This window comes from Falco rusticolus, chromosome 3, assembly GCF_015220075.1.
Source record: "Falco rusticolus isolate bFalRus1 chromosome 3, bFalRus1.pri, whole genome shotgun sequence".
Classification (NCBI taxonomy): domain Eukaryota; kingdom Metazoa; phylum Chordata; class Aves; order Falconiformes; family Falconidae; genus Falco; species Falco rusticolus.
The window spans coordinates 30,043,789-30,104,736 of record NC_051189.1 but is presented as its reverse complement, the minus strand read 5'-3'; the positions used below and the strand labels follow the sequence as shown (position 1 = coordinate 30,104,736).

The following is a 60,948-nucleotide window of genomic DNA, read 5'->3' as shown; positions in this document are numbered from 1 at the left end:
GCTGGCAGAACAGATGGACCCCAGTATCTTCTTGGCCTGACTTGTTTTAGGAATTCAAACCCAGAATATTCACTTTGCAATTCCCCAGGACAGATATATTTTATTGCTCTTCAGGACATGGGTAGACTCTTTTATACCACTCTCCTTTTTCATAGTTTAATTGTTTCCAGCCTTCCTCACTGGAATTGAACTAATATATATATATAGCATGGAAAAAAACACCCATGAAAAGAGGTGTTTCAGACATATGTGGGAAGATGCAACTAGAAGACTGCTTTAAAGTGTTTCCAGGTCTCAGTCCTAGCTTGAATCAAATTTTGAGAAAATCTGAAATAATTTTGCAGTGTACTTTGGGGAAGACGGCAGAAATATGAGTCATCGTTTACAGAAAAATCAATGCAGAGGATGCTACAATTTTGTGTTAACTCTTCACTTCAGCGACCGAGGATCACGTATTGATTGAATGGTGCCTTGCTGTAGGATCAGGGCAGATAGATTTCCCAAGATATCCACAGAAATCAAAAGGAAACTTGGCGTCACATGTTAATGAGCAACTGATTACACTGCAAAGAATGTTTTGAAGCCACTTACCTTCCACTTGTAAACAAGATGCCTCACTGATTCAAAGCACATCATAAAACAATGTCACAGCAGTTTTTATCTCTGAAGTGTTGGAGTCAGAGCTGTGCCAGCTCTGATATAAAACCTATCATCTAAAAATTAAACCAGATATTGCTGCGTGTTAAGTAAGGAAAGGCTTATGTTACTTTAGGGCTAATAAGACTAATAATAACTCACTATGGCAAGGTTTTTATTTTTAAAAGACACATCCTCCTACTTCAGCATGCGGATCAATCTCTTCCTGCAAGTGATGGTAGCCGTGGCTGAAGGAGACCATAATACCCCATGCTAAGCATTATTTTGGATAACTGGCCCCAGGATATAATCTCTTCGTAAACCCACCTGCATGTGCAAGATTGTAGCCTGATAACATAGATGTGAATGGTCTTCCCAGGAAGGGACAGTTAATTATCACAGTCTGCTGTAGCAATTCATGCACTTTTTCTTACCAGCATCCTGAGCAGCCCGCTCTGCCTAGATAAGGAATTTGATGCTAAATTCAACCTTCCTGTCTCTGGTAGCTGCTTCCCCCTTCCTGTGAATGCTGTTTACATCGGGGGAGTCAGGAAGGCTTCCCAGCACAGTCAGATTGCTGGCTATCCCAAAGCTTCTTTGCATTAGCTGGAAGATGCACACTTACTGTATGCAGTTACTACCACGTATATTGCATTGCTTAGAGTAAGGCCATATTGCTTGCCTTTAAATACAGAGTGAGAAATTCTGCTTTATGAATATCCTACCACCATTCAAGAGCTAGTTAATACTTTTTTCCCCTCAGTAGACAACCACATTTTTAAATAGATGTATTTAAGGTACTTGGAGCTAGAATATTATGCGTTTGTTTGACCAGTATGAAAATGTCTTCCTCCTCTCTGCCTCCCAGTTCTTTACTATAAGCTCTGAGGTTGTAAGGGTTTCAGTTTCAATACATTCTCATGAAAAACTTCGATCATTTGCTTGTATTTGAATAACAGTTCTAAACCACTGGCTAAGAGGATGTTAGCAGCCCTGAATATCTTAGCTCTTGTACCCAAATATAATATCTGACTCTAATATATAAATATAATATCTATCTTAGTTCTTGTATCTTAAACCTATCACCAGGAAACAGGCTTCAAAATACTGCAGGAAACCCTGAAGGCCGTGGATGGCGGGGTGGATTCACCCCCATCTTCTGGGTCAGCTCCTGGAATTGCAATCCTAAAAGACTCTGAGCAAGGACACCTCCCACATGAAGTTTTGTCCTTCCTTTTGGCAAACCGTGGGCACTTGAATGTCTCCCTGCAGCATGCTGGTTTTGTTTCCTTTACTTAGGTATTTCTTCATTAGTTTAGAAGCAAACCCCCCCCCCCCCCCCCCGATAGCTTATTTCTTGCCTGAAAAAGTGTTTTCACAAATCTTTTCTATATGCAGCCTTTCACAGTGTGCTACTCAGCCTTGCTTGTTCCTGTCTTCTCTACTAAACTTTTTGTTCAACTATTTCTCCTGTTAGAAGGAAGGATGTAAGAAAAAATGAAGCGTGACAGAAATTGCTCACCTATGGTATAACTAGGCTAAATTTAGATGATATTCCCTGTTTTACCAGTGAAATAAGCAAACTCTAGTTTCATGATGTAGATAGTTTGTGCTTCTAGGTAAAAGTACCTCATCTCTTCTACAGCAACAGACACAATTTCACCGGTTACCTGAGATCACGGTTACTTCCATCCACTAGAAATCAGCTTTGCATATTCACATTTACTAGATTCCAAAAGAACCAGGAGAGTTCAGTGAGACTTCACCAAAACCTTAGCCATGGCTCATGGCTGATGAACTGCAGGATGCAGGTCTTTGGACGTTTCTCATTGCCACTTCTCAGACTGCTCTGCAGCATCTCTGGTCTATGTTGCTTTCCTACATAGACAGAAACAATTTTTTGGTATTTCTAAATCTTGGCCTTTTACTATTTCCTTTTTAAGATCTGCCATCTTTTCCCACATTGGATGATGTGCTATATAAATTTTGTATCGAACATTAGAAGATCCTAATGTATACAACCTCTACTTGCCAGAATTACTTAACAACATTTTCAGGACAATTAATTTGGGCAGGGTGAAAGGTAAATCCTGAGGCAACGTAGTTTTCCCACTGATGTGTATATATACATACATACATATACCTACATACAAACGCACATTAGCTGACATCCAAAAAAGTTGATCTGCTTCAGTATTGGTCAAGGACCACTTGAGGATCATTTGGATGAAGTCGCACAAAAATCAGCTGGAGTTGCCACAGATCTGGTAGCCACTAATAATCACATTCAGAGGAGAAAAATGCGAGCAGCCTCGGTTGGTTGAATGTCAACCTTCATTATTCCAGAAAAATAAGTAAGTATGAGCGTCTATCAGTGAAGCAGAAACCTGAACTGTAACGTTCAGTGGTGTTGCTCTGCCCTCTGCAGACTAGATTGTATAATCACATTTTACTGCAAATTTCATACTTTTAAAACACAACACAATAAAAGTTGTCAATATGAAATAAACATACACGGGTGCTACCTTCTATCAGTGCAAGTCGTAAATAAGGTAAGTCAGGAACAGTCTCGAGGCAGTGGGTGGTTCCTGTGTGTTCTCACCAAGTCCACATCACCCACTAAGTCTGGGAAGTAATTATTGCCTGAATAGTGCCAGTGCCTAGAGTCCAAATTTAAAATGGAGTATAGGAAATATTTATGTCTGTTACTGTGATGTATGCCATGCTGCATTTCTTCATTATGGAAAACAAAGATTTGTTCCAACTCCCATACACGGAGCAATTTCTTCCTGGTACGAAGAAGTTTTCTACAGCAAGATCCAGGGGACAGCAAATGCTTTGATTCCTTGACTATCTCCCTCTTTTAAGTGACCGGTATGATGCTAGTGGTAACCTGCCTTCACTGATACACAAAGATACCAGCATCCGACTCTGCAAGAAGTTGAGCTATATGCCACCTTCCACAGCAGCTGGTTCCACCTTTTATCCTAGGTAAACATCCAAGAACTGTGGTAAATGCATTCACCTTTATGAGCTCTCTGTAATTTAACGGGCTCTCCTCATGTTATCTGGTAAAGAATGTTAAAGCTCATTTAATTCTCAGATATTTGCTGCATCCCCATTGATGTGAGAAAACACACGCAACAGTAATTATTGCTTCTTACGAGCAGGATGTTTCTGTACTAAGGGCATTTCATAATCCTTCTGATGGAGAAACCATGGCCCTACACCATTTTCATAAAGCTTCCCTTGGTAGGAACAACACAATAGAATTTACACAACACACAATTCAGATTTGTTCCAACTTTTTATTTTACTGAAGTGTTGACATTTCAAAAATAGTTTCCTCGAAGCACACATGCCAAGTCTCAGGCATCATATGTGGCCTTCACAAATAAGCAGCATCTGACACTCCTTGACTCCATCCCTCACAGGCTGGGCTGTCTGTGATTACTGGGTATCACACAACAGACAAAACTGGTCAGGTCTTGTGTAAAAAGAGCATGGCAGGAAGAAAAATTTGCCTATGCAGCTCCCAACACAGGCCCTCTCCTATTGTGTGACTACCACATGTGCTGGTTACATGACCCGAAGACTCACATGTCAGGAAACAAGAGAAGTGAGCAGTCTTTCAACAAGTGACAGCTTCCAGTTCCTAGCACTTGCAGAATACCTTTGGTACAAAACTGAAATGGGTGCTCAGAAAAAAATATCTTTATGCCATTTTATACAGTGCATAGCTTGCAATATGTAATGCTATCACACTTCTGTAAGTTCAATTTTATGGCAGGGCAAGATCCTTAATATTTACTCTTCTGAGCTATATTCAGCATCTGGGTTGGACACACTCCATAGCTTGCAGGTAAAAAAAGTGAGATATAGCCAGAACAGCACATTAAGATTTGTTAAAGAAAAGCTATAAAAATGTACGATGTAGATCTGGACTGGATTCCTATCCAGAAGTATTGCAGGAACACAGATTTAGAAAAGTTTGACATTAAACCACTGACTACATTTCCAAGTGAATGCTTTTGTGTGGATTCTTGTTTTGTCATCCTTCATTGCTTTGTCTTTGTTGAGGGATCTGCTGCAGGCTAGAAAATTTGCAAGCGTATCAGCTAAGCAAAATCAAAGTCTCAGGTTTTTCACCTTGCCCATTTCACAAACAGAAATGGTATTATTACTTCCAAGGCAAAAAACTGGAGGAAAACAATGGTCACATTTATACTTAGCAAAACTGTTCTCCAGTACTTCCGTTTGACAACAGCTGAATGGCATTCTTAAACAAAATTCTTTACATAATCCCTGCTGTCTAACTGACACGGAAATATCACTTAGGGTCTGGGCTACATCTTAAAAACCTTGTGCAATCTTAAAATAACTTCATCAAATGAACACTCAAGCTCTAATTTTACCTTACATTCTTTTCATTTGAGAACTCTGGAGGGGTTTTTAACATGTAACTGAAGAAAGCAAAGGAAGAGAAATCAAATACTTAATACCACTCCTTTTTCTAACAAAATAATTGTATTTCAAGACATAGTAATTATTCTCAGATCTAGAAATATGCTAAACGCTGTACTGAAAACCAATACAATAAACACTATTTCTGCACCTGTTTAAAATTTCACTTGGACAAAGAGCCACCACATCCCACCATTCTGACCAAGGCCAGAAACAAGTAATGACACTTGAATTAACATAATGATTTCAGGGGAAGGCTCAGGTTTCCACATAGGTTTACCAATAAAGATTATCTTCTAACACTTTTAGAGCTTAGGGTGCAGTCTTAATGGTGTTAGTGATACAATCACCTCACAACAATCTCTGCCCAGAAAGGGAACTCTCTTTCTACAACTCTTCAGGCTAACAGAAGACTGAGGGACAAGCTGACCTAGGAGAAATGCTGACTAATGTTGTCAATAGATACTGGTGTTAAACCTTTTTACTCCTCCTATACTCTAAGTCCTTGTGTCTCCATTCCTTCCTAGCCTCTACTTTTCAAGTGCTGCAGGCTGTCTTCTTGTCATAAGAATCACTAGAATGGATGTCTTGAACTTTTGTTTCTGCACCATTTGCTCCACACACTTGGTAGCGCAAACTGTTCAGAGAGCGTGACTATTTCTGTTGGTTTGTTTAAAACAGGGTACAGGAGACATGCTCCTTTTCCGAGTCATGTAAGACTTGGTCTCGTGAACTGAGATGGGTGTTAGGATTCTCTTCATCTGCTGCTCACAAGTTGCAAACCCAACTCATTCTTGCAAGCTCACTGTGGGACAAGGTCCAGCGCAAATCCAGGCCAAAAGAGGGTCCTGTGGGGCTACTTGGTCACCAGTTTCAAATGGCCTTGGAATAGGCAGGCCAAGGCAACTCAGCACTTTTTGAAACCCATTCTTCTTCAGGAAGAGGAATGGAAAGTAGGTTTCTTCTTCTCTAGAGCTTGTTAATAAATTATACTACTGCTGGGTTCTTCTCTTACCATTAGCATGGATCTCTGGGAATGGAAATTGCTCAGGCCCACCTGAAGAAAACCCAAGAACACTTACTGCTTACAGTCCACACAGGGGCCTTCTCTTCACAAAGGACAGAAAGGCAAGCAGACCTCTTCAAGGAGCTAATGGAGCATTAATCAACTGGTCTCTGGGTCTCTCTATCTTCTGAATCTGCAGTTTTAGACTCTAGCAGTTGCAACTTCAGCCTGATACACCAATTGCATTGAAACCAATACGTGACCCTAAATACGTCTACAACCTTATGCCAAGCAGTACCTCTCCGAAGCCAGCTCACCTCTGAACCTACTAGCAAGGCTCCATGTGGCACTGGAACATGCACTCTAGAGCACCGAAGAAGCACTGTACAACGTAGACACTGCCAGGCCTTCAGGAACACTGCTGGTCCTCTACAGGTTCAAAAAAACTCCCCCAAACCAACTCACGTAGGGAGAAGGTGAGCAAGATGCAGAGTACATTATGCCTCCGGTCACTACTGGTATCTTTCAGAGTACAGACAAAGCAACAGATTTGAGGGATGACCTCTATGGGAAAGACCATGCAATTGTTTTGGAAAAGCTCAGATAAAGGGCAAATGTACAGATTAGGGCCATGAGCAAAACTTTTTTAAAAAAAGATAAAAATTAAATAGCTCTGTATAGCTAGAATTGCACTAAGTAATTAATTTTGAATTTATCTGGACAGTATCACATACTGCATAGCAAAGATACTGACAGACTTCCCATCTTGAGACACTTTTCAATCTAGTAATTGCCAGGACTGGTAATCCTTTCCTTCCTCTCTGCTCACCCCAAACCCAAATCAATCTCCTGTGTTATTTATACATAATGAAAAGAATGAGCTCATAAACTATAGTGACATTAACTGTAATCAAGACAATTCACCAAGTAACATGATACGGGAAGTAGTTTCGCGACGTTACTGGGGGAAGGGAGTATGCTGAAACAGGCAGTTATACTTTCTGAATATGTAGCACTTTGAAAGTGAAGCTGAAGTGAAAACTAAGTGAAACTGAAAAAAATCCAAACTTGAATGTCAATGGGGATAGATATTTTCTCACTCTTAAAAGCCTGAGCCTTTTTTCCCTTGAACATATTGATAGAAGGGTCATATACTCTTCAGAATCTCTTTAAAATTGCACAGTATTTAACAATTGCAGAACTTGTTCACCTCTTGCAGCGAAGGCTGAAAAGAAGTCCAAGAAATTCACTGTGGTATAGAAGTCCTTAGTCAGCAGAAGGTGCTTTGAAGAAAGCAGTAGGAACTGGAAGGAAATTTCCAGCACCAGTTTTCCAGTTTTTGGCTACTGGTGGGTAAAAGAAAGTAAAGTTTTGGGGTGTGCTGAAACCTTCAAGGTGAGAGCTGATCTTGCAGTAATTTTTTAAGACATCTACAACCACTTGCTCATTAACAACTATGAGAAAAGCAGAACAGCAGTATTAATTTCTGTGCAGAAATTCATACGCTTTTGTGTCATGGCTGCATCCCAATTCACCATTTTGAATCCAAGATTCTGCAGACAAGGGAAATAAAGCTCTCTGCTAGATATGAGAACAGTCTCAGCGGGCTTTGCCCCATGCCTATTCCTCTTCCTTTCTTTAACACTGTTGAGTATGAGCTTTAGCCTCATTTAACCTCATTTAGCTTCCACAAAGCCTCCAAACTTCTAATAATTCAACTCCCACATTGCTTGCAAGACAGTTAAATTGAAAAAAAAATTTCAGGTTGAAATCTGGGTGTTATAATCTATTTCTAGATGTAAGTATTCAGGTTCTCAGAAAACTGTGTGGGAAACAAATTGAATTTGTGACCTGTTCCTACACAAGCAGGTACCATACACAAAGTGACTTCATTCTGCATGTTTACCACAAACCCACCGAAGCTGCTGGTCTGTTCGGAGGTCAGTTAATTCATCAATGGACCTCCAACTGCACTGACAAGCATATGCTCGTGCTCCTTTCTTCTTTATCATCTTCGCTCTTAGTTTTCTGAGCTCAGGCATGTTATTCCTGCCAACCAAGTGAATTCAGTTTAGGATCATGCTTTTTTTTTAAGAAAAAATATTCATGGGGCCATTTCAATTCAGAAATGCTCTTAAGAACACTTCCAGTACCACTGTCATGAATGAATTTAGGGATATGTTTAAATTCTGTTTTGGACACAATCCTTTCCTGAGAGCAGCCTCTGTGCAGAGTTTCCTGTATTCTCAGATCAACTGGAGATTAATTGATGTTTTTGTAAGCAATGTTCTCTGTCACGTTCAGTAACCCTGTGTCAGCCTCCAGAGAAAGAGTTGGGAACAAAATCAGGTAGTGTTAATTCTTGTGTTAAGAAACTAGTACAAAATGTATTTATTCTATCAAACTTACTGTACAACTCCCTATGCAGAATGGGTACAACTACAAAGTTAAACTTTTCATCAGGAACTGTTACTCAGGATGGTTGTTAAAGTGACTGAAATGAAATGGCCATAAGAGGTAACAATGTACACCAAACCACAAATAATTCCTGTGCAGGCATCACCACAACAAATTAAAAACCAGCAAGGCTATTACAAAACCAAGTTGTTTCCAAAACCAAGTGAAAATTTATCATTTTAACTATCCCTGCTCTCATGACCTCCTGCTGGCCATTAATTTCTGGCCACTGGATTGCTCAAAAACAACATTAGCAAGTCCAGCTAAATAAAGAAAACCCAAAACAAACACTAAAGGAAGAATTTTTAGAAAAAGAGATCATACACCTATTAATGGAAGGCAAATGTTTAATCTTCAAGTTTGCTTTTTAAAATTCAGGTTAGACAAAATAAATAGCTAAATATCTTGCTAAAGATTAAAGATTTTAATCAATGTTACAAGTATCTCATACTAACGCTTTTCATGTCTTTTAAATGATTTCAAGACCTTAGAAGCAGAATAGTTTACACTTCAAGTAAATAAAATAATCTTATTTCTATTTAACCTTTCAGCTACCAAACTCATCTCAGGAGGCCAGGGCAGCATGGTGTTTTTAATGCTGCTTTAAATAATGGGAAAATAAGATTTGCATTCAAAGAGAGATACAAATTTCAAAACTGGAAGGAAAATACAGGAAAAACCTAACATGTAATACAAGAAAAAGAATGGAAAAGGAGATCATGTATTCATTATATGCTCCAGTTGTCACATCCCTGGTGGCCAAGCACATACTCTGAACACATCCACTACCTCCATCAGTTAATGGGCACATACAGAGACTTCACTAAAATAAGAGGAATCCAAATTTGATGTCTGTATTAGCAGCATGCCTACTACACTATCCTTCACTAAGTCTTGGCATTAGATACAGTTTTAGAGAAACTGGAAATAAGAATTCCTTAATTTTAAGTCTTCAAAAAACTCTGAAATAATTAAAGTCAAAGATACCACAACATAAGAAGAAAACAAAAATCCCACCCCTCCATTTAATCAAACTTTGCTTCAAAAAGAAGTCTGTTAAGAAATCAAACTATTTGATCTTCTCTGAACATGACAGCATAATACTTGATACTAGAAAAAAGAAAATCTGAAACAATCACAGTCTATATGACTGAAGGTATGGTGAGAAGCACATGCTGAACAGTCTGCATTCATTTTGCAGGCATCCTGCTATGGCACACCAGAGGCCAACCCACCACACGGATTTTCTGCTTATTTCAGCAGTAAAGTTGCCTTTTGATCCATGAAACTTGAATTCTTTTTAAAAGCAGAGAGAGAGAGTGATGGGGGAAGAAATGGAAAGGCATGAAAACAGATTAAGGGAGATGTTGCATCCCTTACCCTGCAGACTTTCCCACCTATCCCCGAACAGGTTGCACACATGCTCCTTTTTAGCACTGGAGTGCTCAGGACTTTTCATCTTTCCCATTCCTATCAAGCCCCAAAGCACTGCGACACAATACTAATACCAAACCCACCTCAGACATACCTGAAAAAAAGATAATCACAGGACTGATCCCAGATGTAGTCATTGAAAAGTGACACACGGAAGTCACAAGCAGTACAACGTAGCTGATCACATGTCCTGGTCAAAAAAGAACAGAAAGCTCCATGAGCTTATTACAATCAGAGAAGCTACACAGATCATAACTCTTTTGAAGTACAGTGCTCACTCAGAAATACTAGAAGCAAGGTTACCCTGTAATTTTAACTTTTTTCACATCTCTGGCACATTCACTATGGTATGTGTTTTAACTATATGACCATGGATTATTTTCGCAGGTCCCTAGCCTCACCGAACCCCTAAAATAAAGTGATATTGCCTTGATATATTCTCTCTGGTCCTACTCACTGCTATGGCACCTGACCAGCATCCATCAAAGTACATACATCAAGTACTTACTACAAAAAATGGCACATGGAAATGCAATAACGTTCTATAGGATGTTGGCGATAAATCTTTAAAGTACCTCTCCTACAAAGTTCAGCTGCAGTTGCAAAGCACTCTGGCTATTTTCAGTTCATGCTCTGGGATGATTTAAAGCAGCCCACTGATTTAAGTCACATACTCAGCATCACATAGGAAGGCTGAAGAGAGGCAGGGAAAAGTGACAATACAGCAGTAACTTCCTTAACTACTTGTTAGTGATTTTTGGAGTCTCATGGCTCACTTGCACACATTTTTCAACTCCTCAAGCAAACAAAAATTCTAGTGGTCAACAACACAGGACTGCAAGGGACCAGCTGACTCCAACTGCAGTTACAGGTAGCCACGTGTTTAGGTGAATATAAGGCTGCCCTATCCAGTCCAAACGCAGAACTCTGTACCACCACAAAACATGGCTGTGAATAAAAATAATGACAAAACAATTAGAACATTTTTTTTTCATGTTTCCTACCTTTTTGAAATATTTGTTCCTATGCCATATGGTGAAGAGCTTCCACCCAGGTACACTGGACAGCATCTATATGGATTTTGTTTAAAATATTAAATTACAGCAATGCTCCTCCTAGTTTAACAGCATGGTATTTCTGAAATAGTGTTTATTAAATACAGGCAAAGCATCCAAATGCTTACAAACTACAGAATTTTAGAACTTCCATTACCAAGGTGTTCCAAGAAAAATTATATGACAGCCACTCTCTATACCAAATATACATGGGAATATATATTGCAGCATTTGATAAATGTGTATGTCCATAAGGCAAAGGAAGCTGCTGTTCAGTAACTTAAATAATTAATAAATATATAATACACAATTTTGACCACATGAAAGCACATTAGTAATTCTTCAAAATTGTCTGTCTTTGGGGTTTTTTTTAAAGAATGCTTCTCTAAATATTCAGTTTCTTTCCTATTTAATGTCAACACAGATTAAACAATAGCAATATTATTAGGCTGACAACAAGCTATAATCAAGCTATGTTCAGCTAGCCAAAACATTTTTCACTTACCTTTTCCTATGAGACTGTACAACAGCACTGTTTGTTTCAGGTGTAAGACTTGCAGAGTTAGACTTCAATTTCTATTTAAAAAGCAGCCAAAGAATAAAGCAGCATTACAGCAAGGTAACATTATTCTGTTTTACTTAATAAGCAGGAGCCAGAAAATCTTGGTCACAGAAAAAGGGGACTAAGAATTTGGGATTATTCAAATAGATAAAGTTTTGAGAAGTTTCTGTCATTTCTTTGAATTCTAGAATACTGGAATTCTAGATCCTAAATGGGAAGTCCTAGGCATACAAGATGATAAAATTGTACAAATTTACTGACAATTCTCTCTCACTCAGACATATATATTGTGACATACAAGTGGGTTTTTGTTGGTTCAGGTTTAGTCACTCTGTAAGAGATCAAAGCCAAACAAAGCAAAACCAACGCTACTCATGAAAATAAGAGAATCTGTACAAGGGGTTACAAAGTATAAATATCATCATTTTCTACTGATGATACCTAAATGAATATCTATTTCCAATGTCTTCTATCACTCTGTCTTGACAATGTACATTTGTGGCTTCATCTCCATCTCCTGCTGTCAAACAAGAGAAGTCATTTGCACATGATACAAAACAGGAAGCAGTGGTTTGTATGCCAGGTGACTGTGCTGCCATTCAGAGAGACCTCAACAGACTGCAGAAATGGGCTGAGAGGAATCTCCGGAAGTTCAGTCCAGGGGCAATGCAAACTCCTGCCCCTGGGGAGGAATAACACTTATGCACCAGAACACACCGAGGGTTGACCAGTTGGAAAGCAGCTTTGCAGAGAAGGCCGTGGGAAATCTGGTCAACGGTAAGTTGACAATCAGCAAGTAGTGGCACAGAAGGCTAACAGCATCCTGGACTACATCAGGAGGGACATTGCCAGCAGGTTGAGGGAGGTGATCCTTCCTCTCTACTCACCACTGGTGAGACAGAATCACAGCATCATTTTGGTTGGAAGGGCCTCTTGAGATTGTCAAGGCCACCTCCCGGCAGGGTCACCTTCAGAAGCTTGGCCAGGACTGTGTCCAGTTGGGTTTTGAAAATCTCCACAGACAGAATCCCCAGCCTCTCTGGGCAGGCTGTCCCAGTGTTTGACCACCCTCACAGTAAAAAAGTGTTTTCTTGCGTACAGATGGAATTTAATGTATTTCCCTTTGTGTCCATTGCCTCTTGTCCTGTCACTGGGCACTACAGAAGAGAATCTGGACCCTTCTTTATGCCACCCATCAGGTATTTACACACATTGATAAGATCCCCCCGGAGCCTTCTCTTCTCCAGGCTGAATAGTCCTAGGTCTATCAGCCTCTCCTCATATGAAAGATAGTCCAGTTTCTTAATCATCGCCATGGCCCTTTGCTCGAGGCTTTCCAGTAGCTCCATCTCTCTCTTATGCTGGGGAACCCAGAACTGGACACAATATTCCAGACATGGCCTCATAGACACGTCTGGAGTGCTGTGCTCAGTACAAAAAGAGACATGAACATAATGGAGTGGGTCCAGGAAAGGACCATGAAGGTGATTAAGGACTTAGACCATCTGACGTACAGGTACAAGCTAAGACAGCTGGAATTGTTTAGCCTGGAAATGACAAGGGTCAGGAGAATCTTGGCAATGTACGAAAATAGATGATGGCTAAGAATAAAGACGTAGCCAGACTCTTCTCAGTGGGGAGAGACAATGGGCACAAACTGAAATACAAGAAATTCCAGTTAAACATATGAAAAATTTTTACTTCTTGTGAGCATGGTTGAACACTGGAACAGGTTACTTAGGCTGTAGAGTATCCATCCTTGGAGATACCCAAAAGCCTTATGGACATGGTCCTGGGCAATTGGCTCCAGGTGGCCCTGCTTGAGCAGGTGGTTGGACCAGATGACCTCCAAGAGGTCCCTCTTCCAACCTCAGCCATTCTGTGACATTTGACACTATGCTGTATCTTGAACTAGCACTTCTTTCAATTGCCTGTTACTGCCTGAGTAAGACCATCTCTTTGCACCCCTCCTATTCCTCACTACAGGACTGTCACATTTTCCCTTTCTGCTTTATTTTCCTAGTTCATCCTACAGCTTCTTTTAGTTAATTTTTTGTTTTAAAACAGTTTTAGTTTACGATGCTTTTCTTTCCATTGCTGAACCTCATCTGTTGTGCATTTCTCCAAACTCCCACTCACCAGAGGTGTTTTGGTAAAGCTGCTGTCATTACAGATTTCATCAATAATGTCGTCTATATCTTCTTCACTGCTGCCAGCACTCATTAACAGTTTAGCTGATCTGAAAAACAAAGAAATCAGCCTTCATTTAGTAGCATGACCAGAGCAGTTCTAAGAATTGTAAGGTAAAACATAAAATTTAGTTAAAATTTAGGAAAAATTAGCCTTTTTCCTCTAATATTTCTGTAGTATTTAAGGTAGGCCACCCAAATCATGTCTGGGCAGATGTAAACTGCAGCATGACGCCTTTCAGTCCCTGTTGAACTCTCCCATCACAGGTGTTACTTTTACTTGCTTCTTTAATTTCGAGCCACTTCCAACCCTGAATAAAACTAAGACAATATAACCCATGCTGTACTCACTGAGCAACAAATTGGACAGCCCTGTTTTTTCACATTAATCTTCAGCAGCAGGAATATGAAAAGGCCAGAGGGAGTTCTCTCCTCGTGCTATACAACTGCAGGGGTTCTGAAGGAATTGCTGCCAAACTGTATGCATTTAGAGAGATCACCAGCACTTCTCTTTCACTCAAGTGAGGAGTCTTGTCACTCAAATCTGCTCTTTGCTAGCTCTTTGTCAAAGAAAGGGAGGCCTACAGTACTGCTGCGTCAACCAGTCAAGAGCAAATCTACTCCCGAGAAAGAAGAAAACTCTGATTTTTTGAAATATTGTAATTAGATTGACTAAATTCAAGTGCTCATCTAACCATTATGCAAACAACAGGGCAGTCCAGTCCAGTCGGCTTGTTGGTCTTGCATTAAGTCATTTGGCTCTTCAGGATCCTTGCCTGGGACTCTGAAATGTCTGTCGGGTAAGCTCTCAGCAGCCCACCTGTGGAGACATCTGGCCAAGCCCCCACGGTCCACAGACCTTCCAGCCGGAGCCTGAGGTGCTGGTGCGGGCCGGGATGAAAATACGAGGATGAGCAGGGGCAGGTGTGAGGGCCGGGGTGGAAGCCTCATCCACGAGGATGAGCCGGTGGCAGCAGAGGGGTGGCGGGACACCCGGCAGTGCTGTCAGCAGTGGCCCTGTCATGACCAGGCCACGGTTTTGTGAAAACTGTGATGTGAGGTGGATACATGAAAGCGTAGCGTGTAAGCACTTACTATAGAAGAGATGGTTAACGGAAAGAGTATGAACAGAATACATAAATGACTGAAGTATCAACAGAAGGAAACGTTTGATAATACCACTGCTAAAGTACTGCCTTCTAAATCACAAGATTTATAGATGTTTTATATGTATACATATTTATATCACCAGGTCGGCTATAGAGCCAAGTAGTCCCTCACGCTAACTCGCAAGCACATTAGTGCAGCTTTTACCGCCATATTTAAGCCGAGGTTGGGATACCCCCAAGAGACAAAGACTCCCTGAAGTATCTCGGCTGGCAGGCTCACGGCTTGGGTGTTACCGGTAAGTTACCACGGGGGTGCTCGCTGCCCGCCGGCCTGCGCTGCGGCCCCCCAGCCCCGGTGTTCCCGGTGCCTGAGGAGCCCGGCCGGGCGCCGCTCCCCCCCGGCGCACAGGGCGGCGGAGGGCCGGGCCCCTCGCCCCGACAGCGGCCGCCCGCTCGGCGGGGAGACCGTGAGGGCCCGCCCGCCGGGACGCCGCGGCACCGCTAACCTGCCCTGCTCCGCCGCTGCCGCCTCCTCCTCGCCGTCGCCGTGCCGGTGGCTGCCCGCCGCCCCCCGCCCGCCCGGCAGGCGACACAGCCGCCTCTCCACCTCATCCAGTAACCGATCCAAGTCGTCCGCCATCTTGCCGCCGCCAGCGGTTGCCAAGGCGGCCCCGCGGCTGCCGGGGCGGAGTCTCCGCGCCTGCCGCCGTATCGGGGGCGGACTGTGAAGCGCGTCCGCGGCCGGGCCACCGGGCCGCTCCGCCTGCAGCACCGCCACCCCTCGGAGACGGGAGCAAACGAAAGAAAGAAAAAAAAATTCGAAGCAATCACGCTTTGCTTCGGCCGTAGTCGGCAGGATTCGAACCTGCGCGGGGAGACCCCAATGGATTTCTAGTCCATCGCCTTAACCACTCGGCCACGACTACGCATGGGGAAAAACGCTTCCCCGCCATCCTAGGACTAAAAACCCGCGCTGCCGCCGGGCCGGGCCGCTCTGCCTCACCCGGCTACCGCGGGACGGACAGCAGGGCAGGGCCCGGACGCCGTCAGGAACGTTCAGGGAAACGTTACCTGATACAACTGTGAGGGTTATGGTTGGTATTTAGAGCATGTCTCCTCACAGGGTGGCGCGAAAGGCATAAAATAGGGTTATGCTTCTGTATTTGAAATACAGTTCATTATGCTGTGTATGGGTCTGTTTAGTGCAAAACCTAATGCTTTCTTACATCCCCCGGGAGAAGCCTGGTCTTTTGGCATCGATTAGAAACACCTGCTTGAGAGAATGGGCCTGGTCTGCTTAAAGCCGGGCAGGCTCCCAAGCTCATGTCCCTGCGGCGCCAGGGGCAGGGCCAGAGAGACTGGCAGCACCGGAGAGGCTGGCAGCACCGGGCCGGGGGCTGGTGGTCCCGGGGAGGCTGGCGGTCCCGGGGAGGCTGGCAGCACCGGAGAGACCGACAGCACTGTGCCGGCGGCGGCCTGGCTCCTGGCCGCCGCCTGCCGGGCCTGGCCGCTGTCAGCCGGGGCACCGAGGGCAGCGGCCAGGCCCGGTGCCGCCGCCTGCCTGGCCCTGAGGTGCCTGGCGCTTCGTCCGTGACAGAGAGACAGCTTAAGCAACTGCAATTTGGTTTTTTTCGCCATTTCATTTAGCGTTTTGGAGGAAGGCCCCACAAAACAGAGTCTCGCCTATCACTGTGTTAATAAATTCAGGCAAACGTAGGAGGTGTCAGTCACTGGCTTCCAAGGCATGCTCTGGCCTCCTCCGTCAAATGGAAGGTCGAGTGTCTCTAGGTGGGCACACCGCCAGCGTTGTCTATGCCGACGCTTCAATACAAACGATACAGCATTCGTCTGTGTATTATTATATTTGATTAGAAACCTGAGGAAGCAATTTAGAGGGAGAGAGAGAGGTCCTCTTAAGCAAAACAAAGCATCGCCGTCTCCTCAGGCCAGCTGAGACGAAGCTCAGTGCTTGCACCCCCACCATCGCCAAGACTTCAAAATTTGTCAGCCTGGGATGAAGTGGGGGCTGCAGTCCTTAACAGCTCCAAGCAAAGCCTCTCGGTTACAAGGTGTTTTACAATTCTCTTGGTATTCCAAGTAATGAGTTGCAAGCCCTGTTTGAATTCCCTCGTACTTAAGCTTTTATTTCATCATTCCATTTTCCTCCCCACACATCTCAGTGCTCTGCTAATACCCCAGCCCATATCATGGCAGTGCTGCAGGGGGAGACGTGTTGGGTAAAAGAATTTTGAGCCTTCCCTGGGTTGATGTGATGGAAGAAACTAAATAGTGTTGATGCTGCTCCAACTCTTTTAAGTGGTCCCTTGGTCAGGACTTGGTATCGTGTAGGTAAATTCAATCCAGAAGAAGTGGATTTTTGGGTGGAATTTTTACATTCATCTCTTGCAGCTGTGGAGAGTTTAAACTAATCATAATTCTCCCTGGTATGCTATCATCTCTGTAATTTGAAAAAGGATCAGAAGCCCACAGGCTTGGAAAATCTTGAAGAAACTCTTGTCCTGAAATACATCATCACATGTGGAAAAGACCACTTGCTGCATCATCTTAAAGGAGCTTAAGAATGCCGAAATCCAGTATCATTCTGGCATTCTCTCAAATGGCCTCAGAAATCTGAGTACATTCTCTTCTGACTGCAGAACAACTTCTTTCCTTTTACATCAATCCTGTGGCTGTCAGTGTGTCTGTTGCAAGGTGCCAAAAATGTATGGAGTGTCTATGGCATAATGGTGCCAAAGTCAGGGGTGCCTCAAGGCCTTCTCCCATGAACCTGCTGCAGCTTTGCTCAGTTGGAAAGCACTTGAAATAAATTAAAAAAACCCAAACCAAAAAAAAAAAAAAAAAAAAAAAAAAGAAAAGAAAAAAAGAAAGGCACAGACCTTTAAAAATCCTTAAACTGCAAAGATTGTTTTTGTGCAGATTGCTGCCTGCTGTTTAGATCCTTGTTGTTCAAAACTTCTGCAAGGCCTGATGCAATCAAAGAGACTTACTAGGTCAAATTGATTCCAGACCAGTCCCTGGAATCACGATGAGGTGAATCTGACATACTGGGCTTTCAGCTAAGCTGTGGCCAGGAGAAAGGAGTTGAGGTCATGCCCCAAATTTTGTCCTCTCTTAGGAAATGAGTGAATTTGCTTCTGCAAATCATGTCTCCTACTGACTGCTTGTGGGCTTATATTGGTGCAAACAGAAAGGTTACTGACCGCTGAGGGCTGGAAAAGTTCAGAATGGTCATTTTGTTTGATGATGATGCTTTTTTTTCCCCTTTTTTGATACTTTCTTAGTGTATCCTTAGGAAGAGAGGACAAAAGCTGAAAGTCTGTCCTGGGTGGAAGCTGTCATGTTCTCTAATTCTCAAGCTACTGCAAGCTTTCTCAGTAGTGCTGCTAAAACTGGATTTTGCCACCACAGTGATGAGGACAAAAAAAAAACAACTTCCTAGGGCAGGATGTTAATTTGCCTCTTCTGTTTTCTCTGGAAACCAGAGAGACTTAATTGAGGTTGAGCAGAACTTTCCTCAGCCCTCTTCTCTGAATGATGAACTCTCCAGGGCTTGGGTGATGATAGAGGTCAGCAGAGCCAGGGAATGCCAAAGCTGTCATTTCCTAGTGCTACCTGCTGCCAGCCGGAAGGAAATGATTGCAGGGAGGCACTCTTTTTTTTGATGTGGTGATGGCATGCTGCAGCCCTTTCTGCCTTCCCATGTCTTTTCCCAGAAACTGGATGGAAGTAGCACAGTGACTGCCTCTTACCAGGTGTTCTGCTGCCTCCAGCAAACATAGAACCAGTTCAACTCCATGCTCCTATTCACAGGATATTGCTCTAATCCTGTTGTTGGTCACACTCCAGTATAATATCATTCTGAGTGGCACCACACGTTTTCCAACAGCAGTACAGTGCACCAACATGAACAAATTCAGGCTGAATGTAGATTCTTGGCCATAATTTAACCACTAGCAAGAATTTCTGTGGATGAAATTATTCTGTATAAAGATACCAGATTGGGAGACAACTTCTTGAAAGACTGCTTGGCAGCAAAAATAGCAGTGTGCGCAAGACTCCTTATATAACGTTATTCATTTGTGATGCTGAGAGACAGCCTTGGATCAGAGGACAGTTTAAACTGGAAGCCAGTTCAGTCTTGGACTTCACTGCCAATCCTTCCATCAAAGGTGCCAACTCAGAGGGTGGATTTTCAGTTTGGTTTTCTGGCACAGTTGCCTCACCTATGAGGGACCAGACTGGCATCAGGACTGGAACATCTCTCAGTTACTTCCAGCCTTCCCTCGAATTAATCATTTCAGGATTAGGGTATGTGAGCACCCAACACCTGGTCCCTGGGCTACACAGTTCTCTTGAAAAAGAATATATTCCTGAGAAGAGCGAGTAAGTGTCCAGAGTGACTATCTGAGCCCTTGCTATCAGGAATAAACATACTTTTTGATATTTGTAGCCACACGTGCTCATTTTCAAACAGGTGTGATTTTGCGGTGCTTACCAAAGGAAGCGGAAGGTTTTCAGGACAGTATACAAAGCAAAAAAATACTTGTCTGGGGCCTTTAATGAACCTGGTGTAGTCCTGAAAACTGCTTATAACCATGACATTTTGAACTCCATGACGGCATAACAAACGTTGTACAGTCGTTTCTGGAAAAAAAAATATTAACTTCTAAGGCTGTGTATCAAGGAGGTCACACTTCCAAATCAATGATAATTATAGTACCTTCAAATAAAAATGGTGTTGCCAGGCACTGTATGGCTTTACTGCACCTGCATTCCCTGGCACCAAGGGTGTCTGTCCCTGTAAAGCAGGGCAGAGGGAGGCACACGGTGATAAAGCAGGTTAATGCAGAGGAAACATCTCATCGCAAGGAAAAAATGTTTCTATTTAAGATATAAAAATAATAATTAGTAGTAACCATAAAATAATTGTCTCGCCAGGTGGGATCTGAGCTGTGGAATGTGAGTAGTAAGAAGCAAGCGTCCAGCAGAGAGGACCAGGGACTATTGTGGAAAAATCCTTCCTACTTGCTGCCCATTGCACAGCTGTGGTGAGAGACAAACAACAGACAAGATCATCCCAGCTGAGGGATACAGGAACTGAAACCAAAGCAGCGATAGTGTTACATCACCCTTGCCAAGGCTGGAAAATATTTTTTAAGGATGATTCTCTTGTTGAGTTGTGAGCTGGGAATAACTAGCCCGTAAGCCACGGGGTTGTGACATCAATATGCTTGTGAGGGGGAAGACTGCTGTTTGTGTGATTTCCACACTAGTATCCCGCTCCTTGGCAGGGCCAAGTCAGCTTTTTCTTCCTCAGGCCCCAGGATGCTGCATCCCAGAGGGAGCTGGAGGTGACAGCTGACAGGCTTGATGCTCTCTACACATCAGGTTCCAGAAACACTGCTTTGTTCTGCTGCATAGCATTTGCCTGGCTTCCTTTTCTCAGTACAAGAAACCTGTTCAGTGAAAATATGTTATGCAGAATCACACCTGTGCAACATGAATGCTATTTGCATGTGTGATTTCGTACAGGCTTTTACAGTTAAAATGACTTGGAAGAATGTCAAGAGGAGCAATATCTTTTTCAGCTGAAAGCTTCCTTATAAAACCTCTCTGTAGGAGCTCAATAAATGCTAAAAGGAGATCTTCGTGTCTGTAAGTCAGTAATGAGGTTTTCATTTGAACTTGAAATAAACAGTTTTTTTCCAGTATAGTTAACAACGGTGCAGTTTTCAAAAGGGGAAATGATTAAGGCCAAAGTTAAAATTAAAGCTAGAACCCCACTGATTTCAGTGGGGTCAGGATTTCACATAGAAGGCGAAAATTCAGTCCATCTCATTGCGCGTATGTTCCTTGCTTGAGGACATGAACTGGTAGCTCTGTTTCCAGCTCCAAGTTGCGTCCCCCAGCAGAGGGCATTGCAGGGTGACATTACTGTTTTCTAGGACAATTTGGCAGAAGGTAAACTGAACTTCAAGGGTTGTTTGGCCGGTCTAAAATTTATTTTAATGACCTCCACTGGGAGAGTAGATTATCAGTCATTTAAAACCAAAAGATGCTGCTAGAAAACTCTGTAGTTGGAAGATAAAAGGAATTTTTCCTTGCAGTCTTAAAAATCCCTAATGCCTGAAGAGAAAACGAATGCCAGAAAGCATTTGTTCTTCAGTGTCTCTATCACACAATTTATTTTCCTGTTTTAAATGACACTGTAGGCTGAATTGCAAAGGGTTCTTTCAGGCTGGGATCCTCTTGACATTCTGTAAAAAATAAAACGTTCCCTATAAAAATGAAATGCAGAATTAAAGTAAAAATGACGTGAGCAACAAGGAGAAGAGAGAAAACGCATCATTTTCAGCAGATGTGAATGACAAGCAAATTCAAAAAGTAGACATAAGAAAGGAGATTTTTAAAAAGGCAGGAGTGTGCTGTGTATCAAACCAAGAAGCTACACGCTGCCAGGTTTCTGTCTTTCCCACCATCTCTGCCCTGAGCCCGGCAGCCCCCCACATTACACATCAGGAGCACATCCAGGGGACAGACAGACAGGGATGTAGCTATCATGCAGGGCAGGTGAAGTGTCCTCTAACCCTGTCCCCTCATCCTGAACAGTCCTGTCCCATAACAGTAGTGCCAATCCACTTTCTGGAGGCAGTGGATTTACTGTATGTGTAAGTGATCAGATTGACTCCATTACACAGGCATCCCGTTAGGTCTCTGACTGCAGGCAGTGTTTAGTCCAGCTTATTGTGTGGCCACGCAGCAAACTGAGTGAGCACATGCCTTGGAAAAGTGAGGGACTGAGGGAAGAAAGGGGAACTGAGGTGTGTGGAGCAGCAGTACTTTCTCTTGTTTAACATCTGTTCTTTTGCAGGTCACACAAAGATTCAGCACGTTTGGAATTCAGTACTATCATTATAGTTTTACAGATGGGGAAACTGAGGCACACAGGAGGTTGTATTCTGCCTGGGCTCCTCAGGTAAAATCAGGACATAATTAGTAAGAGCACTCTCATCTCTCCTGTTGATGAAGTCTCAGCTTAGTACATTGTATGCTCACTGGGCCACACCATACTTATGTGCTGCAGTGAGAAACGCTTGCAAAGTTAAAAAAAGATGCAGGTGGGCAAGAGTTAAAAAGCAAATTTTCCCACCTTGGTTTTTGATAGCGTTCTCACTCAGGTTAGTTTACAGTGTTAAAACCAAAGGGACTTGAACAGAGCAAAGGTCCTGAATTTGAATTTCAGTGAACGATATTGAAGGAGTGGTTGGGGTATTTTATAAATACCTTAAAAACGCCTAATAGGCATTCTGCTCTGGAGGACTTGAAAGGACCGTAACCTTTCCTACAGTTTAACAACACATTTCTCCATAAAACTAACTTAAGAGAAATTCCCTGCATTCCCACACTGAACACTTAGCAGTCTTTTCAAACTTATGATATAGCAGTAAATATAGCTTATAACCATAAAATTAAGGTTATGTGGACTTGTAACTTTTTATTTTATGCTAGCTCTGTGGGCCACTAGCAAATTCTACAGAGGTTACTGTCCTGAAGTCTGCAACGAATTACAGAAGTAAGAGGAACAAAACGCAAAACAGAAAACAACCCTCACTCTTTAAACAGACACATTGGGTGTTTAAGGGGAGAAGAAGGGCAAACAAAGGGAAGGGGAATCCGCCGTGAAATTCACAACTTCTCGTGCTCTGCAATTTCAGTTTCTTTTAACATAGGTCTTTTGCTGTACAGGGAACTTGCTAGCTTACATGGCTGTCATTGCACTCATGGGGTGTTTAATGGCTACAGAACAACCCAAAAAAGGGTAATAGATGTCCTATATAATGAATAGCGTTTTCTTGGAATGCTACCAATGAGATTCTGGAAATCTGTGCCAGGTGAAGCTCAACCATTGTGCAAAATTTAGATGATTTTTACTGTAGAGTACTAAAAAAATCAGTTTCCATGTAGCTGCATCCTTGCAAATCGTATTATGGATTGTGAAGTTACAGAGCCCCTGGCTTTTACAGAAAATGTGCACTGCTTTTATTACGTGGTTTTACAGTGCCTAGAAAACCTTTGGCTTTCCAGTAATGTAACTGTGAACTAGAACATAATAGATAGTCTGCTCCTTTTTCAGTAGTGACTGTAGAGTCAAGGTGCCTCAGTTTTTGGGTTCCTGAACAGAAACTCTACACAGTCCTCTCTTTCAAGAAAACAGAATAGTAGAATTTTGTGGAAATCAGCCCTTTCTAGGGTACGTTTGTGATCTTCTCCCAGTAGTTCTGTTGTCTTGAAAACTTCGAAGGCCAAGAGCCACCTAATGAAGAGTCTTGTCTGTCACAAAAGCTCAGTTTACTGAAATCTCTCTCCATCTGACTTCTGCAGTGATTTCAAGCATTTGGACAGCATGGAAATTGGATGCATCTTTACTGACTCAGGCCCTTAACTAAAAGAAATACAGTCACAGCAGGAGGGGGCTAAGGAAGGGAGCAATTAATTTAGTTTTCCAATAGTATTGCAACAACATGGCCATCGTAATTTAAAAGCCTTTGGAACAGTCTTCTTCATTTCCTCCTATCCCACTCCCTCAACTTTTTGTCTTGGTCTGGCTTTTGTTCGCTTCACGCAGCCTGCCAGACCAGCCCGAGCCTGCCTGAACCCAACCGGTTGGTCCCTGACGTAATCCCGAATGGTGACCTGTGAGGCCGACCTCACGATTTGCTGGGCGGAAAAGGACCCACTTGGTTTTAAAGTGCTGGCTCTGTTTTGTGAGGAGCTGGCAAAGTATGTTTTTCTTTTTACTTTTATAGCTTGTTCCAAAGCCCATGGAGGATACACAGCTGGCTGGCAATACCACAGCTAATTCCACGGCTGCAGAGTCTTAAAAAGCCTCTGGTGATGATGCTCGAAAGCAATGCACAGGAGTAGTGCACACTATGTAATATGTATGCTGTCTACAGACCCGTGTGCTCTCCACAAATGCACAACATTTGCGAGGTGTTTCATTAATCTGTGATGGAAATAAAGCACACATTTCTATAGATAGCAAGTTCTAAGTGCTCCTGATCTATGTCAATTTTGATTTTACCCCACTGCTCTTTGCTGTTTGTGTCTAATGCCACCAAAAGTGAACGACACCTTCCAAACCTGTTTTCCATTTTGTAAATTGCTTGTGTCCAGGACAGACCAGGCTGGTTTTTTGAAACTATTTACATTAATATTGTGATTCCAAATGGATTCATATTTTCCTCTATTTGGTTGTTTATTGATGATAGTTCTGTTTTCTCTAGAACATACATATTTTTATGGGTCTTCCTTTTTCTTCTTGACTACTGTGGGTTTACCAGTAGTCTGAAAAAGTCTACAGAACAAAAATAACACAAATTTACTGAAATTTCATCTAAATCATGACCCAGAAAAGCTGCATGAAAAGAAATAAATAGTAATAACCCTTATGGAACTAATCTGATTTTCTCTCTTCTGATTAAGGGGAATTGCAAACATAATACAGGTCTCTTTAGTAGTAATCCCAATGATAATTCCATGAAACATGGAAACTAGACAGGTCTCCCAAACACTTGCTGGTAGCTAGGATGAGGTAGTATGTATTTTCCTGTTGTTGGGTAAAGTCACCCACCCAGTCTTTACATAATAGCTGCCTGTGAGCACTGACATTAATTATCTCACTGTGAGCATGACAGAGCTCATCACCTTCACTCAAATAAATGTCAGCATTTCTTAATAACATAAACAAATCAGGATGTCTGCAGTTGAAGGTCACACTCCAGCAAGATTTAGGTACCTAAAATTTAGATGGGTTTTAAGCACCTCAGGCAGGGAGCAGCATCAGAGCTGGAGTTTTGGGAGATTTTGCAAATGGTGCTTAGTTCTTCTAATTTCATATTTCCTCAGTTGCCTGCAGTTCTGCTGCCAGGCAGGCTCACAGCCATCTGAGTCCTAGCATCTAAACCAAGTGGGGATCTAGAACTAGGTCTCCAAATGGGAAAGATCTTCTAGGTGTTCTCAGAGCCCTCAGGGACAACATCAATAAATTCTGAAAAGGAAGACACAGAGCCTCCTTTCTTTCATAGGTTACGGCTGTATCTTCTTTTCTGACCCCCTACCCACAAAGCCTAGAGATTAATGCCCTTAACAAGGATGTGGAAAATCCAGGTTTGGTTCCATCACCTGCTCAAAAAAATCCAGAACTATTTTCCCACCAATTTTGGGAAAAGGATTTAGCCTCTCTCGTTTGGAGAGGTGTTCTCAGCTCCTCTTGTGGTTCAAAAAAGAAACCAAGACTCAGTGGCTACCATTTCATGCTTGTTACATTAATGGAACTCTCTTTGAGGTGTTTTTAGGGATGTACTTCTCCAACAGTGTTGGATTTTTTTTTCCACATTGCATAATTAATGGATAGGAAAACATCTTTGTAGGCCTTGGAGCACAGACTGGAACATGAGTCCCACTTTTTCCAGGTGAGTGTCCCAGCAGGATATGCAGCCATGCTTGCATGATTTTCACCTGGGAGCCTGGAGGGATGTCTTGTGGTTAGGGCAGGGAGCTTGAACCTTTCAGGCAGAGGAAAGAACTGCTGAAGTGCTCTATCCAGTAGGCTACTGCATAAAACACTGATGATAGGATCTCCGTACACCAGCTTTTTAAGGACCATAATGATCTGTTGCTAGTTTCTGAAAGAAGGGCTACAAGAATGACTCTAGAGCTCTTGATCTGAAGAAGGGTACTCTGCAGCATGAAGGAGCTTCAGCTGTTGGGTGAAAGGAGGCTGCTGGCACCCTGTTGCTGCCACATTTCATGTTAGCTAGCTCTAGATATATGTCCCCTTGGTGCTGGGGTTGTTGGGAACCCTTCCTGGGATTTCTGACTCAAACTGCACACATAGGAAGCCTAATTGTGGAGGGGCTGGTTTCTATTTCAGCACCTACAATTCAGGCACTGCAGCTTTTGGCATTCAGTCCTTGCTTCTTGCATTGGCAGAACCACAAAGTTGCCTGGATTAGTGTATCTTGTTTGCCCAAGACTAGAGTTCAGATATGCAGCTGTTCATGTCTGTATCAGTGGGCTGGCTTTAATGAATCTCTTTTGTTTCTGTCATTTATCTGGGGAATATATCTGAGAGAAGGTCCAGCTCCATAATGTTTTTATTTGTAGACAATCCAAGTTGTAACTACTGGCTACCTGCAAGGCATAACCACCTACTCATTCTGTGGGTACTGCTCAAGTCTACCCTGAAACAGGCATCTGTCATTTTCACCCAGGCTTCTGTGAGGCCTCTCTAGTTGGCCCTGGCACAGTGTGGGGTAGGAATCTAGACTGGAGTTGGCAAAAGGATAAATAAATGCAACGTAGTCCAAGACTGACAAAAAAGAATGGCATTGGATTGTTAACTTAATATTTTTAGCTACAGCTCCTCTGTGTGGATCACATGATGTGCAATGATCTTTCACCCGGTGCTTTGACAAATGCTGGGCAGAGCCACTGAAGCAGAAGGTAGTGAGCTGAACAGCTGTCTGGGAAAGAAAGTAACTTCCCTCAAGAGATACTAACTTCACAGAGGTAAAAAGTTCTGTGTTGGGCATCGACCAGGTTCAAGGGCCGTGTTTTTTGTTTGCAAGTGGTTTCCAGGCAGCTAAAATACTCCTAGGAGATCTGTGTACCTGTGGTCTTGACTCCTTGTCTTTTTTCTTCCCTACCAATTTCTGTCTCCTTTCCTTTTCTTCCTTTTCCTAAGTACCTTCCTGGCCATAGGTACTGAATTACTCCTTCTTTTTGTGTCCCCTGCAATCCCGCCAGCCGAACAGTGGCCTGAATTCGGGGCTCTGCCCGTAGCCTGCCTTGTTCCCACCTTGCACCCTTTGGGCTCAGGACCCCACTGCTGAAGGCTCTGTACCTCCCTAACCCATTGGTCCCTGGCACTGCTGAGCTCCTGTCCCCTTCCCGCACACACTGGCTATTCACCTGGCCATCATCTTCACCTACCCTGGCACCCACCCGCTCAGGGCACCCACTATATCCACCTCATATCCTAGGTGTGTAACCTCCCAGCCTGGAGACCTGGCATTATTTTGAGGTTCATGTGGGAGAAAGAGAGGCAAAGACTTTTTCCTAGATGTAAGACATAGCTAGTGGAGGATGAGGGGCAGATAAGGGGGAGGAGAAGCTGCTGTGCTTGCAGGCAAGAACGGGAGAGGAACGAGTGTGGCTGAGATGGGTGGACATCTCAATGAGGAGAACACTTTCACAAAGAAGCAGAGCGAGATAGGGGCTTGGCTGGTGTTTGCTGACTTTATCACAGGCTACATTTATTCAAAAACTAAGGGGGAGAAAAAAAATGTTTCCTCCAGGAGAAAAACTGGGAGGATATGGTCTTTGTTGGAGACCAACATGTGACCAGTTGTCTTTGCCCATCACCCAGCACCAAGCTCCTGTATGATTCTGAACGCAGGTTATTAGTTTGAGTATAATTTTAAATTTGCATCTATTATTTGTTTTTACAAATGCCCATGCTATATCCATCATGGGAAAACCAAGACTAGCCAATGAAAGCTTAGCTGCAAAAGCAAAGCTGTCCTATGAATGTAAAATATTTTATATAATCATGCATTTTATAATCATTATGATAAACTGTGATTGTTTTCCAGAAATGACAAAATCTGCAAAACTGCACCTGCAGCAAGGCTGTATTTTCTGTATAGTTCTGATGGAAAATGTGAATCATGGATTATTACAGTGTGGTGGTGGTGTTTTTTATTTGTAAGTCATGGGTTTTCCATTATTTATTACAATTCCTTTAGGACAACACTGGAGTCTTGAGTATTAAATGTGTTCATATGCTCTGGGGTACTTGCATGTAGTATACATGCAATTTATGGAAAAGAAGATAAGTGAGAAGACTGAACTCTATAGCCACTGGAAAACTGGAGGGAGAGAAAATTTTACAGCTACATCTCTCAGTTAAATCTTAATCACAAACATACTGATATAAATCCAGAGTAACTCCACAGGGAGCTTAACAGGGCCCTGACCACACTGCTGCTGAATTAAACTCAGCTAGTGCTCAGCGTGTTGCAAGCCACCCTTCAGTGGAAATACCCTTTGGTGGATGTACGCAAGTCCAGACAAGTTCACAGGCAGGATCCCACTTGTCTTTTATAGCACTACTTTCTGGTGCCCTGCTGGAGTCCCTGGTAACCAAAGAAGCATAATACAAAGCTATAGTACAACTCTAGAAAATATAGTCCTAATAGAAAAATGTAACTAATGAAAATATTACAGAAATGTGATACTAACTTTAACAAATGCATTAGTCAGGTTGCCAGCTCTGTCTAAATAGTGCTGTAATGACCCTTGAAAGAAGATGAATAGAGTATTTCTGAAGACATTGTAGGAACTAGACAATGTAACATTTCATAGGCTGTTTTCCCCTTTGTGTGCATATAGTCAGGGAAGAATATACCACATAGGAAAATTAGCGAGCCTAACACATTTAACATCGTGGCTATCCCTGGCATGCTTTCCATAGTTAGTTTAATATTGTGTTCCATGGACTTACAGTACTTTCTTTGATTTGCTGCCAATATTTACTTAAGCAAATTGAAGAGCTCATGCTAGAGGGTAGAAAGAGTGACAAATTGCAAAAATGCAGTAAATGCTACAGTTACTTTTTTCAGCAGAAATCTGAAGAACTTACTCTCATGGCTGATAACTTTAACAGATTGACGGTAAGACACACGAACACATAAGACAGTCAGTAAGTGAAAGCTTCTGATAGAGGAGATGGGTTCAAATATATGCTGCACCTGAAGAGATGTTGGCAAAGTATTTTTACTGTGTTCACTGAATCACAGTTCATTAGCGTTGAAAATAAAAGCTCTGAATCCTAGAAAAAGTTTACCAAATATTCTGTTCAAATGTGAGAACTAAGAGGCTAAAGTCTCCCTACAAAAAAGTGCCTGCAGCTCCAGTGTTTACTTCAGGATAGAATTTGGACCATTGCAGTTCTTTTAGCCTGTTTTCTTGTTGACAAATTTGTAATGCTTCTGTTTGTTTGTGCACGTGTGGAGAAAAACATTGCAGAAACTGTATTTTCAGAGCCCTGAGGCACATAATACAGATGATATGGACCAGAACTAAATCCTGGACTGGTACACTCTAATTTTGCTGCATGTCAAATCTAGGTTTAGATAAAAGTTTTACAGTTTCTGGCAATCTCTTTAACTGAAAAAAAAAAAAAAAAGACGCATAACCTAGTATTCTATGCATGATCTATTATTATATGAAGTATGAAAATAAAAATAATTTTAAATAGATTTAGTGAGATGTATTTTCTCTCTGGATTTATTCTTGAAGGAACATACTATGTATTCTGCAGTTATACTAGAATATTGTATAGAAATATTTAGAATATTGTATAGAAATATTTAGAAATGCTTGTTTCAACAAAAGAAGGAATTCAGAGAGGTACAGAACTAATGAAGTCTGGTATCTCATTGCCTTGTTACTCTCAGGTGAAAACTTAGATATTTGACTGAAGCCATCAGTCCAAATAGAGGGTATTCTCAGAGCTGTTAATGGTTTCTGTTAACATGGGGTTACCTAATTACTTTTACTGACAGGCTGTTCACAGAAAATAGGCCTCATCACAGATAGTTATCATATATTTGTACAAAATTTTGTAAGAAATGTGTGTTGTAAACAGAGCGGGCATTATGAAATCTCTGATTTTGATTCTCTACATGGACCTTCCAGTGGTGTAAGGATCAGGTAATATTGTCACCAGGTGGGGTGTGTAAAACCAAATACAGCCCTTGAACAGCAAATAGCATATAACAAATAGCAAAAGAAAGAACTGAAGTGAATCACTTGAGAACAATCTGAACAGCTGAAATATGTTCACTGACACAGTTATTTGAACAATTGTGAATAACAACCAGATGAATTAAAGTCAAAGTTTGTCCACAATAATTCATGAAGAGAACAAAAGGCTTAATCCACTAAATAAAACATTTGCTGTGAAAAGCTTGCCCAGCTTTAGTTCATATATTGTAAAAGGAGGTTGGCTTAAAATATGCTTTATCACCAAACTCAGATAAGGATACAGGGAAATGCTGCCTGAGGACTTCATTGAAGGAGTTATGGACTATGAGATCTAAGAGTGGTCAGTAGGTGAAATTTTTACAATTTTATGACTTTAGTGTAATAAGGAAAGGATGTAACCAGTGGAACTCAGGGGAGGAGGCAGGCAGAGAGGAAGGTCAACATAAGACAGAGAGCAAAAAGATAAAACATCTTTTGGCAAGCTTATTTTGACTTTTTAAGCAGGAAGGGTGAACTCTTATGGGCAGTCCTCCCCTTCCACCATTATGCAATTACTTCCACACCATTTTCCCTTGGTTTAAACTGGCGCTGGTACTTTATGAGACCTCACCTGATTCAGGTCTGGGAGTTTCTCAAAGCAAACTCCTGCTTCTGCACAGTGCTGGGCTACTCCTCCTGCTGTAGGCAAATGGATGTGGCTTTACTGTGATAACTTCTTCAAGGTTATGTTGACCTTAACTAGTGAGTCAAGTGGATATTATGCTGGTGGGAAGGGAGGACTTTGTGAAGGGTGGATAACGAAAATCCTCTTTCAGGTTCCCTGAGAGGCCACAAAGAAGAATGCTCACACACAAAAAAAAGTAAGAATGTGCTTTTGGAAGGAGTGTTCATCACCAGCATGTTACTTTCTGATGGAAGACTTGCAGGGCATTAAGAGTCACTGTAGCTTGCATCCAAAGTCAAGTCAATGAATTACAGCACATTCTCTGCTGAGCAGGACTTCATGCTTTTCAGTTCTTTCACACACAGTGATTTTACAGATTTCAGTATATAACTGGGAAGGGATCATAGGTTTCTCCTGAAAATTGCAGTCCTTTGAAATGGGAGCTTTATTAATTAGTCGTCATAAAATTTTCATGCACCTTTGCAAATCTTAGACATATATTGTGTGCAGCAGTATTTGGAGAGTGCTAAGAGTCCCAGGTGCTTAGGTAGGTTACTAATCGTACCTGGAGGAAAGCAGGTACTCACTTGCAACAGCTGGCAGAAATCAGTATGAACAAAAAGACAGGTACCTCTTTCCTATGTGGGAACCCTCAGAAGAAGGGTCTTCACTGAATAGGAATATTTGAGGATTTCTTTTATAAATTTCTCTAGTTCTCTTCCACTTTATTGGTCATTCAGGGGCTCCTGAGTTCCCTTTAGTGCTGGATGGCTGAATGACATGCAGGTTTTCATCCACAGCAGGATACCTGAGGACTACAGGTGGTGGAGGAAATCTTTATGTCTTCTTTCTTCATTTCACTTGATTTTGTGGGTAGCTTGAGCACTGACTTCTCCAGTTCCCCTCCACACTGTCCAAATTGATCTGTCCTTACATTATTTCACTTATTGCAGCTTCCAGGCTGCTTCCATTAAAGGCTGAAAAGGACACAGATGAACACAGATTCATGGAATGATTGTCCTGTCTGGTTTCAGATTCCAGATTACCTCTTGTCCCCCAACTCCGCATCCAAGGCACTCACAGGAACTGACTTCATGCTTCTGAGGACCAGACAAATCTGGGGAGGAAACAGGTTGGTCAAATGAAAAAAAACCACAACAAAACAACAACAAAACAACAACCTAAACCCCAAAACGGTTCTCCCAAAAACCCAAAGCAAAGCACAAATTCAAGAACACTGGAACTGGTCTGTGACCTTTCACAGGTGGGAGCTGAGGAATTAAGGAAACCTTAGAAAACTGAGGTCATGTCTGCTCAGCCTAGACATTAAAGATCCCACGGTGCTTTACGTACTAGGGGAGGATATACCCCTGTGTCCTGACCAAAATGTAAGCTTTTCCACAGAGCAAAGGAACATACCATACTCTGATTAGAGGCTCTTCTCCATCCTGGAAATGTCTGCATTTTGATGATGCAGCTTTTGCCTCTGGGTAAACACACACGTGTGTATACAGAAGGTCTTGGTTATTACAGGGGGCTTTGCACAGGAAAGCAAGATTCCCATGTTTGTACAGAGCATTAACAGGCTTATGGCCATGCTTTGTGTAGTATTTTGGGATCCATTTTTAGATAGTCTTCATTATTTATAATTAATATGAAGGGGTGGCCAGCAGTGCAAGCAACAAGTAATGGCTGTTGGGCTTGATTGTGCAGATGTTCTCATTTTACACAAGGGCAGTCCTTTTGACTTCATCAGAACTGTTAGCAGCATTTACCAATATTAAATTCAAGTTGGGAAAATAATTTAGGTGAGAAAAAGAATTTGCAAGTATACAGTTAAACTTGCAAGAATATTTGCAGAGCGTAGCTTTGATTTATCATTAGTGTTTGCCAAGTTCTGTGCTAATGGGTCAGAATTTGTCTCTCCTATTTCCTAATTTAAAAAAATCCCAACACAATTTTATTTCATCTTTTAAAGCACTTTGACTCTAGGGATCAAAATAGCTTGGACTTCTACGCTAAGTTATACCAGAGAATAATTTTTGTTGCACTGTAGCATGGAGTTTGAATAGTTGCTGTTTCAACAGAAAAATAAAAACCATCCACTTAATGTGTAATTAATAGTTTGGCATTTCCCTAAGGCTTTACCCAGGACCCTTTCTGTTTCTGTTTTGTATTACTGAACTCCCTTGCTAAATATTTCCAGATCATATAGATTTAGATAAGACATGTTCCAGAACTTATAACATTTTTTATTTTGACTTTTACAGTATTTATTAGTGTAATGAAAATAATACTTTGACAAGTCCCCAAATAAATGGTAATATTCACCCCTGGATAGCTAAGTGAAATGTTCAGTGGCTGTAGTCCATGGGTTATTTAACTGCGCTTGCATTTGAGACATAAAAAGTATGGCAAAAATTTTAGTGCAGATCTCTTAAAAACCCGTGACCCTCTCCTTTGACCAGGACCATGATCATGAAGTTTGAGTAACACAGGAGGACATTGGCAGACATGAGAAATGCCACTAAAATCCACAGAGCTCTCCTGGGGGTACAAGGAGGCCTCAGGATTGGGACCTAACCTACTAATGTGATCCTTTTGAGCACCTTTGTGGCATTCTCCAGGACCACTCTTACCTGCTTCTTTGCACAATGAAAGGGGTATGAAGAACAATTTGGCAAAACCCTGTAACTCAGAAATGGACTAGCTGGGAAAATATCAGAAATTCACAGATGTCAGAAAGCCAGTTATGATAAACTGATATGAACTCCTGCATTCCTAGAGATAAAGAATTTAATCCACATCCACCAACAGGTATGAAATTATTGAGGCTACTTTTATACTCACTACTATGTAAATGTGCACTACTTCTGACGAGCATAGAATGGCCCATTTCTGCATAACAGATTGTGTGATTAAGGCCTGTAAAACCTTAAAGGCAACATTTGTCATCTTTGTTAAGCTTTTAATACACTTCTGAGACTATTCAAAAACTAAGGAGCCTTTGGAATCCAGGCTGGAGCTCAGGACCTGTGTGCGTACCAAAAGAAGGGTTTTGTAGAGCAATCTGGCCAAAATGAGCACATTTTCTCCTTTATGGGGCAGAGCTCAACTTATGGCTCCCTAGCCGGTATCTTCACACCACAATCTTTTCCTGGTGTATGTGAGTCAAGTGGTCTTTACTTCCACTCCCTTTGGTCACCCACGCAGGCTTACAAATAATTTTTAAAAAGAAAAACACCAGTTCAAAACCAAGAGCTGATCAGCTTCTTTTTGGGAATATTAAAAAATGATGTTTCAACATCCCCCAAACCAAATATTTCTTTTGCTAAATGAAAAGTTTCAACATAAAAAAGAATTCATCCATTTTTTAATCCCAGCCAAAATTATTCTCCCCATCGTGACTAAAACTCATTTATTTGTGCTCCTTCCAAAGTTCAGTTGATACATTTATTGTTTGTCTAAAAATTTTCCAAGCTGCACTAAGTTTGCTATATGATGCCTTCATATCAGCAAGGCTGAGTGGCACAAAAGTGTTTTCCTGACACAAACACCTGAAGTATTTTCAGTAACTAAAAAGTATTTTTCTCTTGTTGGCCCTTCCAGACCATGTTGAGTATATGTTCAAATTTTCATTTCCTTGGAGCATGCCCACTTGTTTGTTAACATATTCACAGGATTGGGTGTGATTTGTTTAATGGGAAGCTTCATAACTGGAAGAAATTCCCTGCTGCCTATCTTTTCCCCACATATGCTTCCATGTGTACATAAAGGGTATGTATCTGGCTGCACAAACACATGGAGAAGTTCGAGTTTGATTTGATATTAATTCTGAGCACACATTATTTCTTTCTTCAATATATGGAAGAGCGATCAGTTCCTTGTTTGGTATCACTGCACAGGCATTGTCTGACACCATCTGGGAATGATCATAGCCTCTATGACTGGAAATCCCATGTTTTTACTCTGTCTTTCCTAAAAATGTGTGAAACTTCATGTGCTGGTCCACACATTACCTCAGCCCTTTGCACATATAACAGCTCTGCAGAACTCTGTCTCTTTTCAAAAGCCATGCACTTTGCAGACTAATTGGATCTGAATATAATGAATCTGAAAATAAATTAGCCAGCTCTCAAGTCTACCATCCACCACTGTATATCCAGGACATCCAAATTTTATAATCTCTTCCTTTCCTCTGGTTATTTTTTCACCACAGCTGCCATCATGTGATGGATCAGCGGTGATACATGAAGTACATTTCTTGATGATTAAGAAGCTAAGTGGTGGTAAGTCATACTTGCTTATTTCTGTGTATGAAAGATTAGCAATACTTTTGAATTACTGAAGGTCTCCTTCAAAACTGAAAGAAGATTAAATCTTTCTGATTTAGTGTGATTAAAATAATAAATGTAAGATTACAGTATGATTAAAAACCTGATGCATGGCCTGCCAGTACAGTTAATATATTACCAAGTCTCCTCCCGAACACAGTTTCAGCATTCTTATATTGATGTGATGAAAAATGCTATTGGCATCTCTGTGCAAGTTACACTTTCCTTGTTTTGCTCTGGTATCTGAATTCCTTAGGGATGATGGGAGGAATTTGGGACTCTCCTGTGGGTAGGTGCAACAGGAAAATGACTGGGAAGGGAGCAGAGATGTAAAAGAGAGACAGAGTAATAGCAGTAGGAGAGGGCTGGGAGGGGAAAAAAAAGGCAGGTATTGAATCCCTATTGAGCAGGTAAAGGAAATTTCTTTCCAAGCAATCAAGCTACCATTCTATGGTATTTTCCAAAACTCTTATCGTAACTGCTGTTACCTCTAGCCTGTTTAAATGATAACATCTCCCATGACTTCAGTGGGAACACAATAAAGTGAGCTCTAAGTATGGCTGGAAATCTCACCTTTTGTTTTTAAGGTTATATGTTCAATTTACACTGGCCATGTGCACAAAGTTGGAGCACATTCTTTTTAGCTTCCAAAAGGAGAAAAAAAATCTCAAAAATAAATGCAATTATTCCTGCAAGAGCAGCAAGATCATAGTTGACCAAAAAAGCTGGCTTCTAATCCATAAAACTGATAACTCATTCAGTTGAGCTCTCTGAATAGGGCAAAGGGAAAGGCAGGATGGAATCATGTCCAGATTTGCTTAGACCTGGTAACAACACAACTTGGGGTAGCTGTTGTTAGTCTAACTGAGGAAATATGACCTAGGGTTCCTCCAACTGCAGATTTCTTTGGGGTTTGGAGCCCTTCGTTCAACAGCCTTTTCACAAGCCTTGTCCTACTCTCATTGACTCTGCCTTTGGAGAACAGCTGAGGGCAGGGGAGGGTAAAGACATGTTAGGAGTCAAGAAATCAGAATCCTTTTTGTTTAAACTCGCATCTTGTTTTTCTGCCTCTTCCATTTATTCACGTTGCAGGCATGTTCAAGGGAACAGCAATACTTCATGGTACACACTAACAGATGAGTTGAAATGGATCTTTTCAAAAAAGAGGTCCATGCAGTGTTCAAATAACAGCCAATTAGACATGCTCTATAGAACTAATTCAGCAGAGAGATTAAAACAGATCTGGAGGCAGCCATAACTTAAGAATACATGCAGAATAACACAGATGAGCAAGTGGTCAGCATTTTTGACTCCTTTCCGAGTCCTCCAGCCTTGCTCTAGATATGGTGGCACTGCCAGGATTTTTGGCAAGCCATAATTTTTGCAAGTGGGCTTGCGGAAGGACATACTGCAACAAGAGTCTGAAAACGCTTGAACAACCAGATGCATGGTTTACTCTGGTAGAGTTTTCCCTGACATCCTAAAGCTTGACTGAAATCTCTGAGTAAAAAAGAAGTGATGCCTGAGCATGGAAGTGGCCAGCAATGTGTAACACAATCATGGGAGAGGCTTGAGGGGAGAAAGAAAGAAACTTCGCTGGATGCTTTGCTACTATTTCCCAAGCAAAAATACAATGGCTTCTATGCTGATCATAATTATGCTGTTATAAATCTACTGATTTCTTCTGTGTTACCTTGGATTTAGAGCATTGTAACAAGCCTCACAGTCTTTTTGTGTCTGCTGCTGCCAAGGAATTGTATTTTCTTACCAAGGCACACTCAGGAGACCTCTCTCTGCATTGTCACCCAGCAAATCGTCTGTCTTCTGAAGATGAAGCACCAAGATACAGCATGTCCAATTCCTGCTTCCTTTAAGGAACATTCCTTATTTAGTCAGGGTTAGGAACAAAAATTTGGTTCTAATTGGCATCTGATTGTGCTTTGCAACCTTCTATTTTGATTTTGAAGTTTTAGGCTAATGCCTGACATTCTAGCTCAGTCATTTGACAAACTCATTGGCTTCAACAAGAGGCTTATGTGTATCAGAGCTCAGTCACAAAGCTATGGGCTGGAAAGGATCACAAAGTGTTCCACCCCCTGTACCACATCAGGTTTCCATGACAGACACATGGGTCTAGGTTGTTCTTAAAAGATCTGCACTGTCTTCCCTGGTAGGTTGAAACTCTGTTCCACTGCTCACTCTGATCACCTCACAGACTGATAACTCTTTCCCTCTTACCCTGCATCACTCTGAAATCTTAACTGCAAATCAATTTTTCATCCTTTCCTCTGTGGCCACAGAAAACAGTTCATCATCTATGTCGCTATTAGCCTTTTTCATATTGGAAGACTGTTATCATATGGCCTTCAGTCTCCCCTTTTCTAGACTAAACAAACCCAGTTCCTTCAGCTTTTCCCTCACAGCTCATGTTTTCTAAACCTCTTAACATTCTTAGGTGGTTGGTTTTTGGGTTTTTTTCCTGTGTAAGAGGGAAGATAGTTGTTCTGGGAAAATTATTTCCCCAGCATTTGGCCATAGTAGGTCCCTGCTGTGAGATGGTTTCTTCCTTCCTAGAGAGTGTTACCCACTCTTGAGTTGATGCTAACCTCAAGGTCTCATGTTATGTATTGTCAGTGTCTGCGACCTCTGTGTGGTGTCTGAAAGTAGAAGGGTGAGGAGGTATTAGTGAGTACTGGTAAAGTGTGCTAATGTGTGCTAAGTTGTACAGATCTAGCATACAGATGACAGATTGACTGAGAAGTCCACACATTTCATGTTTCAAAGAAGCCCATCTCTAGGAATCCCTCCTTAAAGAGGGAAGTTAGGTGGTACCCTTCTCGGGAGACCCGAGAGGATGGACCCAATGGAGTCATGGAGCATTGGCGCTGATGATCTAAACTAAGAATTTATGTTTGTGTTGCTAGAGGGAAAGCTTTCCAGAAATGTATTTTCTCCCTCTGGCTTTTTTTCCCCTCTGACCTCATTCCAGTAGTATTTCTGGAGGAAGAACTGGTCAAGCTTGACCCAGGAGTCCAGAGTTATCTTGACTCTCCTCTAGCCTGAACATGCAAGAGTTCTATATTCTACTGATTTTTGTACCTGAAGCTTGAACCCCTCTTTTCTCTGTTACTCATTTTAATGAAACACACCAGAGAATGCAAGGATGATGAAAAGTCTCCTTAAGTCCAGGATCCCTTAGACCCATGGCTAGTCAAAATAATGTGGGAGGTTATATTAGCATTATCACATTTCATTCCAATGGAGGTGGAAGACTGAAAAGTGTCTTCAAATATCTCCAAATCCGTTATCATGTTTATTCAGCATCATCATCACTTATTGCCCCTAATTCGATACATCACACTTTCCATCCTTTCTGAGTCTGGCACTGCTGAGTGGCTGCAGTCTATTGATTCTGGCTTGCGATATTTCTGTGACAATCACACAGCAATTACTCTAATAATTAACATTTGCCATAGTCTTAAATGCTGATGGGAATACAAATCCTTATAGATTCATCCTACAAATCTAGGCTTACCTCTTAATTAGCCCAATTAATTTTTGCTGACCTCGAGTCCTGTTTACACTGGCCATGACAAAGGACTTTACCTCTGCTAGAGGACAGAGTTAAGCCTACTTCCAGCTGCGATGGCTTATGAAATGTTTTCACAAACCTGTGTGGATAGCACCAAACTGTGTCAGAACCACATTTACAAACTGCATTCTCCTCCAGGGACTGGAGACCCAGTTCAGAAAAGGGTGAAAGAGCCACTTATGTCATAGTTTACACTGCCAGAGCACAAGGCAAACACTAGCCAGCGGGGTGCAGCTACAAACCAGCCAAAACCTGTCGGATGCTGTGTTAGCTGGGAATAAGGAAAGCACAGGCACTGCTTCTGCCCTGACTGTGAGTCTCGGTGGGAGGATTTGCCGAAAGGGGAAGCCTGTGGGGCTGACTGGGGGGACCGAGCTGTGAAGGAGCCAGTAGAGAGGTACAGTCATTTTTGCAAAAGGTAGTCTAGCAGTGGACGTCCTTTGACCTTGATGGGATGATCACATTTCATTGCCTTCCATATACTAACACAGGAGGGAATTTACTCAGGGGTCTAGAGATATTCCAGAAAGCCATCAAAGAGAAGACATGAATCCTTGTTCAATCCAGCACCTCCTGGATACATCTGCAGACCAACTGCCTGGATCTCCAGATTGATCCTGAATTGTTGCCAATCCCTTTTGCAGCCTGGAAGAAAGTCACAGACTTTCTGGACCAGGCTATTCCTTCAAAATAATTTGTATCTTCTATTTTGCATGTCAGAGTGATAAACACAGTCATACCCATGTAACATTATCAGCACCAGGGCTTCCTAAAAACGGCAGAGATCCTTCTAAACTTATGCCATTATTTTATGATTTTTACCAATTTCCTGGACATTCAGAGGGTGTTTACTTTCCCATTTTAAATTTTTACAGAGTGGAGATGCATATCACCAGGCTGCAGTCTAATGCAGCTAATTAAATAACGCCATCCACTTTCACATACAAGAGCAGCCAATTCAGGAGCTGCTAGCAGTTCTGCCACAAGCTGAAACAGCACATCCTTCATTTCATTACATTAAAGTGCAACTTGCTAAAAAATACTGGGGTTTTGTGTTGGTTTTTTTTTTACACCACTGGTAGGATTAGAACTTGCCTAGTGCCTACATTGGCAGCAGGAAGGAAGGTTTTTTTGACGGATGTGTAAAATAAAAAACAGTTGCTGACGATAGCAAGGCAGTTCAGCTTTCTGCCATGAAGAATAGCTTCCAGAATCAAGAAAAATGTGAAGACTGTGTTCTGTGTTCTTTACCGATCACTGGTGCAGGATGCTATGGTCTATCAGTTGTTAGCACAGACCTTCAACAAATCACATAACTCTTTCAACCTTTCTACTTTAACTGTACAAATGAAAAAGTAACTGTAAATCTTGTTGACAATTACTTCTATATCTATTGGCAGGCAGTCAACTTTGGCCTGTACAACATGGGAACAGTATGTGCAGCACAGCCAATGCCCATTAATTGTCTCTTCAGTTTCTCCTGCAACTTGTAAAGCACATTTCTCCCAGGTGATCTGCTTCTCTAAACATTAGTACAAGCTTGTCTGGCACAGAATGCCAATAATTTATGAGTTAGATTCTGCTTTTCAGTAATATTTACAGTGTGCTCTGATGTAAAGCACATTAGATTCTTTAGGTATGGACGAAAATGTAGGAAAAGTGCTTGGTTTTTGTTACCTTCAAGAAGTAATTAAAAAATTACTCTCATTTTTCTGTGAACTATTTCATCAGCTGACAGATCCAGAGCCCATTTTCTTCCTCAGCCCACATACGCATGCTCCCTAGTGAATGCCATAGGGATACAGTGGAAGCAGCTTCCAGATACTTTCCCCTCTGTGGCACAGGACTGCTCTCTGGATTGCCTTGTCATCTCGACTCCTTGATGTACTGCTGTCCTGCTTAATGACTGCTATTTTAGTTTCTGTAACTTCTCCAAGACCTCTCCCACATTTCTGGGAAGGGCGCTGTGACAATAGGCAATAATAACTGCTTGGCTGCGATGGATACTTTTCTAGTGGGAACAATTGACCTCTCACTTTCTACTTCTGAACTAGTCTCTCAGTGCTGAATGCTTTATAACAGTTATTTAATGAACAATCTCTTCTCAGCTCTCCCAAAGACTTAATAGCAGAAGCTGTAGCGAGATCTCCTATCATCGTCCTTCTTTGTTCCAGAGGCATTGCTGAACATGCACCAGTATTTTATGTAGTGTTGTTACAGCTAAATCCAAGTTATGCACAAAAGCAAATGTAGAGGAGCAAATACAGCATGAGTTCTACCTCTTTAACACTCTTCAGTGTTATTGTACAGTTTAGTCACTGGAAACCCACTGAGGCTTGGAATACATTAGGCTATTCTAGTCCTGTTAAGTGAAGGTTCAAATTATTGTTTAGTCGTGGAGTTGAATTAAGTCTTCCTTACAATTTTAAGGATCACCTGTGATCTCAGGCTCTTGGGTCTGGGGTTTGGAATCAGACTTGGCTGTTGTCTTTCAGCAGAGTCAGAAATAAATCTCATTTTACTGTGGAGGAAACAAACCCTATTTAAGATACCCGCAGTATATAATTTCCCTCATTAAGGAACCTCCTCTTCATCAGCAATGCCCTTCCTAGCCCTTCAGCTGCTTTCTGCTATGTTGTTAGCAGCCCACTCCTTTCCAGCAGCCTCTGGAAGGTTTTCAGTCTCTGGCAAGGTGTGGCTGCTTGCTGATTTCCAGAAGGAAGGCATGGTAACCTTCCCACTGACTGTAACAGGGACTCGAGCTACAGGCAAAAAAGTTTCAAGGAAAACGGATGGACAACCTTCACCTAGTTCTACTTTTATTCTAGTATGGCAGTAACGCCGCCTCTTCAGAGACTGTCACACTTGTATCCTTTACTGTGTTGGTGGAAGGTAGTGTTGTCCACAAAGCAAGCTGAAAACCACCCTGGAGTTCACTAAAAGGATCCTGGCCTGCTTTGGAGTGTTTTCCAGCAATTTTCTAGTCTTAATGTCTAGATAATGCTGTGCCAGGCACTGTATTGGGCCTGTAGTTACATCAATCCACAAAAAGGCGTTTTCTTACCTTTCAAACATGAATTATCCAGTTTAAGTCTGTCTGAAGACCTGGGGATGCTGGAAAGGATGGACGGCTTGCTGTTGTGGCGTGTCCTTTTGTGCCTACACTCAGCTGTAACAGGAGATGCCATGGCACCATCAGCGGGATCAGTCAGTGGGATCAGTCAGTGGGATCAGTCAGCGAGATCAGTCAGAGGGATCAGTTAGGGCACAAGCTGCTGGTCGGGGTGAAGCAGGCTCCTGCCATCCTGCTGGGAATGTAGCAGCAGGCTCATTCCTCTGCGTGCGTGTGGTAGATCTATCTCCCCCAAGACTGTGCACCTTTTTCACGAGACCTGAGAGATGGAGTGATGGAAGCGAAGCGGTGCAACGTGTCTGACACCCTGCTGACCCACACAGCCCAGCTCTGCTGCTGCTGCCTTGCCAGAAGCAGGGCAGGCAGCCCCTGCCTTGCTGTCCCCTCAAACAGCCCCAGACGAGCCAAGAGGGCTTTGCAGTTGTACCCACACTCCACGAGGAGCTGTGAAGACCTCAGAGATGTTAGCTGGGGTGCTGGAGATGTCTGCAGTGGCTAGCCAGCCTGAAGGCACTGCGTGCGAGGGGTGCTTGGTGCTGCTCACATCTTTGGGCTGGCTCTGCAGGGATGTTCTCCTGCCTGAAGCAAGGCTCTGGGCCTCTGGCATACCAGGGCAATGCTTGTTATGCCCGTAGCAACCAGTTTGCCACCAGAACCAGTAAATAAGAGAGAATGGACACAATATTCAGTCTCTGGGGAACTGCATTTGCACTAGTGAAATATTTAGCCCAGGATGTGTTGATGCTTCTCAGACTTGTATATGGGGCTGGGCAGAGAAGATACAACTGGATTACAAGGACACTCACATACCTGGGAGGATTTTCCTTCTAGCTTGGCTGGTTCAGCTGAGCAGATACAACTTTTTTCAATGCTGATATTGGCTTAGATTAAGACCAGAGCTAGTAAAAACAGTTATTGCAGCCTTCAGATAAAATAACTGATACGCAGTAGCTTTCCCAGATGTACAGGCACGAGGAGGACGGCTGGATTCACATATTTTCTCACACATATCTGCTAATGGAGGAGTCTCATGTCCCACCGTAAATGTAAATATCCAGTAATGTTACGTAAAGCTATGGCTTTCCCTGGAGAATTTTTGCTTCATAAATTTTTGGCTGCTCAGGATGGAGGCAATCTTGCTCCTACGTGTTAAGTAGAAACAGGGCCTATTGCTGTCAGACCGCTACACCAAAGCCTTAAGCAATAAGGGATATCTTATTAATGGACAGAGAAATACAGTTGCCATGTATTCTGAGGCTTAGAATTTAAAATGTGCTTGAATATCACCTTTGAATAAGGTACTGCCTCCTGTCTATATTGTGTAACACAAGACAGGGTTATTGCTTCACCAGAATACATGGGAGCAGTTACTGCAGCCGTGGCCTGTGAGGTTTGCTTATCACAGGCTTGGCTTGGCCTTAGGTAGCTCATTTAAGCGATGCTGCATGACACCTTTTTCCAGTGATCTGAAACACAGCAAAGGTGTATTTCCCCTTACTGCCTCTGACCTGGCTGAGGTTTGCCACAGAAGACATTTATCTGCCACTGGACATAAAAGCATCGAAGGATCTGGTGCTGCTGATAAATTTAGTCTTTTTGTGCTGTTGGACATTTTCTCATCTAAACCTCCAGGCACTAATTCTGCTTATCTTTTGTTAAATTACTTTGCTAAACAAATATAAACATTTCATACAATCCTGACCTGATTTTAGATGATATTTTATGTAGCTCCAGGTTAAAGACTGACTGACAGTTAAAGACTGCTCTATCTTCAGACATCTGTTGACTGAAAGTTGACACGCTCCAATTGTGTAAGGACCCCTGGATAAATGAGACTAAGTCTCACTGCTTAGGCTGGAGCTGGCAGCTTTCCTTCTGAGACACTACAGGACGTCTTGGTACCCTTTCCAAGCGATGCAACCAAGTTGGGGAGCTTTCCAAGTAGGAAAACACATCATGAGCTAGATCAGCAGTCAAGATCCATGGAACTGGTGTGGAGGAACTGGATGTTATTTCTAGCCTAATTCCAGGTATGGCATCTTCAGAAACCTCGATGAGTTACCTACACATGAGTCTCTACCAGCAGAAGGACTTTGTCCAGAAGTTTGAACTTCATTGCTCATCTAGAGAGATGTTTATTCAGCGCACTCTGCACTGACCCTGTGGTCTTTGCGGATGTCACACAAACACAAAGCAAGCCAGTTTGTTTGGCAGAACAGAGTGGGGGTGATGTGTCAAGGAGCAGAGAGATCCCTTTGCACCTCTATCAAATATATCTAACAGGGATTGCTGCCTCTAGTAAAAATACCACTTAGAGATGACAAACAGCACACACGCACTTTACAGGTTAAATATATGCATCTGTAATAGTATCATTCTATGGTGCTTATAAACATCCTGGAGAACCTAGCTGAAATTTATGATATGTGCAATACAGTGTTAAGACATCATTGAGCCACCACTGTTTTAAAAATCTGACATCCCCCTTACTTGCAAGGCTAAACTGTTTTAAATTTATTTACACCCCACCATTTCCTTAGGGACCTGTTTTCCATAAACTAATGAGGCACTGGTGAAAGAGCTTTGCTGTTATTTCTGGCAGAGACCATTTTGACTCAGAGGTGTACTTCACTGTTTTTTTTTCTTCAGTAGCCCAGTGCAAATAATAAATAGGAGGAAATACATCATGTTTTTGAATATGGGGGACAAGTTACAGGACTGCAAAAGGTTAAACAAAGCAATTACAAGTTGAAATCCATAGTATCTCACTTGTCCCCACAATTTTTCATGCCTTACCCTTTACAACTGTTTCAAAATTGCATGTATATTTTGTTGATCAGCAACCAAGGAGCATGCAAGTTTGCAAAATGGAAATAACTAGACCAATATTCCTCATCAAGTCCAAAGAGCTGATATCTCATTCCTCTTTCCTTGGCTAACAGTGTGCCACGCAGCTGATCTTTCACTTCATATTTGAAATACAAAAAGACTGGGTGCTGCTGAAACATTCAGGACTTTCTGAGCAAGGGATAAGTTTAAAGTCAACTTTAGAAGTAAAACCCCAAGGCTTCAGTAGATTTTCTAAGTACTGAGTGGAGGTTCTATAAAGGGGCTGGGCATGTATACAATGATTACACCCAATTACAAAATTGCATCCAATTTGCAAACTAATGGACAACAAATATATGCAAAAATATGTAGTATCAAAATCAAAGCCTTTTCTTACAAAACCATTTCAATATACACTTCAGTTATTCACATCTTTGTGCTAAGGCCCATAAATATGTAAAACGGATTTATTCATGAGGGAAAAAATTGTTAATATGAGAGTGATTACAACTGACTGCTAGAATATAAACAGTACTTTGCATTAGCGTATTGATCTGAAAAAAGTCAAAACGAGTCTCTATGATTAATCCCAAGGCATATATCTCTTTCCAATGACACACGAAAACATCTTGCTTTGCTTGTGAACACGAAGGATGGGCATGCTGTTCTCCTTGGGCACCCAAAGCCAGCTGCCCTTTGTAAGGGATTGCAGTTTCTCTGTGGTCACAGGGGAGAGAGAGGTGAGGGCAATTAGTGGCTGTGAAGATGGGCTCCTGCTCCCAGTTTGCTTGTAAGGAGGATGGAGCATCCCTCTGACTGACCGGCTGCAGAGGACCTGGGCTGCTCACCTGGTGAGGGGAGGTGAATACTCACACTCCCTCCCAAGGTTATTAACCTTTTTGGCATTTGAGAAGTTCATGGTAGGTAGGAATGACATAATTTTCTCAAAGCCAAGGAACAAACATGCCAAAGATGAAACCAGAAGATGACTGTCCTGATTTGCTGCTCACATACTTTAACTAAAAGACCACCCTTTCCTGGGGAGAAGGAGAGGTCATTAGTAAACACAGGAGAGGTTATGTGCAGAAGCAGTGATAAGCTAGAGCTATAAAGCAGGATTTGCTTGTTTTCTTTTTTCCCCCATTCATCCCAGTTTTAGTCTAGTTTCTTTAGGTACTGAGGGGAATATAGTCCTTTAGCTGCAAGCCCTCATGAACGTAGAGCAACCAAATCTGACAGAGGTGAAGGTTTCAAGCACTGGACATCCCTGTACATTTCACAAGCAGAGGTGGCCAAGAGGAAGAAATCCACACGTAGCCAAAGCATCAATGGATGCATTTTCTACAGAAATACTTCTTTCTCTGACCTTTCTTTTGCTCATGGTGTCACTACACTTGTTACTGTGACATGAGGGTATGCTGATACTTACACGTTAATAGCTGCTCATTTACAAAATTTATCTCAGTAAAATTCACCTTGGGGCTGAGATGAGTATTAAGGCAAATACTAAAAGTTAAAAGTAATTGACTTCAAAAATAACTGATGATGCTTGAAGCTCGAAAGTATTAATCAGTATGAGTAGCAATGGATTAGGTGCATCATGTTTTGACTTGTATCATTTGTATATTGTATCCTTGAAACATGAATCTTTAGTAAACTTGAGGATAACTTTTCACACTGAGAATTACCACTGCAAGATGCTTCTGAATTGCACTTGAAAGAATCCAGTGATAAGCACAATTTAATTCTGTTGAATTAAAGCACATTATACAAGAGTACTGCTAAAAAAAAAAAGGAGTTCAGTTTTCTTGTACAAATCACTAGGTCTTCTTGTTAATCCACCCTGGTAGCCCAAGTTTAAATTTTCTATGTGAACTTGTTCTTTCTTAAATCTTAGAAGGTGATGAGGTCCCACGTTTGTAAAGCAATTCAGACTTTCCATTTCTTTATTATGTGTGTATGACATAAAGCACTTTCATGTACAAAGTAAATAATGACTTTTAAATATAAGCAGTCAGATTTGTGAATTTAAATATTATTATATATTTATAACTGCAACCAGATTATTTGATAATGCCTATGTCTGTCTACTCTCACAAAACGCGTGAGTGTTTTCCTTTCATTTTATGATGCTGTATTGCACCTACATGTGTAAGCACTTGAAAATATGTTCACAGATGTGTAGGCATGATGAAGCCCATGCTCATCGCTTACAGCAGGGGACAGACCCTTGACTTGAGCATGCTGTTGGTCAAATTTGCTACCAGTTAGGAACAGAAATGAGTTTTTATACTAAATGCGCTGAACAAGTCAGGTAGTGCATTTGGCCAAGGGTGCCTACAACCAGCAGCAGCCAGGTACCACATGCCCAGCATGGTGCTTTAGGGAGGCTGCAGCTCCGGCAGCCTGGCAGAGCTCAGACAGGTGCTGCAGGTGGGGAGGTGGGTGGGCAGAGGCAATGGTGAAAGTCACAGCAAGCCCCCTTCCCAGCACTCCTGCTTTACCTTTGGGTGCATGCTCGCTCTGGTGAGCACTGCACCTGGGTTTTCCTCTCTGCTCTGGTTCAGGCTCAGCCTGCGGGAGGGAAAAGGAGAGAGAGCTTCCTCCTTGGGTCTTTGTTCTGACTAGAGCCAGAGGGAAAGCAAGATTTGGTCAGTTTGGGACACAGTCTCTATCCCAGGCTGCCTGTTCTTGCGGCTGTGCTTGCGCTGGATGGAGGTGCTGGAAAACGATGTGAGCTGCATTGTCTGCAAAGCATGCACTTGTGTGCACACAGGCACACATGCACACCCAGGTGCCTCTTCTTGCAGCCAGGAGTTTCGTTGCAGAAGCCAAGGCGAGATGAGAGTGGGGCAGGAAGGGAGAGCAGGACCACCACTTTAGTCAGCAGCCTTCAGGGCAGAAACAGTAAATGCCTACTAAAGCTGCCCAGCAAGCAAAGATACCAGCAGGGTGGACAAGATGATTGTGGGGTTATTCAGGAAAAAAACGGGTACTTCCCAGACTTGTCCAGTTCTTACCTCAGCTTGTCATGTGCAGTGACCCTCCATGCCCCTTGTAATGCTTATTTTTGGTTTTTAACAATTGCCTGCTCTGACTGACAACAGCACGGCTGGAAAATGGGTCTGCTTTCCTTGCAGCCCCTTCCTGCGGCCCCAACCCCGTCCCGCTCGGGGTGGTGGAGCGGGGTGGCCAGCGCAGCGGGACTGCCACGAGTAGGGGATTAACGGCATCTGACTGTGCTCCGGGCCGAAAAGCCGCCTCGGTGGGACTCAGGCTGGGCTGCACTGAGAGGCAGAGAGCACCTTTGGGAGATTTACTCCTCTGCTTAGACCCTCATAATTTTTTTTGCCTTACCTTTGCAGAAAAGCAATGCCATAAATCACAAAAAAATGCCTTAGCTGCTCACAAGGAAAAATCATTACCTGCACGTTCTCTGCATGCATACAGCATCATATCTACATTACAAATGTCACAAACATGTCTTAGAATCAGGCTCCTTTATTTTTTCCAGATGCCAGAAAACCAGCTCTGTATGGCTGTTCCTTAAAACATACTTTTACTTAAATAATGGTGTTCTGCTGAACAATGGTGCTCATAAACAAATAATAATGCTTGAGACCCACTTTGCACCACTTTAACTGACTACCCAAGACACAGAGAAGTGATGAATTTTGCTTGCAGGCTCTGCCTTTTCTGTGCTTTATGGTGTAATTCATGCTCATGAAAATTGTGTGGAACAGGTTATCAGATGTGGCAGTATTTTTTCCACCCTGAGTAAAGGCTTTGGATTTGAAACAAAGCAGCACTGAGCTCAAGAACCAGAATTTTGAACATCAAAACTCCTGAGACTTTTAATTTTAATAATTTCAAAATTTCATAAAATGCTCTTGAAAATATTGAAAAAAATCTCTCTGAATGCAGCTTTTCCTGTATAATGTTCTACTTCTGGAAAATCGGAATTTTCTGGGAAAAAAATACCATCATTACATGTTTCAGTTAACTCCACTAGACATGAGGAGGGTCATTTAAATCTCTGGAAAATACTGTACATTTCTCTGCAAAAATTCTGAAATTTTATCAGGAGATTTATGAGCAACCACAGTCAGATGCAAGTAAAGGGAAACATAGGCCTGCGCTAACAGGGGATGTCCATCTTGGCATTTTTGGAGGAGATAAGTCCTCAAAGCTTTCACCTCCATCCTCCATCTTCCATCCCCCTGAAATCATGGCTTCCTTGCTGCCATTACTAGGTGAGGGTCAAGCTGATAAAACAACACCTTGTGAAAAATAAAAAAAAAATGTTTAAAAAATTTCCTTCTGAGTCTCTCTTCCTGTACGGGGACAAATCACTTCTTTTTTCTTTTTTGTGCTCCATTTCCTTGTCAGTAAAATGGAGTGTGTGATGCTGGGCCTTATGTGAAATGGTTTAGTCTCTCCTAATGCAAATTCAATGTTTCTTGCAGAAAAAATGTGCCAGATCCTCTGCAGGTGTGATGCAGAATGGGTCAGACAACACTGTTGGGTTTTGCACACAAATACCAGTCTGCCGAAATCCAGATTTCTGCCTGCCTGCTCAAACTAGTTTCAACCAGAATGAAATTGCTGGTTAAAAGCAGCAAGAAAGAAAAAGACCCCCACCCATCTGCTATGGAGAATGTTATTAAAGAGACAAAAAAACACTGCAGAAAATTCAGAGGAAATGAAACATTGCGCGGCATTTGCAGCAAATAAAGCACCTGTAGGAAGCCTCCGTCCCAGGAATCTCTGCTGAAAGGTAAATTTATTTAATAAGATAAACTGCACTATGTTGTCACAAACCACAGTATAACTTCCAGTCAGAAAAGATTAAAAATGCCACGTGCTCACTCTTGCCTTAGTAATGGCATATTGTGCCAAAGAGACGTAAGCCCTTTGAAACTGGCTCAGAGATGGGAGTGCAGTGTAGCACTGCTACAGAGAGCGTGAAGGGCACTTTTGCCACTGATTTACCCTGTTTTTCAACCCTCAAACCCCAGCATTTACCATGACAATACTACCCCACATGTGCACGGAGTGCCACAGCTATCTGGAGCATGTTGTTAAGAAAACAAACACATACCAAGACATGTATGTCATGTGGACTTGTATTAATTTTACAATGTTTTGAAAGAAAAATATGCAGAACACTGCAATTCCTCCTTCTCCTTTCCAAATTTTGTTAGTCATCTGGGAAGTCATCCCTGTGCTATATTTTTCTGGGACCTGTTCGCATCCTTCCCACGGCCGGGTGGGGGATGCTGGAAGAGGGCAGTACACCCAAGGGATGACTTGTGGACCAGCCTGGAAAGGTGATTGTGAGGCATCCATACTCCTGCTGCATGTTTGTGCAGTGCTTCCTCCTCTCCAGGTTTCGCTTACAGCACTTATACTCACAGGCGTTTTTGCAGACAATGCGAAGTCTAATTTGGAGTTTTGGTGTGGCATAAATTTACATTATTCACTGCATGCACAAAAAAATACTCCATGTTTTTACTGCAGCACTGCTGTTCACAGCACGCACTCAGGCTTGGCTTTCTAGTAAGGTTCTCCAGTTGTTGACAGCCTGCTCAGAAATACTCTTGTGCCCACAAGACTAGCAACCCTGTATTTTTTGAAGCCGTTATCTCCCTGTTGGCCTAAATCTAGGTCAACTGAGGTCTCATTTCAATGTTTTCAAGACAAACATATGGAAAGAGATTAATAAATTGCATTCCTGAAGTTGAATTTTCTTAATGGGTTTGCAGCTTATTACAGTTCACAAAGCACACCTTTCCTTCACTCCAGAGAGCATTACACCAACTCACCAGGTCTTTTTGTAAGGGTATGAGAACTTCCAAATCATTAAAAGATGTTACTGTTTGTGGTGTGATTTGTTTCTGGAAGACTAACAGAGATTTCACTAAGGTAGAGTGGCTTCCTCGGATCCAGACAGTGGGTGATCCAGCAGCAGTTTCTGAAAGAGGGGATGTGTCCTGAGCACATGGGTGGGAATATTGGTGCATGCTTTGGTTACACCAAAGGTCTCTTGGTCCATCCTCTGTTGTCTCAGGAGACTGAGGGCCTCCAGTCATTAGAAGCTCCAGAATGCATTCTGCCAGCTCTACATCCACATTACACACACAGACCTGCAGTACGACACGGCTGAGGTTAAACAGGTGCGTAACAGGTGGAAAAAATAATCAATTGCATGAATGGCAGAATTGTACTAATGCAGCTTTTTAGATATTTTTAAAAATTGCTTCTACAAACTTGTGACCATTTCCGATCTTAGGTAAGGCCTTAAGATCAGAGGGAATTTCTGTGATCAGGCAAGTGCAGAACGCTTAGGATACTTGTTTTTCAGCCCACGTTCAGGCTTGCTTGTGCACTGCTGCATCTGCAACCCCAAGCAACTTCCATTAGCTTTAGCAAAGACTGCTTATGGTTGCGTGCCACAGAATTAGTCCACATTAATCTCACCTTTCCCCATGCGAGCTTTAAAAAATGCAAATGAAAACAGTTGAGAGAAAATACTGGCCTTCTGGGAAAAGGACAGGTTCTGTCTGCTGGTCCCAGAGGGAATATATAACACCAGGATTAGAGTTACTAAGGAGTGGCTTAATGAAGCTGGCTGGCTCTAAGCTGGTCATGGTTGTACACATGGGAATAGTATCCACGTGCCAATAGAGCGTGGCAGTCAGTTGCCTTCAGCTTAAGAACTGATCAAATAAAATTATAATGGTGTCTTCAACCATTAATTTACCACATTTAATTTTTTTCAGTTTAAGCAAAGTATCTTACATATAGATGTAGGGAATAATGTATGATAAGTCCATTAGAAGGTGAATCTGATGAACGATGTTTGCTTATGTCCTGAGCCAGCAGAAACTGGCCTGTGAGAAAAGGATGTCTCTGCAAAGCAGTTGACTGTCAACTTCTTCAGCTGAGAGACTTCAGGTAGTCTTGCTCAGCTACATCACTGCATATATCCTGGTGTTTAAACAGAGCCATTCCAGGGCCTGCAGCCTCAAGGGAATGCAGCAGCATTCCTGCTCTCACAGTCCTATCAGGCAATCACTTTCTCGGTCTGAATCAGCTCCATTTTAAAGCAGTTTGCGCTCTTTAGAAGTGCATGCCAGAACCTCACTGCCATCTGACAGTTAAAACCTTGTCATTACCCTAATTTGTGTATTCATGGCTAATTTTACACCAATTCATTCTTTTGTTATCTTTTAATCATCTTGTCTGCTGCACAGCCTATGTATGTCTAACAGCTGCTCTTATATATCTCTAAATATAAATTAATATTGATACATTTTTTATCTGCCTTTTTCCCCTCTTTTCCTCCCTGCTGATTCCTCACAGCCCTGCCTTGCTTTGCTGTGCACTGGCCTTGTCTGCAGCTGGTGCTGCCTGTATCCAAGGAAATGGCACTGCCCTGCAAAAGTGCTCAGCTGGTGTCATTCCCAAAACTGCCACAAACCTCTGGGTCAGTACACCTGAACGCATTTTTGCTGGAAAAATCCATACATCTTTCCTCAGCCTCATGAGAACATGGCATAGTTATCTACAGCTACTGTTCTGGTTCCGGTGTTGTCACATAACCTCCCTGATGATTTGGCAATAACTTTCATAATGGGAAAAGAGAGACCATTTCCATAGCTGGAGAAAGCGATCTAATCTCTTTTCTGTGATGCTGGTTCAGAGAGCTCAGCTGCACTCCTGCCTTGGAGAAGAGCTGGTAGGATCCAGCTCACCTGAGCTCTGGCTAACAGACTTTGGTACCATGTCCCCAAAGCATCAAGAATTCAAATATGCCTGTGATCATCCTGGTAGTATTAGAGCAGACAATGTCAACACGACTGGTGCACCACCAATTCATTCGCTTTTGGTATCTGCTGTGCAGTACAAAGGCCATCTGGGCTAAGTCTGCACTAGAAAATCAAATGGTGGGAACACTTCTGGACAATGACTATGATCGCCTATACAGTTATATGAATTCAGGCATGATTTTAACTATTGTCCCAGACAGCTCCTGGACTTGGTCAAGAGGTTTCATGAGCCAGGGAGTGCTGTTCCAGTTGGTGCATCAGTCTAGGTATTTAAACCTAGGCATGCTTAAGTTACTAGTATAGCTATAATTTCATAATACCTTCCTGCCCTACCAGCACCAATACCTTTCAGGTCTGCACTACCTGCCACTGGTAGAGGTGAGATCTGCACCTGTGGTGGGAGTTACTGCCATAAAGGCAGTGTTGGAAATTTTGGGGATAGCAACACTTGCTGGACAGAAAGGGAAACAGGAGGAAAACGAGGAATCTGAAAGAGGAACCAATTAGTGGAGTGCTATAAATTAGCAACTGTCAAGAGGAAAAAGAAAGGTTGCATTCAACAAATGTATCATTTGGTTCAAAATCCCCATCTATTTATATTTCAGTTTTTTCCCTAGCTTAATCCTGAAGTTTGCTGTTGGCTCAGCTGGCATATGTGCTGGTATCCTCAGGCAAAAGTGCAGCCTGCAGCTTATCTCTCTGGCAAACCCTTCAAGTGGCCTGTTGACAGAAGAGAGAGCCCACTTCTGAGCTCTCACAGCTACACTGAATTGTTCTGCTCTCGCAATCAGCCAAATGGTGCAGTCGTCAGGAAATACCACAACACAGAAAAAGGCCGTTTAGATAGAAAGGAGAGCACGTTTTTTTGTATCAAATATGACTTACTGCATCTATTTTGGTAACAACTTCTGAATTAAGGTTTATTACAGGAGGTGCCTATCCATTTTATGGGACATTATTGGAGTAGTTGTTAGTGTAATGTCAATTTCTTTTTCTTGTACAGTTTTTTTTTTTTAAAAAAAAAAGGATTTTATGATTCATGAAAAGTACCAGATTGACAGTGCTGGGGACAGAAGTCTGCTGTTCAAATAGTAAGTGAAAAAAGACTTTGCTGCTAATGTGTCTTAGCAGTTGAATCCTTCAGTTCCATTGATCCTGTTTTTTCTCCACCTAATCTGTTAAATTGGAAAACAGTGGCAATAGCATTTCTTGACTGTCTTGTTAATACTGTACTCAGACACGCACCTTTTGGATAAGACCCAGATAATCCCACTTTGTCTAGCTACTGCACTCTGCCTTCTGACCTGCGGCCAAAGGGCTTCTAATTCCTCAAAAGTTTCCCAAGCCCCCTAAGGCAGCATCAGTTCCTACATGCCAACAATTGAGTGTACTGAAAAAGATATGGCAACATCCGTGACCAAAGGCTTCTGCTGCAAGAAGCTAGAGCAGTAAGTGAAAGTCCCTGGATGTCCACAGAAGATACCTTCAAGTGAGGGTGAATTCCAAGACAAGAAAAGGAAAGGATGGTTTGGAGAAGATGTGCCCGGGTTTGGAGCCTGTTCACTAAAGACCATTTAAATATAACAATATTGCAAATTCTATAGCCATTTGTTAGTTTCTGGGAAGCCCATCTGTCCCAAATTTTAAAAGCTTCCAATTTATGCAACCCCTAGAATCAATTTCATCTAACCCAAACAGCGGCAAGTTTACCCCACAATGAATCAAAACAAAATTTGACATGATCTCAAATGCCTGCTTTTTGAATGTACAGGTTGCTCACTTGCAAAAAGCCAACAAGGCTTGATTTTCTCCAAAATTATGCCTTTAGTTCTCTCTCTGTTCATGGATCCACATAACCTAGTATGGCTGGATAGAGGAGACTTAAAACACTGGACAACCCATCCACCCTGAGTTACACAGTAGCAGCAGAATAGTCTATGTTCTGTACTACAGAGTGTTGACAGATTATAGTCACTCTACTGTCTAAAGGTCCCCAAGACTTGCCTTCACTGTATTTGTGTGCTTGGAAACACTCCACAACTCCCCTCTTTGGTTCTCTGCCCACCTCTCCCCCAAACCTTCTCTTTTCCTGACCTCTTCCCTAATCTTCCCTAACCTGGAGGGAAGTACTGTGGAACAGCCAAAGGACTTTTATTCATTGCCCCAAGCTGTCATCACTGGCTGACAAACCTTTGGCCATAGGTAGGATCAGCTCTTATCTCCTCTCAGGCTGTTTGATCCTGTCCTTGTTCTCACTCCACCAAACCAAGGATGCATACCCATCTGGCTTCCGCTCCAGCTACTCCTCTTCTTTATACTCTATGTAAGCCCACTAAAGTTGAGCAGAGGGGACATATTTTTATTTCTTTAATAAATTAAAGTCAAGACCTTTTACGTGAATAAAAAGTCATTCCCAGGAGGTTTTTAAACCTTCCAAAAACAGCCCTCAAAACTTAGCCAAAGTGAATGCAGCCACAATTTCCATGGAAAGCACCATCAGATGGAGAAGGACATGCCAGCCAGCATGCACACAATGGCTGTTCAGTCCCCTCCACCCTTCTTACCTCTGCACATTTTGCAGGGAGACAGGGACTCTGAAATTATGTCATACCCTCTGTTCATAAGATCACCAAAGCTTTCAAAAAGTCTGTTACAAAATCCCTTACAAGAGGCTATTAAAGAAGCAGTGACAGGACAAGAAGAAAAGCGCTGTCAATTATTAGAAACGGGCCAAGAGAAAGAAATGGAAGAAAACGGGAAAAATGACTGCTTTTAGACAGCTGAAAGAGAAACGGGTGCGACCCATGCTGTAGAATATCATCACTGAGGATCCTGCAGAAAGAGGTGAACAGTGAGGGGAGGTCTCGAATGTGAGCAGGGTCACGCTGCCTACCAGGCGCCATGCAAGGCAGCTCTTGGGAAGGGGTACATGATCCACTTACAGGACTTTCAATGCTTTTAAAATTAACTTTGATAATTCATAAATTAGACCCTAGCAGACAGATCTATGAAGTCCTTTACTAAACTAGCAGTGTCAAAAACTAACAAAAAAAAAAATGTTCCAAAAGAGAATGCTTTGATACCACAGCAATGATGGGCACAATAAGGAGAGGGAAACACATCTTCATGTGGTATGAAATGATGCATCTCAACTTGAATTGGTGGAGCAATGCTCTCTTTAGATAACTAATGAGGATTTGACCTTGTTTACTGACACAAATTTTGAAAACAGAAAACAGAAAGAATAAGGACATAAGCCAACTGCTAAAAAGATAGTGGCATCTTAGAAACAGATTATTCCATAATTTGAATACCACTGGGATTTTCAGGAATTTCCTTTGAAACACCTAGGCAAGCCTCGAAAGCAAGTTATTAGACTAAGCAGACTGTGGCTTGATGGAGTATAGCAATTCTTACACCAAGAGGAGGTCTCCAGTAAAGCCTGACATGGTACAGGCTACTGCTTAAGCTAGAACATACAGGATGAGTTAATAAAAAATATGCTTGTTGGTTTGAAAAGGAAAATAAATCCCTCACTCAAAGCTAGTTTTTCTATAAGCTGTAGTGTATCCACTTCTCTCGGGTTATTAAGGTATAGCTGAAAGATCAGGTTAACGGAAAGGAAAGCTCTACAGTTTTTCCTGATTTTTCTCCTGTATGTGCATATGTTTCTATATGACCATGTGCACACATGAGCATACTCAGTACTTTTTGCAGAGACTAATGGATCTGGTGTGACAGATTCAGCATCTGTGAGTTTCCCAAATTACCACACCTGCAGAAAAAAAAGGGCTGTCTGAGTCCCTCCATCTGTCCCTGGCGTCAGACTTGTACAAAGCTGTGTTTCACACAGCTCACATCTTTTGGATGCATCACTTAAGCCAGTCATGAGTGGGATGAAGTGTGGGGGACGCTGAGAGGGAATGTTTTACAGAAATGAAGGGCTTCAGGAAAAGGATTGGAAATGGAAAAAGAGCCATGATGGTCTGCACTTCTCCAGCTGTCAGATGCAGCTTGGAAGTCAACCAGGATGTCTAGAAAAAGCAGTTTTTCATATCCTGGTGACTAAGTTCTTCTTCTTTCTTTCATTTTTTTCCCCTCTGATGGTTTTTAAAGTCTTTTAAACTTCACTTATAGAAAAAAAAAAAAGTTACGCAAAAAAGTCCTTTTTTATACACAAAGTTCTGTCTCTTACCAACCAGGGCAAATATGGAATTGGTGCCAGCACTGAGGGAGCTGCATGCGCAGAGAAAGTAAAAAGCTGACCAAAGCACCTCTGGAAATCCATTTGTTTTCCAAACTCTGGTTTCTAAGATTATGATTGGTATTATTTTCTGTTATTAGAGGCCCTAGGCAACAGTGGAATAGCACTGGGCATGGCACTAGCAACAGCAGTTCCTGCCATAGACTAAATAGGCGAGGTGGGTGAATAGGAAAAAGGTTGCAACATGCAATGCAGAGATCAAACCACATTAAGTGGCAATGCTGAGAGCTGGACATGTCTCTTGGATCCCACAGCATTAACCACAACCTCAGTTTCTGTCACCTACATCTTGCACAGTTAAAGGTATCACCAGTGCCATCACTGCAGGTTGCAACTACCCATGGGTCCAAGGCACTTGCTGTTTACTGCTGCCAGGAACGACCTGCCTGGTACACAGCCCCACGGAACAGCAGACCCTTGTCTACACAGCAGCACTGGAGGTAAAAATCTTTGTCCAGTCACCTAGCTTGAAAAATTGCTATTGCTAAACAGAAACCCAATGTTTTTATTTATTCTGGTTGAACACTATTTTTTACCTGATTAGTGACAAAGCCACACACAGTTCCCCTGCTCTAGCAACTCCTGGGTTGCTGTCCCTGTTGGGGCACATTCTCATGACGTCCTTGTTCTCCCAACCAGGGATATAAAGATTGGAGCCATCTCAACATCTTTCTGGCTCCTTCTCATCATCACTGAGAGTTCAGCTCTTCAGAGACCTGTGGGAGTTCATTGTATATTGCCTTTCTTATCAATCTGTTATGTAAATATTCAGAATGTTGTGTAGGATATCTTGATAGCTTTCTCTATTTTTATTTTCTTCTTTAGGACTCTTTTGTTGGGTTTTTTTTTTCTTCAGTTGTGGTTTTCTAGGAATAGATGACCCGCAGGGTGCCAGCTTTCAATGTGACATTTTATTTTATGTAATGAGGTGGTCAGGATTCAGCCACTTAGGTAAAGAAAAAAAAAAAAAAAAAAAGTACTGCTTCATCAGAAGCAATGTTGTCTCTGTTTGAGCTTGGGTCACCTTCAGGACTTCTGTGCAACCTGCAGGGTTCTGAGAAGGCTCTCTAGTGAGAAGATAACTGACCATCACGATGGGATCCAAAGACAGGACAGTCTAGCAGTGCCCGTGTCAGCCTGAGGCCTGCAAAGAATGCACAAGGAGAAGACAACGCAGCAAAGGGTCCCAGCTCTTCTTTTTGGGAACAGCTGATGGGCACTTTCTGTTGTTTGGCATTGCCAGTCAGGCAACAGTGCTCCTTCCTTTTCTTGGAAGAAAACCTGATTCCACTGCAAGATATTTCTGTTATTGCAGTGTTTAGTGACTTAATCATCAGTTACGAGGCTGTTAATAACCTAGGAACAAAAAGACAAACTGATGTAGTCAAAAATAATTGACACATCATCTCTTTCCAGAACTTTCTTAGTTTCCCATCCATGCGAGTGATTGTTGAGATTTTGTAGGATGCTAAGCTGTTTTGAATTCCTGCACGCATTTAGTATTGGAGAGGCTGAAGCAAAATAAGAAGGTATCTACACTACATAGGAGAAGAAAACATTTTGATGCTATCTGTGGCAAGGTGCAAAATGAGAAACATGAGGAGCAAAATGAGATGAAACAGGAAGATTTTCTTCTACTTTTCATTGGATTATTGCAAGTGAACTGTATTAAATAAAAACTCCTGAACACATTAGTGGGTATGTTTTGATTTTTGCTGCTCCTATTTGACTGTTACCTGAATGTGATGTTGCTTTGGGTTTAAGCCTCTGCATTAGCAACATGTAGCTTATGATGCACCTGCCCTACCATGTAGAAATTTGAAGTTGTTACATGGTGTGCAGCTTGGTATGTTTGTAGTGTACCTGTAACAAGGGGTCCTCAAACCATCTCTTCCAAGGGAACAGTCTGCAACACCTTTTCAAAGGCCCTTTGCAATGTTTGCTTTTTCCATTGGACTACAGGTAATTATTGGATGATCTTTGTACATGATGCTTTTCTTCCTCAAAAATGTAAAATTATAACAAGAGGGAATTTATTGGCTGATATGAATTATTTGTGGTTTTTTCTGATGAGAAGATGAACATCATGCATATATTTATACATGCGTATGCATGTGTAAATATACACCTATACAAATACATGTAAATGTATATAGAAATGCTTCTATCTGTTGCATGAAATTATAAAGATAGCAGAGTGACAATTAAATGGTACATGATCTTAGAGGGTTGTGAAGTTAATAGTGTTTTTTACCCCACTATTCGGGTAGAGGAACAGATTGAAGAGATACATAAACAGCTACTGCCTTGTCATGGGACTGGCAAGTAACACAAGCTTTCAAAGGAGCTTTTAGTTGAGAATCCAGTCCTGGACATCAGCACAGATTGGATTAACACTTTTTTGTACTGATAACCCCTTGAAATCATCATGAGCCATGTGGGCATGCTTTCCAATAGATTCCCCCGAATAAGAAGTTGATACATAGCTGGTATAACACATTTGTCCTGTAGAGGCAATTTACTCTGGAATCTACAGCAGTGTGACAGTGGAGCTGGCTCAAGCCTTGGAACTGTTAAGCCACCTTGGTGTCAGAAAACTACATTGTTTTTATTGAATCTCACATGCTAAGCAAAGCTCTTTACATTGCTTTCCTCCAGCTGTAGCCAGTCTGTATGCTTCTGCAATAAGTGCACTGTCATCATCCATCAGCATAGGTGGCAAAGAATAGGAGCAGCCCAGACAAGCAGCCAGCTTTCACATCTCATCTGGGTCTGTCTCATACATAAAAATTAAATAGTGTCATTGACCATTGGACAATTCAGTTCTGCACTCAATGGACATGTTCGTTGTTCACAGTGTGGTCAAAGGGCTGTGGTCTGTGTGCAGCGTAAGTCCCACAGCTCTACGGCTTTCTAATGCCAGGCTAAGAATAAGCTTTCTCTTCAAGACACTGCTCACTCTTTTCTCCTGTGAATGTTCTTGAGCAAATACAGTGTTTTTCTCCATGCTGTCCCGATGAAGTTAAGCATATCCAGTTTAGTTCCATCATCTAAGACATCAATAAATTGTAGATAATCCAGGATCAAACAGCCTAAGTTGTGAGCTATCCATGATCCTCATAGTTTCAAATATTTTTGCAGCATCCATCTAGGACAACTTTGGGGTTCCTCAAAGTAATATTTTTAGTAGTTTTACAGCTGAAGCAAAGATCAGGATAAGCTTTGCATACCATCATTTATTTCTAAAGAACAAACACAGTGTTTGCAATATTTTCAGGGATGTGGCTTTTATAAAGGCGGAGTCAAATTTCATTCAAATGGGAGAAGTTTCTTGCCCAATAAAAGCCAATTTTATGCACAGAAAGTGGTATTAGTCAAAGTTCAGTTTCAGTCCTGTTGTGTTGATGCTGTAGAGAAGGCTTTTTCATGTACTTTGGAAGTCTTTTTGAGTACAGTAACATCATTCAGACCACAATGGGCAACTAGGCTAGTTATTGAAACTCATGGACATCATTTTCAGAAAAATTATGTGGCGGCTGATACAAATGCTTTAGGGCAAACATTTAAAACAGTAAATTATTATGTATAATATGTGCCATGAGGTCTCTGCTGCCTGCCAGCAGCATCACTTGGTGAGACACGCTCCGTACAGCAAAACTATAAAACAATCTTTGTCCGTCAGAATAAATACTTGTTTAATGGCGACATAGTTACTGGATATGTCTGTCACCATGGCTTCATCTGGCCTCCTTAAGGTCATGCAGTAGGAAAATAGTACGGAAATGTATGAAAATAGTATGAAAAGCCTTGTTCTTTCCTACAATTATTGGTGAAACCCATTTCTAAACTGGATCCAGTTATTTCTTAAGCTTTTGTCCTACAGGTGTTTCTCACCACAGTGACAAACATGATTTCTGTCATCTTTCTGTCATAGTAGGTCAGATACTTATTCTCTGCACGAAGTCTTTGGTACAGCAAAATTTTATTGACATGGTTTCTTGTCAGAGTTGTAATATACTTTGGTGGCATTGAATTTTGTGTCTGTCAATTATTTGCACGTGTTAATAGCTGAAGCTGGTCTCTGCATTGGATGGGGTATCAGTACATGGAGTTTAATTTTTGTCAGGTGTGAAAGCTAAATAAAAAATCAAATTTATTTGCAGGTAGATCAGCTCAGGAATTTGGTTCTGCAGGTGGCTCTAGGCATTGCAAATAAAATGACTGGGATAGTACAGACACAGCAGACAATGGTCCAGCTTCTTTTCTGTAGCCCATGACTGTCCTTCTGATGTAAAAGAAGCATCCAAAATACTGCACGCCACACCAAATGATGTGAGTGCCTATGCTTACTCAAAGCACTTCCCCTTGGCTTACTAACTTCTGATACCTGTTGGTGGAGGAAGAGACTTCTGCTGAAATTTAGCCAAATACTCCACCCTTCACAGCAGTTCTCACTGAGCTTTCTTCATGGGAGTAGCCAGGTCATTTGCACTGCGCCACGTGGATTCGTGAGGGCTGCATCTCCTCCCTTG

The 60,948-nt window shown here is 42.0% G+C and overlaps 1 protein-coding gene and 1 non-coding gene across 2 annotated transcripts; both read right to left on the bottom strand.

Annotated features, from left to right (window-relative positions):
• Positions 1 to 3,924: 3,924 nt before the first annotated feature.
• Positions 3,925 to 15,573, bottom strand: C3H8orf37 (chromosome 3 C8orf37 homolog). The gene is made up of 6 exons (XM_037381278.1): positions 15,419 to 15,573; positions 13,754 to 13,853; positions 11,558 to 11,628; positions 11,002 to 11,067; positions 10,092 to 10,187; positions 3,925 to 8,155 (listed from the first exon to the last, which is right to left on the bottom strand). Exons 1-6 carry the CDS (start codon positions 15,550 to 15,552, stop codon positions 7,996 to 7,998), a joined length of 627 nt encoding a protein of 208 aa, XP_037237175.1. The 5' UTR covers positions 15,553 to 15,573; the 3' UTR covers positions 3,925 to 7,995.
• A 183-nt stretch (positions 15,574 to 15,756) lies between these two features.
• TRNAS-AGA lies at positions 15,757 to 15,838 on the bottom strand. Its single transcript has one exon. It is a non-coding gene; the product is annotated as a tRNA-Ser (tRNA).
• Positions 15,839 to 60,948: the final 45,110 nt, after the last annotated feature.

Coding starts and splice junctions, on each gene's coding strand:
- C3H8orf37 (XM_037381278.1), bottom strand. CDS start 15,552: ATGGCGGACGACTTGGATCGGTTACTGGATGAGGTGGAGAGGCGGCTG. Junction 11,068..11,557: donor GTACAGTCTCATAGGAAAAG/GTAAGTGAAAAA, acceptor AAATCCATATAG/ATGCTGTCCAGTGTACCTGG. Junction 10,188..11,001: donor GGAACAAATATTTCAAAAAG/GTAGGAAACATG, acceptor TTTTTTGACCAG/GACATGTGATCAGCTACGTT.